The sequence below is a fragment of the Clytia hemisphaerica genome, unplaced genomic scaffold, assembly GCF_902728285.1.
Source record: "Clytia hemisphaerica strain Z4C2 unplaced genomic scaffold, Clytia hemisphaerica genome assembly, whole genome shotgun sequence".
Classification (NCBI taxonomy): Eukaryota; Metazoa; Cnidaria; class Hydrozoa; order Leptothecata; family Clytiidae; genus Clytia; species Clytia hemisphaerica.
Window position 1 is genome coordinate 699,272 of NW_027103674.1, and position 60,948 is coordinate 760,219.

The 60,948-nt window shown below is 36.5% G+C and overlaps 4 protein-coding genes and 1 long non-coding RNA gene across 7 annotated transcripts; 4 read left to right on the forward strand and 1 right to left on the reverse strand.

Annotated features, from left to right (window-relative positions):
- Positions 1–7,932: 7,932 nt before the first annotated feature.
- Positions 7,933–12,091, forward strand: LOC136803548 (vesicular inhibitory amino acid transporter-like). Its single transcript, XM_067060288.1, has 4 exons — positions 7,933–8,377; positions 9,828–10,085; positions 10,565–10,983; positions 11,281–12,091. Exons 3-4 carry the CDS (start codon positions 10,824–10,826, stop codon positions 11,979–11,981), a joined length of 861 nt encoding a protein of 286 aa, XP_066916389.1. The 5' UTR covers positions 7,933–8,377; positions 9,828–10,085; positions 10,565–10,823; the 3' UTR covers positions 11,982–12,091.
- Positions 12,092–22,439: 10,348 nt separating this feature from the next.
- On the forward strand, positions 22,440–24,641 carry LOC136803549 (uncharacterized). The gene has a single exon (XM_067060289.1). The coding sequence runs from the start codon at positions 22,440–22,442 to the stop codon at positions 24,639–24,641; it is 2,202 nt and encodes a 733-aa protein (XP_066916390.1).
- Positions 24,642–26,471: 1,830 nt separating this feature from the next.
- Positions 26,472–48,836, forward strand: LOC136803418 (myb-like protein X). 3 transcript variants are annotated; one of them, XM_067060138.1, is made up of 18 exons: positions 26,597–26,677; positions 31,960–32,069; positions 32,392–32,513; positions 32,824–32,880; positions 33,531–33,638; positions 33,836–33,936; positions 34,797–35,610; positions 35,809–36,027; positions 36,296–36,532; positions 41,158–41,238; positions 41,517–41,753; positions 42,141–42,498; positions 44,760–45,807; positions 46,294–46,518; positions 46,759–46,834; positions 47,381–47,544; positions 47,816–47,970; positions 48,315–48,836. In XM_067060138.1, exons 1-18 carry the CDS (start codon positions 26,658–26,660, stop codon positions 48,509–48,511), a joined length of 4,329 nt encoding a protein of 1,442 aa, XP_066916239.1. In that variant the 5' UTR covers positions 26,597–26,657; the 3' UTR covers positions 48,512–48,836. The 3 variants fall into 3 exon arrangements, with proteins under 3 accessions (XP_066916238.1, XP_066916240.1, XP_066916239.1); XM_067060137.1 differs by lacking the exon at positions 31,960–32,069 and having other exon boundaries at positions 26,472–26,677; XM_067060139.1 differs by lacking the exon at positions 31,960–32,069 and having other exon boundaries at positions 26,472–26,677; positions 41,517–41,639.
- Positions 48,837–49,898: 1,062 nt separating this feature from the next.
- LOC136803582 (uncharacterized) lies at positions 49,899–52,332 on the forward strand. Its single transcript, XR_010846159.1, has 3 exons — positions 49,899–50,083; positions 51,163–51,311; positions 51,914–52,332. It is a non-coding gene; the product is annotated as an uncharacterized lncRNA (long non-coding RNA).
- Positions 52,333–53,972: 1,640 nt separating this feature from the next.
- On the reverse strand, positions 53,973–55,689 carry LOC136803419 (uncharacterized). The gene has a single exon (XM_067060140.1). It carries the CDS (start codon positions 55,334–55,336, stop codon positions 53,984–53,986), a length of 1,353 nt encoding a protein of 450 aa, XP_066916241.1. The 5' UTR covers positions 55,337–55,689; the 3' UTR covers positions 53,973–53,983.
- Between the last annotated feature and the right edge of the window lie 5,259 nt (positions 55,690–60,948).

The window sequence follows — 60,948 nt, forward strand, 5'->3', positions numbered from 1 at the left end:
AACTTGTTCTTAATTTTTTACCAATCGAAGCCTTATGTTTTAATGTAGTTTGTTCTTATAAAAAACAACGTTTATCGCACATGAATCAGAACAGCCAACACCTAGTTAACTACTTTAACCAAAAAATTGGCTGATTTCTATGACGTTCTAAATTCAAAAGCCCCACAAACGCGCGCCTAACTTGTTTTTAAGATGATTTTCGATCGAATCAATCGATTTTAAGCTTATGGGACTGGGAAATGATTGAAAATGTTATTTTACAAGGCTTGAAGATTAAGATCGATTGGATTCTATGAGGAAGTTAAGAAGTTAAGAACGCCATGCTAATTTCTCATCCTGATTCATCTTGAGAGAAACCGAAAGCCTTTGGGGAGGACTCTTTTTGAATTTTGTTCCTGGGTATAATTAGGTATAATTCCTGGAAATTTTTTGTTAAATTTTTACGTAAACTTTTTCCCTATCTTACGTGTTATATAATAGAATATATACTAGGAAAATGCCATTTCATCATCGATGATTTCATTGAAACATTTTTCTACATAATTGATATATGCCTTACTGATAATGACATCACATAAACTGCAACTCCTCGTCAAGCAAAAGGCAGATCGCGCATACAACACCACTGTCTCACAGCCCCGGCCGAAATTTTTACCTCAATGGAGATAAACATTCCTATTGAAATCCCAACGGGGATAAAAATTATATTGTTCCAAGGTTAAAAAATTCAGCGGATATGGTTTTGGAGTGCAATTTTTAAACATTGAATTTCGAGTGGAGATGAAATCGTAGTCAATTTCCCAGTGGGCTGAAATTCCAGGGTAAATAAAAACAACATGGGACGAAATTTTTGCTGCATTTTCCAGTGGGGCTCGGGCGTCCCAGCGGGTTTTTGACACAGCGGTGTCATACAATACACACTCATAGGAATAAAACTGTTGAAAACCTTTAAAATGAATGTGCCCGAAAGCATTTGATTAGTATTTCTCCAAAAGGATTCTACGTTATTCCTGTCCATGATATAAACTTCCTGGGATTTTGAATCTGTTTGCCACCCTTTATAACGACAAAATTATATTATTTCCTCGCATTTCCTGGAAACATTTTACCCGATAATTGAAATTTAGAAATTATTTGCTCTATTTGATGAAAACGTAACATTGTAAAAGATGGAATATAACAGATAGTTATTTTGAACTCATGTCTTCTTAGAGCCTTAGAAATTCGGTTCCTTTATGCTTTTTTTCCCATTTCCGAAAAACATGAGGTTGTGTGCTCTCAAGCTTCGATTCTTTGAAAAGTAATGCGGGTAAAAGTTATAGTAAAAGTAAAATTTAAACTGTGATGCTCATGATGCCTATAAAACCTGCTGGATTTAATGGTCAAGGTACACGAATAAGACAAAAAATACATTACAAGAGTCGTACTTAACACATCTCCCTCTCATAGATGCGGTGGAATCCTCACTCAATAGAAAAATTTGCCAAAATATTGTCCCCAACAGTGGAAGATTATACTCCAGTTTTTGTCCCCGCTGAAAAAATTCAATCAAACAAAGTCTCACTGCAAAATATTGTGCTATCTCACTTAATTCTCTTATTGGAAATTGGAATTCAAATCCCCAGCCATAAAGAAAACATAGAAAAATCAATCCCCATCGAGTTTCAATCCGTTATTTTCACCCCCAGCGGCTGAAAAGTTCCACTGCCAGTCTGTGGGAAAGGGGTGTCTTTTTTTTTTTTTTTTTTTTTTTTTTTTTTTTCTTTATTGAAACACGTACCCTGTTATTACGAACATATAATACAAAATACTACTAAACATTAATATAGTCCTTCCCTCCGCTAGAAACTTAAGTTATATCGCCAGAGGTAAGGCGGAAAAAGTAAAACAAGGTGTGACGTGGAGAGAGCTATGGTTGTAGTAGACTAAAATAACGCACCACTGAACCTTCCAGATTCATGGATATATTCAACGACAGAAAGAATTATAGTTTGATTTAAAATTAAAGTCAAGCTTTCATCACCGTATAATAAAAACCGACAAAAATAAGAAGGGTTTAGTGGGAGGAAAATAATACCTAAGTCTTGTAGTTTGTCGAATAGAGATTGTCTCGCATGGGAATATATAGAGCAGTGCAGAAAAAAGTGCTGAGTATTTTCAACTGAGTTAGTTCGACAACCACAAAAAGGGTCTAAAGTATCACGAAAACCATGCCTTAATTTGTGCTCGTTCAGATGACTGAACCCTACCCGAAGTCGATTTAGAAAGACTACACCTTGATTGTCAGAAACATCAAAAACACGAGATTGTTTGGGTCTCAAAAATTTTAAAATTGCATTCTTAAAGGTCTTAACAGAAGGTAGATCTCTTATATTCGCACCCAGGACATTCCACTGTGATATGCAGTAAGGAAAAAAAGTATTACGAAAACGCTCAGTTCGTATATTAAGAGGATAAATAGGATTTCTTGTTCTTATGTTAACTGGCTCTGTAAGCCTTGCTGGCAGATAGTTACGTAAGTAAGACGGAGCTTGGTTATTTATGATTTTATAGAAAAATATCATTCTTCTGGCAAAGCGTCTGTCAGCAAGGCTTTCAAGGCCAAGTTCAGAGTATATTCTCTCCTGAGACGTTCCACGAAAGCAACCTGTGATAGCTAAGCAGGCATTATATTGAATGGATTCAAGCTTCTGCACAAAAGAGGCAATTCCTGGGCGGTCATATATGATATCACCGTAGTCAAGGTGAGGTCTAATGTAAGATTTATAGATGGTAAGAAGAGATCTTCTAGGCACATGTTTGCGAAGTCTGTTAATAAGGCCAATACCTTTATTGGCCTTTTTTATCTTCTCCTCAAGATGGTAATCGAAAGAAAGTTTTGAATCTAAAATAAGACCTAGATGTTTCTGGTGCTCACTGACAGCGATGTTAATGTTATTGAAGGAGATTACTGGAGCATTAGCAGGAGTGATTCTGCAGGTAAAATAGACTTCCACAGCTTGTTTAGAAGGGTCTGGGTTGAAAGACATCTTCCATTGACGAGCCCACTCACTTATCCTGGCAAGATCTCTGTTTAGTACCCCAAGGCTCAAGAGCTGGTCCATCACAAGGGAGAATAAAGAGGTGTCGTCAGCAAAGATTTTGGGTTTTGACTCAAGGTTTAATGGGAGATCATTAATGTAAATTAAGAAGAATGAAGGACCAAGAATCGAGCCCTGAGGTACCCCAGCATTGATCCTCTTCCACTCAGACGTTTTCCCATTCAACACAACTCTCTGATGCCTATCATCAAGAAAGTTACGTATTAAGGAAAGCAGAGGTCCGGTTACCCCATATGATTTGAGTTTGAAAATCAAGCCATCATGCCAAACCCGGTCGAATGCCTTTGAAATATCTAAAAACACACCCCTGGTATCTAAAGAAGGGTTCACGTCAAACCCTGTAAAAATACCATGCGTTATGGACAACAACTGAGAAATGCAAGAGTCACCCTCCCGAAATCCAGACTGACATGGAGAAAATAGATTATTTGTTTCAAAATATCTGTAAAGTGCATCATAGATACACTTTTCAAATATTTTTCCAAACACTGGAAGAAGAGAAACTGGTCTGTAATTTTTAGCTATGCTCCTGTCTCCCTTTTTATAGACAGGAACCACATTCCCTTTCTTCCACTGTGATGGGAAAATGCCAGAATTGATGGAAAGATCGAATATACTAAACAAAGGTTTTACTAGAGAATCACCACAGATCCTGATCATACGAGTAGAAACATTATCCCACCCATGGGCCTTGTTTACGTTTAAAGAATTAATAATTGACGTGATTTTTCTTCCTCAAATTCAAGGTTATTTAGCCTGGAGTCAGTGAAAAATTGTTCAGGTGGCAGCACGCTGCCAGTTTCGATCAAAGAACATTGGTTTGCAAAAAAAGAGTTAAAAATATCGGCCTTCTCAGAAACATCGCTCACAAGGACGTTTCTTTCGTCGCGAATGGGTGGAATTTTAGGGGTTTTTCGTATGCTCAGGAACTGCTTAAGGATAGACCAGTATTTCTTACTTCCGATGTTTGGATCATTTAAAGAATTGCCAAGACGAGAAAAATAGTTGTCCTTGGCAGTATTAATGGCTAATCTGCACTTGACAACCATATCATCGAGTGCCTGGCGATCTAAGGGATTTTGCCACTTTCTCCATCGACGATATATTTTAGCCTTGTCCAGAAGCATCTGCTTTATCTCAGGAGTCATCCATAACGCATCTTTATCCCTGATTGTTATAATTTTGTTTGGGACAAAGTTAGAAAAGATGTTAAGGATATATTCAGAGAGAAGGGCGACGCGATCTTCAACATTGAGCCCCAGGAAGGTTGTGTCCCAATCAATGGCATTCAGAGCAAGCATGATTCCCCTTTGGTCAGCGCGAGAGAAGTCCCATTTCTTGCGTTCATAAGCTGGAGGGAATTTAATTTGATAGTTTATTCTAACAAAAGGTATTTGTAGTTTAGGTATAAACTTATTTCTTTTTTTATGATTTTTGTTGGCGAAAAATCATAAAAAAAGAAATAAGTTTATACCTAAACTAAGGTATTTGGTGGTGACAACGGGAATTGAGGGAAGGTAAAACCCCAGATTCTAAAATAGGTGTTCGCAAAGATGAAAAAATAAGATCTATACAGGATGGAGAGCACCCAGGCTTCAAGTGAGTTGGCTCGTCAATCAGTTGATGTAACCCATACTGCGTGGCTAAGTCGTTAATGTCCTCTCCTTGAGAATTTGTGACATCACCAGTCCACCAAACTGAATTTCTTGCGTTGAAATCACCAAGAAAAATAGATAGAGTGGGAGAAACGTCATAAATGTTTTTGATTGTTTCCTCCCATTTTTGTTTGAATGCAGAAAATTCGTCTGCATTTTGACTAGGAGTACGGTAGAGAAGACAAAGAAAAAGTTTTTTCGAACCAGAATTAACTTCACAAACAAGGCACTCGTCAAGAGAAGACAACTCAGGCCTTCTCTCAACAGAAAGACCTCTTCTATAATAAAGACAAACACCACCTATTTTAGAGTTAGATGGGTGGTCACATCTGAGCAGTCAGGACCTCACTTCACTTTATCGATATTACGCAAACGGCAGTGTGCGCTAAATTATCTTGGTTTCGATTTCGATTTCAAGCAAAGGTCTTAGCAACAGGGCGCGCGTACATAACAACGGGACTGGGTAGAAAAATCTAAACATAGAATTCGAAAAAAATACCGATCATCGTATAGAGCACTAAAAAATACCCCCTTTCTATGTTTAGTTTGTTCTACCTTGGATTATAACTGAAAATATCTTCAAAAAACCTTTGTCCGCTATTAGTCCGCGCGGTAATCTTTGCCCGCTTCAATTCTTAGATAATGAATAAGAGAGGTGCGCTTAGCTAAGCCGTGCTCGCGGGCGATAAATTTATGTTTACTTATCTTGTATATTTCAGTGGTATTTATCCAATGAAAAGGATGTTGACAAAATATGCACGGCGCTGTCTAAATATGCACGGCGTTGATTATGACATCATTAAATATGTCAATGTCGATTCAACGCCCGTTAAAGAAAATAATTCGTAGATAGTTCTTTTTAACTTGAAATTTAGAAATACGAACAAAAAAAGAATCAAATTTAATATTTGTTTCCTATCTAGATTATATTAGCGTTAGAATACGGTAAATTTTCATGAAAAATATTTCGCGATGGCGGTACGCCCAATCGCGCCCACGGTAAAGTTCCAATTTTTAATTATCGGGAAATCGGGGAAACCGGTTCACCACGTGGATAAAAAACGTACGGAATGAAACCTGACAGAAGGTTTTCAACCAGATTTATTCAGATAAAGCTATAATAGGTTCATTACTTGTGGATTTTAAAACCTACATAACCAAAAACGAAAGTTGTTGGGAAGGAAAGAGTAAACGCAAGACAGAAAGTTTGGTTGTGTTGATCAGGTATGTTTTTATTCTATCCGAACTAATGTTAAAAAAGACCAAAGAGGTCCTGACTGCATCTGAGTAGCTCATAATTTTCTATCTTCAACCTCGAATCATCACTCTCGCTAGAGGAATCGAGAAACGACTCACCGACGCAGAAGATATCAAACTTGTGAGCACTCAGAAAGGCAGTGATTTGAGCAATCTTTGAAAATTTATTAACCCAAACGCTGTTTAGATTCCAATGTGAAATTGATAAGGTGTTATCTTTCTCTCTCGGCCCCGGGTTAGACTCGATATCTCCCGCCAAAAGAAGTAGGCTAAGCTTAAAAAATACAAATAAGTACTGCACCCAGAATATATAGAAACTATAGAAATATATATAAGAATTTTTGAAAACCCATGGAAAGTAAGACTAATGCGCAGACTGAGGCTAAATTTTGTGAGAAAAAAATTATAAGAATTAAAGTTTCCAATGCACGCTCTATACTGCTGAAAGCTTATTCCCATAGCAAGCCATACCGTTCGACAAGTACAAGACCAAAAATTGATTTACAAGAATAGCCCTCACAAACACACAAAATTGTAAAAAAAGTATGACAAAACATTACTAAAAATGAAAAAAAAAAACAGAAAAAAGCTGAAAAGAAATTACTGTAATTAGGTAGTAACAGTGCCAAACACAAGTGTAATCACGACCGTAATCAAAAGTAATTATTTGATAATAAAAGGGTGCCGTTAGTTTATGAATGAAATCAACAGAACTAGCAATACTTTATAAAATATTGTCAAAAAGAGAACACAAAAGTTATACCAAGACATTAGAGAAAGAAAGCTATTTTGTGTTCAAAATTCTGTTTTTAAAAGAATCAATGTTATCAAAAAACTTATACTCTTTTGACTTCATGCGAGCCACAACATTGCAATTGATGTCAGCAAAAACAAAATCCACAGGACAATTTCCACCAACAATGAATTCTCTTGCTTTGTCGAGAAGATTGAGACGGTTTTTAGTGAGGTCGAGATAGACTTTAAAATCATTTGTAGTTTTCCTTGACTTATAAACATCTGTTCGTTTAGCAAAGGAAAAGAACTTCACTATGATTGTTTTTTTCTCTTTCCCAACCCGGTGGGCACGATCAATATCAGAATGCGAGATTTCAAGATTAAGTTTATTTTTGCAAACATTTACAACGGTATTCAAGCAATCTTTAGCACAGTGTGTCTCGATCCCATTTATCCTCAGACAGTATCTTCTGCTGTACTGTTCTTGAGAATCGGACTGCTTAGTAAGAAAATCGACTGAACTAGACAAAACAGCATTCTTATCTAGCAATTTGTTAACTGAGTCCTCCAATACAAAAACTTTGTTTTCCAGCTTAAGGATTCTTTCTTCATGATCCTGACCCTCAATCTCAAGAGAAGCAATCTTCCTGTCTTGGTCATCGATACGTTTAGCCATCTCAATAAACATTTCTTTGATCTCACTCACGTCTTCTTTGGAAGCTAAAGATTTCGACAATTTAAGAAGCTTTGCATCAAGTTTTGTATCTAATAAATCTCCATATTTTTCAACATCAGAAGAACTTCTTGTGATTTTGTTTGCTTGACTCATAGTTCCAATAAATCGAAAACAAAACCAGTAAAACAGCAGAATAAATGTATCAAAAAGATTTCATCCAATGTACAGCAAAAAACTAGCAAAAAACTATCAACACGCCTTCAAAGTTTTGACACGTCAGCAGAGCATGTCCTTCCTCTACCGATTCCGAATCAAAAAAAAAGGGGTGTCTTATCCAAATTTTTGAATAAATATTCTAAAATATTGAAAACGCTAATTTTCCTAAACAAAGAACAAATCTTGTTTGATTTGAAACAATATATTCTTGTTATGCCGAAAGTGTGTAAGCAGGCTCCAAGCTCCAGCAGATTAAGTAACTTAGCGATGCTAAGAAAATGAAGCGGCAAAATAACATCAAGTTAAGAGACACTAGCTAAAATAGTATCTGGAACAAAATGAGAATCAAAGATATTTGACTGGAAATTGGTACTCTGTAGTTGACTCGGTAATTCATTTCTGAAGTTGATAATATCTGCTTAAAAGACTTCGACCAGAAAGTTAGACTTTGAGATTTTAAAATTCAAATTTTGTCTGAATCGTTATGAAGAAAGGGTATGATGGAGCTGAATTATGGCCCTTTGAGTCATCGGCTAGTAGTACTGGAAGCAGTGTCCGGTCATCTGGTCGAAGGAGGAGAAGTGGACAAGTCAATAATACGGACAATAAACAACAAGAGACAAATCTAGATCATCCTGCTAAAGAGAAAGAAAAGACTGAAATGATAAGCGGAGATAATATGAAAAAACAACCAATCACTTACTCAGCTTTTGGCGTCACCATATCAACTTTTAAAGGTATCAAATCTTAAGATTTGAAAAAGTAACGGTTTTAAATTATAATGAGTTAATGTTATATATTTCAAGCGCGCGCTGAGTCTTAGCTCCGAGTCTAAGGGTTTAGATACAACGAAAGAAATACTTTACTTGTATTTTTTTTGATATTACAACTTTTGAAACGAACTTGGTTCAAACATGAGTGATTCTGAGCTTTATTGTCTTGACACCCGAGTCACTATCTCGACATTTAAAGGTACTATTTATATTTCAATATACATAATTTGCTACGGTTAGTTTTCTTTTTATTATCGCCATCCTAGAATCTAGGTCTTAAGGGACCTAAGTCGAGAACTCACAAAAACCCTCCCACCACGGCTCTCGATCAGCCATTACCGAGTTTATGTATGTGTGTTTTTCAGCGACGGAGACGGTAAGGTTCTAATTTGAGTAGATCCTGACCAGTTGAGGACGACGGTAAATCAGCACTTTTACCGTCCTCGATTTTGCGGGGCGGAATTGCAGGTTTTTCCAAATCGCTTCAGTCACTCTACCGTCCTCAAAAGTGCAAATACATAAACTCGGTATTGAGAAGTACCAAGTTCCTCAATCTCTAGCCCTGTTTCCTGTTTCAAAACATCAATAAAGGTGCTATACTTACTTACTCTGACGCTTTGGGTCAGCAGGACACCAAAGTAAGATTTCTCTTCTGTGCAACCAAAGGTGCAACAAGTTCTTACCACTACTCGGCCCTGACGCAGATCGGGACCACTCTTTTTATCGTTTTATTCCATAAATTGGGGACCAATGAACATAATCGAAAGATTAAGCTTAGAAATTACCGTCAATCTCTTTCTTCTTGTCTTCTTCTTACCTAACTCCTGGGGGCAATCGATTTAAAAACGACCGTGTGTGTGGCCAAAATCTAGGACTATAAACTAGACACTTACGGTGCATTTTTTGAAAGTTTTTGTTCATTTCAAGGCAAAATAGTCAGATTTTCCAAAAACTTTGCACAAGAAACTTCGTTTTTACACCATTAAAGTGTACTTCTGTTTTTTCGACCTTTACAATTCACCATTGGAAGCCTGAAGACGGGAGTGCCTGGCTATAGAATTTAAATCAAAGCAGTCTGTTAAGTTTCTTCTCATGGTATGTAAGGGTTCAGTCCCGGAAAAGGTTTTACCGAGAGTTAAAATCAATTAAGATATTAAGCCCTCCAATATCTCGAAACGGTCCTACAAATAGGGGAAGAGGAATCACTGAGCAGACTACCATTGCAACTTTTGAGATATGACCGTCGACTAATTTAGAAAGATTGATTATAAGTGGAGAAATCTAGTTACAAAGATCTCCAAGCCTTTTTCTCTAAGAGTTTTCAAGATTCTTTTTCATACTTTTACTACCTAAATTTGCAGTCTTCAGAATAAAGTATTTCAACCGTCACAAACCTTATATTTCAATTTTTCAGACCCTTTCGATTCATCGTCTTCACCGAAAAATTCAACAGTATCTCCATCGAACCTCTCAACATCCAAAGGGAAACCATCAACAAAAAACAAACACCACAAACAAAGAAAGTCAAAGAAAGATACAAAACATGAAAATCTCTACAAAGGGGTTGATGCAGATACCATTCCATTATTGGCTGGTAGAAGAGCGCGCTCTAATACAAGTGCTGGAAGCTCTTATGGATCTTCAAGATTGTCTTTCTTAGCTAGGGAATCAGGTATGAATAACTTAAACAACAGAAAAAAGTTTATGATTTAGACTGATAAATGGTGTATTTACCCTTTTGAAACTTAGAACATTTTAGATGATTTCATTATTTGAGTCTGAACCCTTTTCTCTGAGCCGTTAGCCCTTCCTTTAGCCCACCATCAAGTTACCACACATTTAAACAGTACTAAAACAAATTTGTAAGTCTGCGACCACACTCGGAGGTTACCTGAAAGATCCTATTTCAATAGCTGTCTATCCGAAGGTGGGGAAGGGTGCCACTCTTTCTCTCTGGATTGCTCCATTTTCTTTTGATTATTCTTTGTCTTTGGTAAGACCCGCTCTCCCCTTTTCAATTAACACTGACTAAATAGACTTTCTTTGATCTCGTTTTAACAGCTTTATCTGGTATTCCGATATGAAACATTTTGAGCAAATCATACTATAATATTTTCCCTAAAGCGACCTAATTTTTCTTCTTTATTTAAGGGAGCATCAATAATTTACGTGGAGATGGCACCAAGTTCCACGAAGAATCATTGAATAAATCCAACTTCTGCGCCTCATTATTCCTTCCATCACTTAGTTTCCAGTCCTCGCTACCACGTGGTCGACAAATTTTTGATGACACACGTGGATCTTCGAATTCAGTCATGGAATCGTTCGTCGAGAAATTGTATCCGGACCGTCGAGGAACCATCATGTTAGCCACGTGGAATTTGTTACCACCGGAAGTGCTGTTTTCACCATGCCATTTGCAGTCGTAATTGGAGGATATTTCTCGCTTGTCTTCATGCTGGTTATGAGTTTGATGGCTGATGTAAATGGGGTCTTATTAATCGATTGTTTATATGAAATCTCGCCCAATAGTGGAACAAGAAAACGCGTTCGAAAAGATTTTGCTGACATTTGAAGATCTGTGTGGGGGAGAACAGGTGCTTTTATTGTGCACTCCTTCTTGGTAGTTTATCTCTTCTTGGGGTGATGTCCTTAATATGTTGTTGTTGTCTAAAAGTGTATATTCACTGCTTCACACATGTACCAAGTTATCATTCGTTGCTTTATCGTGTTTATTTTCGATCCTGGCTTACCCAACCTTATTCATCAAACGACTGACCATTCTCGCTTACATCAGCTTACTCTCAATCATTATTATTTTATTCAGTATCGTTGCCTTAATCTTCGTTTTCATCCATGAACGTGATTCTTATGGTCACATAACTATAAAGATATTCCGTTCCTGAATATAGAGCGTTTCCCTCTTGCAGCAGGTATCATAATGTTTTCATGTATCTCGCACTGTGTTCTACCGCAAGTTGAAGGGAACCTTATGGACGCTTCAAATTCATCAAAAGTTATTCATATATCATATATAACATCAGTTTCAATCAACATTCTTATTGGTACATTTGGTGCACTCACCTTTGGTTTGAAGACTGAGAGTTTGGTAACTCTAAATGCAAGCCGTATGAATGAGATTATCAAAACGATTATTGGATTATCCTCCATCGGTTATTCTGTACTCAACTATCCTCTAAATATGTTCATAATTTGCGAAACTGTTGATAAAATCATCCACGATACAAAAATCGAGCAAAACAAGAAATACTATTATGCTTGGGTGGCTTTGACAAGACTTGTATTATTTGCATCGACTGTCGGTTTAGCACTTCTTATCCCATATTTTGGAATTCTTCTTTCGCTACGAGGCTGTCTCATTGGCACGTGCCTAGTTTTCGTATTCCCGTGTTACTTTCACTTGAAACTAAAATGGCAGCTGCTGTCATGGTTTCAAAAAACAGTGGAAATATTTTTATTGGTTATTGGAGTGGTGCTTGGATCGTGTTCTTTATATGGGACAATAACGAGTCTTGTCTACGCTTTTGAGACTGGCGTTGAATTGTAATCATAACATTTCTTTATTTTGTATACAAAAAAAAACACTCTAACATAAAGCCTGCGCAGGTCCCAATTTACAGACTTTAGAAAATTTACCAATACTTAGAATCTATTCTAAGAGACTGTCTACTAAAAAAGAATTTTAAAGAAATTTAAAGATTCAAAAAAAATTTCGACTGATGCATTATTATTACTACCCTGTCTCTTTACCCCGATGATACCCATGGGGGATTAGGCAAAGTTGGGTAAGAGGACATACCGCTGGTCAGGGTCCTTCTTTTAGGCAATGAAAATATGTGACTGTGTCCCGGGGGGGGGGGTACTTAGGCAAAATGGGTGCCGGGTATGTGCGAGCCATAAGGGTACCTTTTCTCATTCCTCAAAAGTCTCTCAAAGGGGTACGAATTCAAAAGTTAGTCTCTGAAAGGGTCCCAAAATCACGAAAATCAAAAATTTCTCTCTCAAAGGGTCACGATTTCCAAAAGTTTTGACCAAAATTTGGTGACAATCAAACCAAAATTTGGAAAAAATGGCCCAAAATTTAGGAAAAAGTCTCTCAAAGGGTCCCAAAATCACCAAAATTGTGTCTCTCAAAGGGTCGATTTTCGATTTTCGGCTCGGACATACCCGTCACCTCGCAAACCTAGTACCCCCCCCCCCGGACTGTGTCACAAATTTACTTAATTGTCAAAATGGGTATCTGGTAGGTTATGTTGGATAATATACAGGGTGGAAATTAGAAGAATTCTCGATTTTCATCTACTTTTAGTAATCTTTGTCACTTTTCACTATTTCTGTTTCGTTCTAAAAGTGGAACGTCCCCGTCGGCCGTCAAGGTTAGTCCCCCTGGGACTCCGTGGGCTCAATACACATAAGATGGTTGTAAAGAGGTAACACGCGAATGTGAGATTGATGTTATTGATACCGGTTGAGTCGTAAGTTTGGTGGTCAAGTTATAGCATTGATATAATTTTGCAACCTGTGTATTGGACTGTTTCAATAAATATCTGTTGGTGAAGTTATTGATGGCTATATAGAATCAATTAAGCATTAACCCCAAAGGACTAACCCATGGCGTTCTAAATCTGCTGAGGCTCTCGGGATAGGTCACAGAAACAAAAAAAAATTCACTTTTTGTACTAAGATTCTTGCTCCGCTGGACATTTTGTACATGCATCAATGCAACGAGTTCGAAAAATCGAGCCCCTGCAAAATCGTAAAGTAAACCAAGTAAACCAAATCTTTCAATTACACCAGTGTATTTACCAGAGAACTATCAACTCCAGTAGTAGAGTCCCCTCAGAACCAAAATGAATCAATGACCCAGGACCCATGTTTTTGGTAGGCTGGCGAATGAAAAATTAATTGCTATTTCTAGATTATAGACCGTGGAATTCTTAGCAAGCGCGGTGTATTGATTAGCGTAAATATGTACTTTAGGTGGCGAACTGAACTTTTCGAACTGCGAATTGTAATTTTTTGGTGCCTGGGACCGGCGAAATTCGCCGTTCGCCGGGCCTAAAATAAGACCCCTGAATGACCAGAATCGCCAACTCTATCAAAAGCTTCATAAAATAGATTTTTGCTTTTGCTTTTTTTGCTTTTTGTCATCTTACTTATGAAAAAGGGGTTATACAGTGAACCCTTTAACTACCAATGACGAGTATACTAGACATGGGCTATGTAGGAAGGCGAAGCCCTCCTGTAATGCCCAGTTTGAGTTAGAAATCGTCATTTTTGGTCTAACTCGTATTTGATTGGGTTTCATGGTCAAGCAAGAAAAAAATCAAAAGTGAGTCTTTCCAGCGAGATTTTAAGCCAAAAAGTCAAAAAGATGCAAAAATTTGACGAAAATATTTTAAGATTTTGACCGTTTTTTTACCATTCTTGGTCAACGAGTGATCCAAGAACCTCCAAATTTGACCCTGCTTTACTTGGTTCTGTCTACCAGCGAATTAGTTTGAAGTTTTACAACTGGGCACCTTTCTATCATTCAGGCAGGTCCGCGCAGCGGATTCTCAGCCATCCAACGAGCTATGAACCAGCTTCTAACTCCTTCTAGATCCGGAGATATAAGCCTTTAAAGTTTGAACTTGCGGTTTTCACAAATTAATTTCGAATTAAGTAGGTATAAGGTTTATATGGCTTTTGTTAACTGAAGGGACCATAAACTTGTTCGAGTTAAGGAGACATTCGACTTATAGACGTTCGAGTTAAAGAAACTCCATTGTATCTTAAAGCAGTTTTTTGGGTCACATCTTAAAGTATGAAAATTTTAGGCCTTAAAGAAGGTTTGATAACATAGGACAGGTAAGTCACGTCTTTGGTAATCATGTCACATCTCGGGACAGGGACACAGGGTACATCTTGGAATGTCAGGTCACAATTCATCAGGGCACGGTCACATCTTTGGATCAATCAGGCTTTTAAGGTGCTAAAGCTGACCGTCAGAAAGACATAGTCAAGGTTAAATTCCAAATTCATTCTCATATCTCTAAGGGATAAGAAAGAAAAAGTGACGTCATTAATAACTTGAATCGCAGCCCTGGGTGAAATTGTTTCAAATTTTTCTTCTTTTGAATAAGAATGGTTGCTTCCATGGTTTCGTTAAAAATATTCCAGCAAGGAACATTAGAGTGCCCTAATAACAGAAAACATAGTGTCTACAAAAGTTGCTCAATTTCCTTATTGTTGTTTTTCATTCTACATATGATGATCGCAATGGGTGTCATGAATGCTAGGGCTTCCAACTATTTTCTTAACAAGCTTTAAAGACTTCTTGATGAATTGCGGGGATAAGAAGATCGAAATAACATAAGGATGAAGAAATACAGAATCTTTCACCTGCGCAGAAGATCCGCCTATATGTTCTGATAATTTTATGTGGTGGTTAAAACAAGGTTTTTTTAGCTACGCTATACAAGTGTCCTTGGTTAAAATTATGATTGCTATCAGAATCGTATAGATAAAGAACTAAAGCAAAAAGTGGCAGGGTATGGAATGAAATATCATATCATAGCTTATCTATCTTTTATGTATGTCAAAAAATAGTCTGTAGAGGCAAGGTAAGGTAATTTTCTGTACCATATAAAAAACGAAGATGAAGTTGAACTGAAGAGTGTGGTAATACCGTACACAATATCCAATATCCAAATCAGGTCATCCTTTGTATACTCTCGTAGGCTTCTGCTCATCCTCTAGCGAAAAAGTTTCTTATAGGAAGGATAGGTCTGCGAATCAGACTAATACTCTCGTGGACTTAAAGGACTTGACCAAAGCGTCAACGGATGGCCTTAGATCACCGGATGGCCAAAAGTCACCTTATTTATTTTCTCATCCGCGCATCGCTAAAAGTCACCTTGGAAGACGGGGGTTCGGTTATCATCAGTTAGGGTCAGGGTTGGAGCTCGAGAGTCACAATAAAGGACCGAAGGTCCTCATAGGGGCACTCGTACCCTGTGACTTAACTTAGGATCCCGAAGGGATCCTTGTAGGGGCACTGGTGGTAGGGTTGGGAGTTTCATCTATATAAATATAAAGAGATTTGTCCGTTCGATATAAGTTCTTTCAAATTGTGCAATCTGGACGCGCGTTAGACGAGCGTGATTCAGACATCAGAGTAAAATATTGTGCAGTTTCCTTGCTACAGTATAGAAAATGTATTATAAACAAAGTAGCCTGGAGATCCATGCTATGATTTCTTATTCTATACTGATGGCGAAATATATAGCATGGTATGGGCTGACAGTTTGAATTTCCCATATCCTAATAACGGTTGAAAACACAGCCAATCAAATCCTGTTATTGTTTCACTGGTCACACTTTCTTAAAGAAAGCACAACTTCCGAAATTTGGTTTTTATTTTAGTTAGTGAGGACAGCGCTAAATTCGAATTTCCCACTGTAATTTTTTTGAGGCCAAAATCGGACTCACAGCTCTGACCCGTCAAGTATTCATCTGATTTAAAAAAAATACGCAGGCGGGTTCCTGTCTATAAACAAAGATGGCGGTCGAAAAACACTGAGAAATCAGAAAATCACTGTTTTTTATAGCCTGGGAATCCAAGCTCATAATCTTAGAAAAAACAAAAAATACCTCACCTCACAAAGTTCTAAAATTATAGAGCTTGGTGCAGGTAGATTAGTCTGATACAGAATGTTATAAACAGTCTGTGTGTGAACCCTTGTTGACAGACTTTCTGAACTTTGGAAACCCAGGCAAACACACATAATCAACTTACCATAAAAACTCTTTCACAAGCTCTAAAGACTTTCAAAACTACTAAAAACCACATATCAAAACATCAACCACATGTATTTAGACTTCCAGCCAACAGCCATTTTGTTTCTAAATCCTAAATGAATTTATGTTTTCATTTTCATTTGTTTTCCTTTTTTCTGCAGAGTCAGCTTTTTCCATAAATTATGCGTGCGCATCGAAATAATCAAAATGCGCGCAAAAGTACTGCTAAGTAATACGCCGAAAGCTGGCCAATCAGGCCGAACCTGCATTGCAGGGAAAAATCTCCCTGCAGGCGAGTTACCTGCGCCAAGCGTTAAACAAGCAGCAAAAATATCATAAACTAGACTGTGAAAAAAGTTTAACGCTTGGATTCCCAGGCTATGTTTTTTATGGTATTTTTGTTTGGTAGAGATATCTTGAGTCTCTTCTGATTCAATACATCTACAGGTAAAGGGGTATATAAATATTTCCAAAAAGCCACTGGATTTTTCTTTCAAGAAGTGTGCGTGTTTTTTTTTTAAGTAAAAAATTCTTTTCTTTCCATCCCATATCGCCATCATGTTTTTGGGGTTTTTGTCAAGCCCTCAAATCGCCAAGCAAGTGGCCTGAAAAACTTTGGACTTTAGGCTGTACCCCATGGGTCGTGTTTTCATGCAACCACTACCTTGAAATTGTGTAACTTGCATCAGTGAAGGGAAACTCGCATACCACGGTGAAGGCTTCTTCGTAAAAGCGAAAGACATGTATCTATTTTTCGGATCCGGCATGCGGGAATAGTGTCAGGACCTGCAGGCGACCAGGTAGGGTTGGGTATGGGTGTGGTTTGGGTGTGGTTACGTATCAGATTGGCTAGAAATTTGGTTATTATCAGTTAGGGCTAGGGTTGGAGCTCGAAACAAGCACTCTTTTGTGATTTTCTCTAAATATAGTCTGGTCTGCAGTTTGTACAATATAAATAGCCGTCAGAAACACTATCTCGGCATGAATCCGTGGCGCAGTGGATAAAGCATTGGGTTCCAAATCATCGGAACTTTGCATTTAGTGGGTTTGAATCCCACCGGTGGCGATCTGTCGGTAAGTCATTCAGTAAGTTGGAAAACATAGAAAATAACTCACATAGAATCAGAAAGTCAGAAAAACTACGACAGCTACGAACAAGAGACTGGAAAGTACGAAATAAGTCCAGATCTGTCTTTCGTCTTTACGAAGAAGCCACGACCTCTGTAGTCTGAGAAATCCTTCTAATTGCCACGCTTAAAATTCCGAGATTTAAACGCGTAATTGCACGGCTATCAAATTGTAAGGTTTTTAAAACTGTTTTTACCTATCAATTTCATGTTCCAAATAATCTAAATCAGTATTATAATCATTGCTTACATTGAGATACATCATTTACAAGTTATTAGAAAAGAAATGAAAACACTTTTCGTTTGTGCGAGCTCAAAATAGACGATTTTCCTCGAGTTTTCTCGGAAAAAAATCTGGAATGCTTGGTCAATTTTATGCAAAAAAAGATTCCAATTCAAAAATCAGTTTTTGTCCGTTTGACCATGGTAGGATGCGCACTCGTCGGGATTTTTTGCGCGGAACGAGGAAGAATTTACAAAAATGAACTTCAAGGCATTAGTACTTACCTTTAAATCATCCAAATGTGTTCGTTCTTTTTTTTAAATCAATCAGAAATTATCAGGGAAACAAGTAAAAAAAAACTGCATCAAGGTATCTATTTTGGGGATTCTGCACTTGTTCGACAGTACACTTGTTCGACAATACATTTGGTCGACAAATCGTGAAAATTGTCGGCCAAATGTATTGTCGAACAAGTGGGAAGATCAGTTGTCAGACTTCCCAGTTGTTCGAAATCCCACTTGTTCGACAATACATAAATTGTCGAACAAGTGGGTCGTCGAACAACTATATGATCAGTTGTTCGACAATGTAATTGTTCAACCATACGTTTGTTCGACAATACAGTTGTTCGACTTTTATGCCGATATATTGTCGAACAACTGAGATGTCGAACAAGTAAGCGTCGACTAGTGTTAAAGGACTCTCAAATGACTTCAAAAGTCATTAGTATATCATTAATAAAATCAATTATTGCATACGCAACATTATATACATTTTAATACATTTTTCATTACGTCATCGTCCCTTGAGACTCTTTTCGCCCATAGTCACATTTTCTGTTTTGTCACTCTCACTTTTTTGATGGGGAAGTCCTTGACATCAGTTGTCATCCAGGAATCACCGTTGATCCATCTCGAACTGTTGTTGATGTCGAAAAGCTTGCAACCACGACGTGTTGGAAGGTCGGCCAACATTTGCTTTGCATCAGTGATGTACATTTGAGTAGTGGTGAACATTATAAAGCTGAAATCTGATTGGATGATATCAATATATACGATATAGATTAAAGACACCTTAAAAATGCGTGCTTGTCGTACTTAGCGTTCTCTATACATCAAACAATTACTATCATACTCTCCTTGAAACAGACGTAGAAACGTGGTTGTCTGACATGCCCACTAAACAATGTTTAGTCATATACCCTCGAAGTCCGTGTTTGCCGTGCTCAGCGTGTCCGTCAAAATATGTTTACTCGTATACCCTCGCAGTCCGTGCTTGCCGTGCTCAGCGTGTCCGACAAAATATGTCTAGTCATATACCCTTGAAGTCCGTGCTTGCCGTGCTCAGCGTGTCTGAATTGTCAAAGAAAATCCTTACACCCTACCTTTACTTTACACCCTACTCATATACACCCTTCACACACACTTGGCACATACACCCCCCCCACACACACAGTGCCTTCATATCGCGTGTTTGCCGTGCTCAGCGTGCTCATCAAACGATGTTTAGTAATACACCCTCAAAGTCCGTGCTTGCCGTGCTCAGCGTGTCCGATAAAATATGTTTACTCATATACCCTTGAAGTCCGTGCTTGCCGTGCTCAGCGTGTCTGAATTGTCAAAGAAAATTCTTACACCCTACCTTTACTTTACACCCTACTCATATACACCCTTCACACACACTTGGCACATACACCCCCCCACACACAGTGCCTTCATATCGCGTGTTTGCCGTGCTCAGCGTGCTCATCAAACGATGTTTAGTAATACACCCTCAAAGTCCGTGCTTGCCGTGCTCAGCGTGTCTGACAAAATATGTTTAGTCATATACCCTTGAAGTCCGTGCTTGCCGTGCTCAGCGTGTCTGAATTGTCAAAGAAAATCCTTACACCCTACCTTTACTTTACACCCTACTCATATACACCCTTCACACACACTTGGCACATACACCCCCCCCCACACACACAGTGCCTTCATATCGCGTGTTTGCCGTGCTCAGCGTGCTCATCAAACGATGTTTAGTAATACACCCTCAAAGTCCGTGCTTGCCGTGCTCAGCGTGTCTGAATTGTCAAAGAAAATTCTTACACCCTACCTTTACTTTACACCCTACTCATATACACCCTTCACACACAATTGGCACATACACCCCCCCCCACACACAGTGCCTTCATATCGCGTGTTTGCCGTGCTCAGCGTGCTCATCAAACGATGTTTAGTAATACACCCTCAAAGTCTGTGCTTGCCGTGCTCAGCGTGTCCGTGAATTTCGAAACAAAAAAACGTGTCTGTGTATAGGGTATGTGTGTGGGGGCACTCGTAAAACTGAAAGGAAAGAAGTGTAAAATATTAACTAATTCAACGAGCACGCTTAGCACGGCGAGCACGAGATCTGAACACACTGTGTGTGGGGGTGTCTGTGTATAGGGTGTCTGTGTATAGGGTGTATATGTGTGTGTGTGTGGGGACACTCGTAAAACAGAAAGGAAAGGGGTGTAAAATTTTAACTATTTCAACGAGCACGCTTAGCACGGCGAGCACGAGATCTGAACACACTGTGTGTGGGGGTGTCTGTGTATAGGGTGTATATGGGTGTGTGTGTGGGGACACTCGTAAAACAGAAAGGAAAGGGGTGTAAAATATTAACTATTTCAACGAGCACGCTTAGCACGGCAAGCACGAGATCTGAACACACTGTGTGTGGGGGTGTCTGTGTATAGGGTGTATATGGGTGTGTGTGTGGGGACACTCGTAAAACAGAAAGGAAAGGGGTGTAAAATTTTAACTATTTCAACGAGCACGCTTAGCACGGAGAGCACGAGATCTGAACACACTGTGTGTGGGGGTGTCTGTGTATAGGGTGTCTGTGTATAGGGTGTATATGGGTGTGTGCGTGGGGACACTCGTAAAACAGAAAGGAAAGGGGTGTAAAATTTTAACTATTTCAACGAGCACGCTTAGCACGGCGAGCACGAGATCTGAACACACTGTGTGTGGGGGTGTCTGTGTATAGGGTATGTGGGTGTGTGTGTGTGGGGGCACTCGTAAAACTGAAAGGAAAGGGGTGTAAAATATTAACTATTTCAACGAGCACGCTTAGCACGGCAAGCACGAGATCTGAACACACTGTGTGTGGGGGTGTCTGTGTATAGGGTGTCTGTGTATAGGGTGTATGTGGGTGTATGTGTGTGTGGGGGCACTCGTAAAACTGAAAGGAAAGGGGTGTAAAATTTTAACTATTTCATCGAGCACGCTTAGCACGGCGAGCACGAGATCTGAACACACTGTGTGTGGGGTGTCTGTGTATAGGGTGTCTGTGTATAGGGTGTATATGGGTGTGTGTGCGGGGACACTCGTAAAACTGAAAGGGAAGGGGTGTAAAGCCTTGAGAGCTATCGAATCGTGCAGTTCGTGAGTTAGTAGTTATCCATCTAGTGGATGAAGTTGATCTGGTGGATGGTTTAAATGAAATGTTTAACTTGACTAAGTGACTTTTGCATCTGCCCGGGGGCAGTGTTAAAGGACTCTCAAATGACTTCAAAAGTCATTAGTATATCATTAATAAAATCAATTATTGCATACGCAACATTATATACATTTTAATACATATTTCATTACGTCATCGTCCCTTGAGACTCTTTTCGCCCATAGTCACATTTTCTGTTTGAATGTAGCAGGGCAGGACCGCTAGGGATGTTTGTAACACGTGATTATTGTGATATGGAGTGAAGTGTTCAAACTGAAATGAATACAAAGAAAATAATTTAGAAAAATTGACAATTTGACTAAATAAATGAAAACTAGGAATGATGATGCTAATTAGTGAAAATGACTAATTAGTGAAAAAATGACTAATTAATGAAAATGGCTAATTAGTGAAAAATGACTAATTAATGAAAAAATGTCTAATTAATGAAAAAATGACTAATAATCAAACAAAAAAGGCACGAAACGTGAACAAGGTAGAACCACAGCTGTGACCGCCAAGAAGCCTGAGCACGAACGTGCGAATGAGAATGCGGGCGAAACGAGTGCACAGCTGAAAAGACCATGAAACCAGTGCACGAACGTTTAATGCAATTGAAAAATGAAGGCCAGAAAATGAACTGAACTGAGCCAAAATGAAAACAAGGCAAGGCCAATGAAAAGGAAAAGGACTAAACGAGCCAGAAAGCCTGAGCACGAACGTGCGTGACTGCAATGAAAGTCCAATGAAATGAATAAAGTAAATGAAAATCTAAGTTTTAAATAAATATTTTTGTAAATTTTCTGAATTTGAAAATGTCAAATAACTAGAATAATGCTTACTAGATTGCCCAAGTGTAGTCACTGTGTGAAAACTGCCATGAAAATGTATTTCGAATGTGAATTGAAATTCAAAGTAAAATGATGTCAAAATGTCAAACTCAAAAACATGTCTCAACACCATACGTCTTATCTCTCTAAAAGCTCTTGTGTAACTGAAGTGAGAGTGACAAAACATTGATTCGTAATCGGATACAATGCCATTGAGTGCCAAAGGCAGGTCGTTCATGGAGTTTGCTACTTCCGATGATAGTGTCTCCCATTGCAGGATCGATAGTCTCCTTCCTTGGAATGATTTGTTGATTGATGATTTCACTTCTCGTATCTTACGTTCAACCTTTCCGTTATAATTATGTCCGCCGACAGGGCAAACTTCGAAATTCATCTTGACGTCGACGTGAAGGCGGTTTTTGAGATCTTTGAACGAAATCCTTGAATCGTCACAGCCTTTGACCATTTGGCTGCCTTGATCGATGAACATATTCATTGGATAACCGTTATCACAAGCGAAGCGAGTAAGGGAAAGTAGAAAAGATGGCGTGCTGTAGTCGTCCATTGTCTTGATCGAAATGGTGGAAGTTGTGGAGCAGCAAAAGATTGTCAACCAAATTTTGATCGTTTTGCGTTTGTTGAATGAACTGTATTCCTCGCAACTCATCTTCTCGAGATCCAAAGTCATCTCACCGACAACGCAACCACGTGCAGAGCTCATTGCTGCTGTGCTCAATGCCCATACTGGTGAGGTCGTCAGACGTGCACTCAAATCAAAACATGATGGATCAATCAAACTAACTGATAGCACAATCAATCTGCACTGGATCAGCAACGACGAGATCACTCTAAAGCCATTTGTACGTAATCGAATCATTGAAATCAAACGCTTCACGTCATCCGAAAATTGGTACTACATCAACACGAAGCAAATGTTGGCCGACCTTCAAACACGTCGTGGTTGCAAGCTGTTCGACATCAACAACAGTTCGAGATGGATCAACGGTGATTCCTGGATGTCAACTGATGTCAAGGACTTCCCCATCAAAAAAGTGAGTCAGATTATTCTTAACTCTTCTGACCTTACCCAAATGAAGAAAGAGGCTACTTTCGAGAGCAACCAACATCATTCATTCACGAAGACTTCTGGACATTCGTCACTTCCTGCCGAAGTGAGCGAACGCTACTCATTCTCGAAATACTTGATAGACCCCAACAGATTTCGTTTCACCAAAGTTATCAGAATTCTTGCTCTCGTATTTAAATATCTGCAAAAACTTAGATATTTAGCTCAACAAAGACGTGCATCCAATACCAACAATCATCAACTTATCATCAAATTGGACGATATGGAAGTTCACATCAAATCAGCGGAAGTTTACTTCTGGCACAAGGGAACTAATGAGGTCAAACGATTCGTCAGCCCTAACAAATACAAACGTATCTCAACTGAAGTGGACGGTATATTCATTTACACCGGTCGCATTCTTCCAAACGAAAGCATCAACATCGTTACACCAATGACTCGTGTCATGAAAGATCTCCATCAAACTGTCTTTTGTGTACCGATCCTGGAAAAGCATTCACCACTTTCCTACGCCATTTTACAAGAGGTTCACTGGTTCAACAAGACCGTCAAGCACTCGGGAATCGAATCGACATTACGTTATGCATCCAAAGTCTCCCACATCATTGAAGGTCGTGAGGTCACAAAGAAGATCAAACGAGCCTGCAAACTGTGTCATTATCTCGAAAAACAACGCATCAAGGTTTCGATGGGGAAGATTCCAAACTCCTGCATGACGATTGCACCAGCATTCTACAACACTCAATGTGATCTAGCCGGACCATTTCAAGCATACAGTTCATTCAACAAACGCAAAACGATCAAAATTTGGTTGACAATCTTTTGCTGCTCCACAACTTCCACCATTTCGATCAAGACAATGGACGACTACAGCACGCCATCTTTTCTACTTTCCCTTACTCGCTTCGCTTGTGATAACGGTTATCCAATGAATATGTTCATCGATCAAGGCAGCCAAATGGTCAAAGGCTGTGACGATTCAAGGATTTCGTTCAAAGATCTCAAAAACCGCCTTCACGTCGACGTCAAGATGAATTTCGAAGTTTGCCCTGTCGGCGGACATAATTATAACGGAAAGGTTGAACGTAAGATACGAGAAGTGAAATCATCAATCAACAAATCATTCCAAGGAAGGAGACTATCGATCCTGCAATGGGAGACACTATCATCGGAAGTAGCAAACTCCATGAACGACCTGCCTTTGGCACTCAATGGCATTGTATTCGATTACGAATCAATGGATCTCATCACACCGAACCGTCTCAAGCTTGGACGTAACAATGATCGTAGCCCTACCGAACCACTCATCGTTTCCAAGAATCCATCGAAAATCCTTCAAACCAACGCCGAAATCTTCGACACTTGGTTTGACAACTGGCTGATCAACCATGTTCCAAAAATCACTTATCAGCCCAAATGGTTCATTAACGACAGAGACATCATGGTGGGCGACATCGTGTTGTTCCTCAAGAATGACTCCCTCATCAATTCCACATATCAGTACGGTATCGTTCGAGAGTTATTCCCAGGACGAGATTCAAAAGTTCGGAAAGTCAAAGTCGCGTACAAGAACCATAACGAAAGTGTGTTCCGCGAGACGAATCGTGCAGTTCGTGAGTTAGTAGTTATCCATCAAGTGGATGAAGTTGATCTGGTGGATGGTTTAAATGAAATGTTTAACTTGACTAAGTGACTTTTGCATCTGCCCGGGGCAGTGTTAAAGGACTCTCAAATGACTTCAAAAGTCATTAGTATATCATTAATAAAATCAATTATTGCATACGCAACATTATATACATTTTAATACATATTTCATTACGTCATCGTCCCTTGAGACTCTTTTCGCCCATAGTCACATTTTCTGTTTTGTCACTCTCACTTCAGTTACACGAGAGCTTTTAGAGAGATAAGACGTATGGTGTGAGACATGTATTAAAATGTATATAATGTTGCGTATGCAATAATTGATTTTATTAATGATATACTAATGACTTTTGAAGTCATTTGAGAGTCCTTTAACAACTAGGCTTCTACTCATCCTCTAGCGAAAAAAGTTTCTTATAGCACCACGGATTTTTTCATTTAAGCACCATAGCACCATACACCATCTGAAAGCTGAGGATTTCAGCTTTCTAGTGGTGAAATTTGTTTTTAGCTATCATTTCCAGCTCATTAGCGATAAGCTAAAGTTTAACAGTCATCGGGCCGATTTTCAGACCGCACCGGCAAAACTCCCCACACCCCGCCACACGGAAGACTAGATTTCATCCGCCATTTTTGGCGCGAATTTGGTGCTTCCGAAAATTATTTCTTTTGAATTAAAAAAGGCAAAAAAGAGTGGAATTTCCGATGCATTTTGCAAAAGTACATGGATTTTCATCGGAATTTCCGACCACCACTGGAAAAGAAAAATTATTTCCGAGGCTATAAAAAATTAAAAAATGCACGTCGTCCGACGGGGGGTAACAAAAATTTTCTGGGATGGCCCATTGATGCAAGTTACCCGACTTCACAATATTTTTCAACAAATTCATTCAAGGATTTCAAGGGTCATTTTTGACTAATTTTCCAGGGTTTCAAGGGTTTTTACCACAAACTTTCAAGAGTTTCTAGGGTTTTTAGTTGATCTTTGCTAGGTTTCAAGGATTTCAAGGAAATCTGTCTCCCTTAAAAAGCATAAAATACCCTTAAGACGTTTTCATTAACAAAATCATAAAAACCTTGAAATCTTTCGAACAAATTAGTCTTTTCAATCCCCTTGATTTTGAACAGAACCTCAATAACATTGTTCAACAGATAATTTCTTTATAGTTGTGGTAAAGGAGGGCCCAACTATAGTTTGGCTCGATGGAGAAAATCTTTAATGTTCAGTGCTTTACACTGGCTGATATATGATAATTTTACAACCACCCATTCTATCACCCAGACCTGCGGATCTCATATAATTCCAGTGGCACTTAATTAACGGGTGAACTTAGCCCCTTAAGAATGAGCGTGGAATATCCCCTTGAATCTCAGGGGTTCCAAAAGTATGTTTTCTCATTTACAGTAATTCACTGATGTTTGTATTCCACTCAGTGGGAAAAATTTTGTATTTCTGAAAATAAAAATGGCTAAAAATGGCCACAAAATTTGGAATTGGGCATAAATCTTGCACCTCAAGGGTCCTCAAAATAATATTGATTTTGGAAATTTTCAAGGGCATGAAAAAAATCAAGGGTGTTTCAAGGGTTTCAAGGAATTCTCAAGGGTTGCTGGCCACCATGACTTTATACAAAAACAACAGCCCCCGCCCCTACTAGTGAAAATATAGGTACCCCCAAACATATCACTTTAAATAGAAAGAAATTTGTGATATTTTGAGATTAGAGGATGGTGAGTTGATGATTGATACAGTGATTGTTCAAAAAATTTTATCAATTTATAATTTCTAAGTAAATCAGCATTTTTTCAAAACTTCCGTGTGTCATCGAAAACAAGAATAAACACCACTTCACAAAAGATTAAAATGCACCTTGACAATAGTGACGTCATCATCAAATCAAACAAAGTTTAGCAAAGCGAGCGCCAAGAAATTTAGCGCGCAAATAGGATTCAAGATGGCGTCAAACGAGGACCAAATAAGTATTTTAGATTCATGGATTTTAGAAAAAATCGCACATAAAACTTGTCAATTTTACACTGAATCGTGTTACTCCTGTTTAGCCAGATGTGTGACAATATGGAAAAGTAAGTAAATTCTTATTAAACGGCAATTCTTCAAAAAAATATTGAGTTCAAAAGTATAAATATTGGGGGCCATTCCAGAAAATTTTTGTATACCCCTGTCTGTCGGACGGGACACGGGTTGGCAAACGATATCATCCACCAGGATGCATCCTCTCTTATTTTCCCCCTATTTTCTACTTTCCTATCTTCTATCCTGATTTCCTGACTTTCTCTAGTGTTTCTAACTGTTTTCTGTTTTAAGTATTTTTATGAAATTTGACCGTACCGGTGAAATTGGTCTCCGACCCCGGCTCGAACCACCAAATGCAAGCTACCTTGGTTTACAAACCCAATGCCTAACCGCTTGCGTCAACGAGCCACGGCAGAATGTTGTCATTCACAAATACTTATAACGTGTAATTTACAGACCTCTATTAAGAAAGCTCCCAGCCCTACCGGTGCCCCTAAAAGGACAATTCGTTTAAAACTCAGCCTCCTAAATATTTGGGGTAGGTATAATATGTACAAAGAAATTCATACTTTTCCAACCCGGCCACTCTTTAAAAAAGAAGCGAACAATAAAATGTAATTATATACCCTTTCCAAATAAACCTCTTCGGTGGCGAGCGTAGTCTACTCTGACGTAATTGTAGAATTTATGTAATGGGAGTTTGACATAGTAATGTAATGTTGTTTGGGGAATTATGAAGTTCTCTGGAATTCCGATTGCATTTATTCAGGTTGATTTTTTATGACTTCTAATGGTACTTTTTCTAACGAGTTTGATTACTCTGTTCTCACACTTATGTCTTTTTTTTTCGCATCCTTTTTCGTGATTACTTTTATTTATATTTTAAAAGACAGGTAAGAAGGCATATTGATGTAACTGACTGATAATAACAGAACCCCCGTCTAGGTCCGCAGATTGAAAAATTTCACTTGCATCCTGGTGGATGATATCGTCTGCCAACCCGTCGGACGACGTGCATTTTTAAATTTTTTCTAGCCTCGGAAATAATTTTTCTTTTCCAGTGGTGGTCGAAAATTCCGATGAAAATCTATGTACTTTTGCAAAATGCATCGGAAATTCCACTCTATTTTGTCTTTTTTAGTTCAATTGCCTTGGAAATTCATACATTTTCTTCTCTCACCTTGGAAATTTCGAATTTTGGTGAAAATCTTTGCCCTCGGAAATCCTGTGTCGTCCGCCCCCCTGTTACAGACAAATTCTAGAATGGCCCATTGAGCTTTATTCCAAAAAAAATTTACAGGGGTATGGTATTGACGAACTTTTTTCACTAACACTACAGACTTAAATCTTCATATATACAAAAATCATGGGAAATGCATATTTGGAATTTGCACTTAAGCACTTAAGCACTTTTTGATAAATACCGTGAGTTGTCCTAAATCCGACAGCCCTGCCTAAATCCAATGGGGCGTTTCAAAGATACTAACTAGATAAAAACAAATCTTTCACTGTGACGCAATGAAGATACCAAAGTGTCAACTAAACTGAAAGATTTGATACACTGAACCAATTGAACCAAATAACAATAATTGCTTCTTATATAAAACATAAATTTTTACTACAAAATTGTTAACGTTTTAAACACGAGCAACAGATTCGGAATAATAGAGGTAATTATTTTTTTACAACTCACACTTTTTTGATCACATTAATTGACATCTTGACATTATAGTCATCTTGTTAGCTGTTTTGTTTCCAGATTACTTGCAATAGTTTATTGTTCAACTTGGAGAGGGAATATTTGTAAACATATAATTTTTTTTTTCTTAGTGGTTGATTGGGGGGTCGGATTTAGGCAGGGCTGTTGGATTTAGGACCACTCATGGTAACGAGATTGCTCCCGGGAATTTTTTGACCAGCATCCCTCCGCGCAATCATGTTTAATCGCCCGCGTGTGTACGCTCTGTGAATTCTGTCTGCTGTATATGGGTACTGTATGCAAGAAAAAGCTCCTCCCCTCAGTCTTTTGAGACTTTAAAGAGATTGGAGAGTGTCCTACAGTGAAGTTGGAACTTCGATTTTTGAGGATTACAATTTTTACCAGCTTTTTAGCAATTTTTGCCTCGCTAACCCAAATCTCGCAACCTCTTTACCTTAAAGGAAGATCGAAATTAGAGTTTTTCAGCGTTCCGAAAAAAACGCAAAGCAAAATTTTTTTCATCTTCACAGGATTGATTCTCAACAACAAAATACATCTTTTGGTCTTTGAGTTTATTTCTGACATTTTCATTCAAAGAATATCGATCACTTTCCTTTTCCCCTCGAGCGCGCAAGAAAAAAATGATTAGCTCGCATTCTCGCGCGGGCAAATAAAGATGAGGCGGCAATCTTGCACTGAGGGTGTTTCCGCCCTATTTTGCGCCCACAATAGAATGGTCCAAATACAGGGGTATTCCAAATGATAAACAATGTCGTTCTGTAAGTGTGTATTTTCTAAGAGATACAAATAGTATATTGAATATTAATAACTTATTTATTTAAGTATTTCTGAGCCCAAATTTAAATATCTGGTTAAATAAAAAACAAATAATATCAGTTCTGTTTTTCCTCAAACCCCGGGAAAAGTTTTTTGGCTGACTTAGCTATTTTACAAATTTCGGAAAAGAACTCCCATAGGAATTCCGATACATAACCTGATTGGTTCATTTCGGAACGGCTTCAAGAAAGTCATAATGGCAGATGATTTTAAAAGTTTCTGAGGAAATGTGTGTAATAAACCTGTTTCTAATCCTGGAATATCGAGGTTCCAGCTACACTGTCCTAACCCATCGCATGGAAATTCTAGTTTTACAGGCACTAGCAGGGTTTACAGCCCGTTTACTGCAGTCCTACTAAAGAGTCCTGCAAATGCCCTGAAAATCTCGATGAGTGATCGGCTCCCGCATGTTGGAAATGATCTAAAATCGTTTGTTTAAGAAGATAATACCTTGACAGGAGAAATAAAATTATACAGGTCATGGCAAATAAAAGTATGATATGCTTAATCATTGTTAACCTTATTTCTAAATCTTGAGTGGCTGAGTGGATAAGGGGGGAACTGGCAAAAATAAGCAAGTCGAACCGTGAGATCGGGTAACTTTTATCAGTGGAGGCTAACATGCATAGCCCTCAAATGAATGACCAATCAAAGCAGCAAACTTTCAAAACAAATGAACTACACAGCTCCGCTTGCAGCTCTACTCTACTATTTTTATTTTTATTTAACTTTGTATTTTAATGACCAGCCAGGTCATTCATTTGAGGGCTATGCATGTTAAACTCCACCGATGCAAGTTACCCGATCTCACGGTATTTGAGAGCTCAAAACCTATATGGTGCATTGAAGTCTGTGTTATTTTGTCAGCATTGACCAAACTTTTTCTGGTTTTATGAGCTCTTATTAATATTTTTGAAAAATTCCCGTTATAATTTTAAGAAACAAAAATTTTCTAAGTAGTGTCACCTAAGTACAGTTTGACTCAAGTACAGTACAGTATTTCAAAATGGATCAGGTTGGTTAGCGCATGTTAGCAGGTAGAGAGTCAAATTTTTGGGGCCTGGGTGCGAGTTTTTCGCCAAAACGAGGCTATAACTTTGGGGCAGCCTGGAGACTTCAAAAATTGTGTAATTTGGCTGAAATTTTGCACACTTGTTCCTTGGGTGAATATCTGGGGGTATTTTTTTATTTTTCAAAAATTTTGATTTTTGGGGCCTTGGGACAAGTTTTTCGCCAAAACTAGGCTAAAACTTTGGGGCAGCCTGGAGAATCAGGCCATTTTTCATGCTTTTTTAGCGTCTGGTTATCGGACGCTGCCCCTCCTGAAATTACTAAAATATTGGTAAAAACAGCCTTTTTTGTGGAAAAACACTGAAAAAAATGTCCTTTTTGACCACCAACGGACGCTGCCTTGCCTTTCTGAAATATGGCCTGAGAATTAAAAAATTGTACGATTTGGCTGAAATTTTGCACACTTGTTCCTTGGGTGAATATCTGGGGGTCTACAATTGGGCCTATGAATAGTTTGAAGCCATTGATAATGAAGTTGAGCCTAGTGCGTCCGTTGTGCACGTTCAACTACCTTTGATGGTAGTTTGTTCCATAAGTCAATGGTGAAGGGAAAGTATGATTTTATAAACTTTCAACTGGGCAAGTTGTCATTTCTATCTAATATTTACACAGCATTGACGTGCTGGCTTTAATTGATCGTCCACAAATTTTGAGTTATTCTTGATGTCAAATAGTAACTTCAGACATGCCAATTTAGATTTTTCGTTATGGTTACGCCAAGGTACTTTACTTGGTCAACATTGTCAAGTTGGACACCATTTTAACACCGGAAATCTCAACACCAGACTTGAATCCAGTGCGTCCGGTGTGCATTATCCTTGTTCAGAAGCTCAAAAAATTAACACTGCACAGAGTAAAAAACCACGTTTGTTTACATAGGGTAAAAACGGGAAATGCTAAATTTATTTTTTGGAAAAATGATCCTACAGTGGACATTTGTAGACATTTATTTTTATTGTCAAAGAAATTCTCACCAGAAAAATCAATTTTAGATAAGTTCATTCCATGCCGAATGTTACTTTGCCATGTTTCTTTTTGATCAACTCAGCTGTTTTGAAAACCAAAACAAAGGCCCAAAGTTTATACCTCGGGTTCTCTTTGTTTGACAGCCCGCACGGTCTAGAAATTATTGTAGACGTCAGTTTTTTCTGCCACTTTATATTATGGAGATAATAACTTCCGGGAATTTGGGTGAAAAAGTTTAGAAATTAAAACTATGCGAGTTGTAGCAAAAATAAAGATGGCTGATGAAACAGTGATGGAATATTTACAGCAAGCAATGAAGGTTTGAATATCTTGAGATTAAGTTTGATTGCCAAGTTGACATTGTTTGAAGGGGGTGGGGTTCGTAAACGTGGAACCCAAAATATAGCGATCAAACAGGTCTTTTTGCTTTGGAAGGTTGTAAATTCTGGTTGATTTTGAGGTTTTCACTTATCTTCTCTCATTTAATTTAATTATTAGAAGCTTCTTCAATCTTTGGGTAAGGTGCCTCTATAAAAGTTATTCATTTTTCGTTGGAAAAAAGTGTTTAAAAAAGCATTTTTTGTGCTCAAGGTTTCTTTTTCTTCATAAAGTTTTGTCTCAATCTTAAATAGATGAACGAGTATTTCACTAATGGTTATGATTTTTTTTCAGAAGATAGTAAAACTATTTAGGAGTTTGATCTTTTTTACAGAATTTCAGAAAGTCTGTTAGTTATGGAGCTATTATTGAAAATTTTAGACATCATCGGTTAGTTCGCATTTCTAAACCAAACAGGAGTGACACCGGACTAACACCGGACAAAAGGTTTCCAGTGTGGCTGAGGGATATTTTTGGCACCAGACTGTCAGGTGAGACGGCAGGGTTGTTCAAGGTGGGGAAGCCTCCGCAAATTGCCTTTAAAATACTACAAACAAGGCTAAACCCAACGGTATGGCCTGAACATACCCCAGACATTTTCGGGTCAAAATAGCGTAACATTCTTTTGGCCCAAACAACAAGACGCACACAACCTGAATTTTTAGCTTTTAGTTTTTAGCATTTAGCTCAATGACCTGTTAAATTTAAAATAATTATAAAGACTCAATAGATACTTTACCCTTTAGAAAAGAAAAGGCTTATTGCACTGCCTTATGAATTAGCAAAATTCTTAAAAACTCTATTCTGTTTCAGATTTATTAGGCTTGAACATTCAAACGATTCCACGTCTGAAAGAATATGCAGTTATTATTGATCTGATAAATCAAAGTTTTGAACCTGATGATTCCTCTTCACTTCAGAAGCTGCTTGGAATGGTATGTTGTTAAAGATTTGAAAATCTTTTACTTTTACTGGATATTACAATCATTACTCTCGGGTACATAATAGCCGTCCTCCCCCGCTAATTAATTTTTGGGACAATGTTTTTTAAAGTTCCCTCTTTTGTCCTAATTCTGCTTTATTAGCCTCCTTTTCAAAAATTTTCCACCCAGGACATTTTTATTCCAACTGCTTATTATTAAGTTTTGAGATTTTTTTATATCCCCCCGCTTATTCCAATCCCTATTAGGTACCCGAGAGTAGGTAATTTAACTCAAATAAATCAATTACTTTCTTCTTTTACAGATGAATGATGAATTCAAGAACAGCAAACATTCAGAAAAAATTAAAGAATACATAAAGGTAAGAGTAAGGTTAGTGTTATTAGGTCATTTCCATCTTATTTCTCTACATCATTGTAATTTTGCAAGTAATTTTATGTGCACTGGACTATAAAGGTCGTTGTCCACTTCTTAACTTTTATTGCATAAATTAGATAAATGGATCCTATAAGGCTTGACGCTGTGAACGCTTTTTTGAAAGTTGAAAAGCTTTGTGTGCAAAGCTGTACATCTCATCTATTGTAAACATACTGATTTTGTGTTTGTTTTCATCATGTACAAAATGTTTTCGAAAGAAATCTAAGTAAATCTAATTTTCAATGGAAGGAGAAAAGCACTCAGGGATCAAATCGCTTGAGCCGTGCGCGTTTTTCTGCGACCAAAAGAGCTAAGTAGACAACAACTTCAAAAGAAAGACTGTAAATTCCATCTGCTACGAAAGCTACCATCTCGTATCAGTAACATATACGCAATCTCCTCTAGGCAAAACTGCCATGTTTACCATTTTAAAAAGAGCCGGGCTTGTTTTTTTTATATGGATGGTGGCGGTTATTCACTTATTTGTTTGTTACTTTTTTAATTTTTTTTAGAGAGAGAGAGAAAGAGAGAGGAACTTTATTGAATTTTATTCTGATCGAGTTAAATAACATTGCCAAAATTACTTTCTTTTAGATTGCATCATCAGCAGAAAAACAAGACAACAGCAATATTCAGTCATATTTGAAAAAGCTTGTAAAACAATTTTTGAAAGAACAGCAAAAACCTAAGTTGGACACCTTTGTAAGTCAGATTCGTATGCTGAAGTTGTTCTTTCTAGATATGGTATTGTCATCTTGTTATTGACAAAGCCTATAAGACTATGGGTGACTTTCAGACTTTAAACAAAAGAAAGCAACTTTTTCACATTTGAAAAATTCTTTTGATAATTCTACCGTCTCCCTTTCATATTTAAATAATAAAAACATTTTACTTTTCAGATGTCAGTTCTCTTGGATGAAAGAGAGAAACAAAGATCTACCCAGCATGGAGATGTTGAAGAGGATAGCGAAGAAGCCATCCCGAAATCTACTATGAAAAGGTTAGTATGATTCATTGTTTTCTCTACATAACAGTGGCTACCGTTAAATACTGATTTTTTACTGACCAAAATGACTATATGGCTGAAAGAATGTTTTATTAAATTGGTCTACTTGTCTGAAAAAGAAGCAAAATATACCAAGAAATAGTTTCACTGCTTGTCAGTAAAATACACATCCCTTTCAGGAATACAGGAGTACCATTGATAGGTCTTAAAAATCTGAGATTATTTGCAAAAACTGGCCAAATGCAATTGGTCGCCTGTGCTGTTTATATTTTGCAGATCATAAAAGTGAAACTTGTACCATTTTGCTGAAATGGTGAATATCTAGCACTGGTCTAAATTTCAAGTCAATAGCATTTATCAATCCTTAATAAGCCGGCGTGTAAAATATTTATGTATGTGACAGATGGAAAATATTGAGACAGTGCCTAAAGTTTGTGCAAATAGAGCTACTACACAAAGTTTATGCAAAAAATATTAAAGTGGAAAAAAAGTTGAAAAAAGAAGGGGTTCTATCTATTTGTGTTGTAGCTACGCATTTCCTTATTTACACATTTTTATAAGGTTGCTTACAGCCCATTAACAATTTATTAAGCGTCAATGATTTTTTTTTCACTCATTTATTTGTACGCATCAATCGCAACTCTTTTTTGACATTTTGTTTTTGCTCAAGTCTATCTAGCTACTCAATATTACAATATATTATTTTACTGAAATTGATGAGAGAATCCATCACATTACAAAATTGAAGTTTTCTATCTTTCTTATTTTTTTTGCTTTTATTTTGGTGTAATTTTCTAAATAAACTGCACGAGTCTGCAAAACCTTAAAATCTTCTTTCTTGTTTTTACTTCCAGGAAACGAACTCGATTGATCTCACAACCATCTTCTGAAGAAGGTGGAAGCGAAAGAAACTCTGGCAATATTTCATCTCAAACATCCAATACAAAAGCTGTAAATGATGAGGATGATGATGATGATGAATCTCAATCTTTGTCACGTGATGAAGGACACAGGACGAGTTACACTAGAATATTGCGCTCAAGGCCTCAAAAGATCCAAGGTTATCAAAACAAAATCAGAAAACGCAACAGTCGAAGCTCGCCAAAACCCACAAATACTTTAGAATCTTCTAACTCATCAGACGCAAAAGAAACATCCAAAGAGAAAGAGACTGGGACTCAAAAAAGAACACTTGCAAATAACACTGATCAACAATTGTTAGAGGAAAAGACTGCACCCAAAAATGGTGCTCATAAAAGATCTCTGCAAAGAAATGCGCTGCAAGAAAGAGCAGGAACAGATGTAATTGACGACAGATCACCTAAAAGGTCTCTCAGGTCTGTACGACTCATAAACAAAATGGATCAGGAAGAGTCAAATCAGAAGGCTACCCAAAGATCACCCAAAATTCGTTCCTCGGAGGTTAATCATGATGAAGGAGACGAGTCTGATGACGAGGACCGAATCTCCCTACAACAACTCCAACAAAAAATCGCTTCAAGTCTGAAGAATGGACAAGTCAACCCGGTAAATCAAAAAGAGGATCATCAAAAGTCCTTAGAGGACAAGGTTGATGAGAATTCGTGTGATGGATCTCTGAGAGGTGATCGACAACCAGTCACTGAAGATGTGGACATATTGTCAAACTCTCTGAAGATGACATTCAAGGTAAATTTTAGTTGACACCCTTTTTTAATGATTTCCAGCCCCAACAGTATAATAATTGCTCTCTTTGTCAAATTATCACAAAGAGTATGCCATTAGGCTGTAAAAGAAATAATGACACTGGTGAATGTGTTTTTGAAATTTTTGAATCATTTTTTTGTCAAGCTTTTTTTTTTATTTGTATTTACACTTTATCTTTAGTGTGAAAAATCCAAGTGGTTAATCCAAATCAAAAAGGGTTACATCCAATGCCCGTTCAAAGGATGCAATTGGAAGTTTTTTACTGCATACGAGCTTGGCTATCACTTGGATGGTAATTGCCCCCATGGAACTTACCAAGATCAAATACCATGCCCACATTGTGATAAGTCTTTACCTTGGCGCCAGTTGAAACAACATACAACAAATTCTCACAGAGATGTAAACACTTTAACTTTGTTTCTTTGGTTTGGCCAAGGATTTGGGTTACTTTTGGTTTATCCCATGATTCTTTTTTACCAACCCATTAAATTTGCTTTTTAACCACAGAATATTGTTTAAAAGATTTAACTTAGATCTTGCTTTTATAATTTGACTTCTAACTAATCGTACATATTGATACTATTATCTTGTAATAAGAAAGTGAGAAATGACAAGGGTACAACTTGTTTTGATGAATATTGAATTTCTTTTTTCTTCATATTTTTAGATCAAAAGGGCATTGACTGGATTATTTTATGGCAAAACTTTGAAATGTTTAAATTACAAATGTAGTAGAACCTTCAGTCCTGGATTTGACAATTGCGTTGAGTATTTGAAGCATTCCATTACTTGTAAACCATTGTTCCAATGCAAGAAATGCAAGCGAGGATTTCGCAGTGAAAAACATTTAAATTTCAACCATACCAAAGAACAGTGTCAATCAAATCCGAAATCAGCAGGCGGGGTAAGTGAAATTCGATAATTATGTAAGTAAGTTGAAATAAAAAATTCGACCTGTTAATAAATAAAATTTTACATATATGTGAAGAAATAAGAATTTCTGTCCAACTATATTCACTCAGGAGATTTGGGTGGCAGAGCAGCATATGCATTTCGTCCTTATTAGGACTCGTCAGCACTGTATACTGCTCACTGGCTGGCTTGATCGATTAAGCCAGCATCTCTAAACCACAAAATCACTTGTGGTTCAAACTGAGAGAAATAGTGGACATTTTATTTATTTATTTTTTTATTTAACATTTATTCGACGTCAATTTTTACAAAATTGTTCTTCGGTCTAAACTAAGAATTATAAAAATGAAAATGCAAAAGATATAAATTATTAAATTAATCAAAAATATATTTCAAAACCAAAAAATTTAAAAATCCATAACTCGGAGTTTCATGCTCTAAGCAATCATCAGATGTAACTAAAAAATTAAAAAGCTGTGTGAAAACATGTTACAAAATTGGTGAAATGCTGGTTAAAAAGTCGTAAAAAAGTGATAAAATCGTAAAACTATGAATTGTCACGAGGGACATCAAATGTGTCCGACGTCCCTTTAAAGTTTTTTAAAAAGAATTTGCTCATATGACGGCACGTGGAGATTAGTTCGGCTCTTTTGTTTATAAGTTTGTCTTTGGATACTTAGTTTCCATACGTGCTTTGAAAGTTCAGTGGAATTCTCTTTTTCCTCATACCTCGTTTTGAAGGTATTTTCGGTAAGGCCGATGTAGTTGACACCCTCGTCGTCTGGGGAGGATTTTACCGTGCATTGGTATATTAAATGCTTATCCAGACAGTTTACGTTTAGAGGACATTCATTTATTGCACGACAGTTGCAGGTTTCATGGGTGGTATCATTGGCTGTTTCGCGGTTGAGAATTTTTCTATTATGGGATGAAATAATGCTCGAGACGTTTGGGGGGCAGCTGTAGCTGTACCTTGAGGTTATTTCTATTGAACAGCTTGTGTAACCTGTGCGTTTTTGGAAACCTCCTCCCCAGACGACGAGGGTGTCAACTACATCGGCCTTACCGAAAATACCTTCAAAACGAGATGGAAGTATGAGGAAAAAGAGAATTCCACTGAACTTTCAAAGCACGTATGGAAACTACAGCGCAAAAACATTTCGCCCCTGTTATCCTGGAAAGTCATCGATCACGCAAAACCCTATTCAAATGGGGGCAAATCGTGCAACCTTTGCATGACCGAAAAGTACCACATAATTACTTCCAAAGACAAACTTATAAACAAAAGAACCGAACTAATCTCCACGTGCCGTCATATGAGCAAATTCTTTTTAAAAAACTTTAAAGACGTCCCTCCGGACACATTTGATGTCCCTCGTGACAATTCATAGTTTTACGATTTTATCACTTTTCATCACTTTTTTACGACTTTTTAACCAGCGTTTCACCAATTTTGTAACATATGAATCACACAGCTTTTTAATTTTTTAGTTACATCTGATGATTGCTTAGAGCATGAAACTCCGAGTTGTGGATTTTTAAATTTTTTGGTTTTGAAATATATTTTTGACTAAAGAAGCTCTACTCCTGGTTGGTTTTATCGAGCACTCTTTGAATATGATTTCACCTTATTTGATTGATAAATTATTAAATTATAAAATATATTAAAAAATTTTATATTGATTTAAATTTAATTAAAAGAATGCTAAAGACACAGGACTGGCAAGAGATTGAATTAAGGATGAGATATGAGGTATAGAGCTAGGCCTGCTAGGAAGTCAAGAAAACATGGACGGTAAAAATAAAAGGCTGTAAGATTAATAAGTCAATAAAGTAATTATATCAATAAAATATTTATACCGTAAAATACATAAATAATTGAAAGTAAAAAAATATTCATAATGCTAATTTGGATTTGAAATTGATAATTAATAATTAAGATCGTTGGGTGACCTGGGGGTGAGAAAAAATTAGAATGTTCATCGAGCTAGATAGTATGGATTGGGGAAAAAGATAGATAACTAAATGGCAGCGCTGAGCTAAAATTCAGAGAGTAGGAAAAAATCACAGGGATAAAACCCTGGCTAATGCTTTATCAAAATAATATTTTTTAGCTTCTTTATTAAATTCTTCTAGAGTCTTTAAAGATTTTATGTTTTCTGGCAGATCATCATACCAACGAGCTTGACATTGAAATGTACCATCATTAACAACTTTGACCATTGGTTCTTTGAGTGTACAGCGAAGCTTCTTACTAGGGTCAGAGAATTCGACATTTAGATAACTGGGATGATTTTTATCTCGACGTGACTTGCAGTTAGTCACACTAGCGTCCCGCCAAAATGCATATCAAAGATTAAGCAAAAAAATGCACCGCAAAACTTTTAAAGAGATTCATGAAAAAATAACCCGGCGCTTTTTAATGAAATTAACATTTTCAAAAACTTTGAGAAATTGCCTAAAATTCAAGCCATAGATGAAAAAATTTGAGCCAAGCCAACCTTGAAAAGTAATTTGAAGATCAACTTCACAAGAAAAAGATCTACGGGGGAGGCGGAACCCACCTAGATCCGCGCACCGCCGGATAGGCTATTTCCTGGAAATTTTGCCGGACCTCAAACAATGACCCATTTACATGTTCGGAATTATTTTCACTTTAGCGTATAAACAAGGCCTTAAAAATCGAAGCGCTGTCTCGGGAATTGAATGACAAAATTTGGTTGGTTGATATTTGGCTGCTGCACGTTTTATTTTGTTTCAAACTTTCAAGTTTTAATTAATTGTCTTGCGAACTTGATTCAGGTAACTCTCATCCTTGTTGTTCAAATACATCCTGTAGATGACTGATGTTGTTTTTCTGAAAGCTAGATTTCCTAGTGTGACTAACTGACTTGTGAACAATTTTAGCGTTGTTAAGTTCGATGTACTCTTTGACTGGTAGCCATTTTAGTTGAATTACGTCATTTAAAGTAGCGAATCGAGAAAGCACGTACCCAGCTGCAATGTTTTGGATCTTTTGAAGACGTTCTACTTGGTACTTTGGAAATTTGCGCATAAACAACATTGCTGTAGTTAAGCTTGGATAATATCATCGTTTCATCCGGAGTCTTGCGAACATGAAATGGAGTAAAGCGACTGAATTTTCGTAGTGCTCGTAATGTTCCTTGTGAGGATTTGATGATTTCGTTGATATGTGTTGACCATGTTAAGTTATGATCAAGATAGACACCAAGCAATTTAACGTAGGTTTTGTGCTCGATAGATCGGCCAGAGCAGCGGAATAATTGGCTTTGATTTTTTGGGAAATTCCTCAAGCGTTGAGAATGAAAAATGATGAGTTGTAGTTTGTCACTATTAAATAGTAGGTTACTGTCTTTTGGCCACGACTGAAGGTTCTCAACATCCTTCTCCATATCCTTGATGGTTTACAGAGTTTACAGTGACGGTAAAGGGTGGTATCGTCAGCGTATTGAATACTGGATGATGTTACTTGATCTGAAAGCTCGACGACATAAAGGTTGAATAACACAGGGCCTAATATACTACCCTGTGGAACTCCAAAATACATAGGTTTTAATGAAGAGGTTTTATCCTTAACCTGTACATACTGTCTCCTCTCCAATAAATAGCTCGATAGGATTTGTAGAGAATCACAAGAAAAATTTATATCTCGAAGTTTCAACAAGAGATTAAGATGGTCTATTGTGTCAAAGGCTTTGGAGTAATCAATTAGAATGGAAAGAGATACTTCACTTTTGCTCATTGCTTTCTTGATGTCATCTCGAAGCTTGATCAGTAAGGTAGTTGTAGAATGTCCTTTACGAAACCCGGACTGCGTTTGACGATAGAGAGCTTAATCTTCAATAAATTTACAGAGCTGATTCAAGATAACTCGTTCAAAGACTTTCGAGAGCACATGGAGTACATATTGGGCGATAGTCTTTGATTTTGATAGGTAGGTCGATTTTCGGAATAGGGCATACGCGAGGAGCAATTTTCCATTGTCGAGGGAAGATTTTCTTGTCAATGCAGTTATTGATGATATTGACAAGTGGCGATGTGAAGAATTCCGATATCGGTTTTACAAAACGAATATAGATATTATCAGAGCCGCAAGAACAGTCATTTACAGGTTCTTTAAGATCTGACATACTTCATCATAAGTGACATGATGAATTTTAAACGCGTTTTCGTCATCTATCGTTTCGATACCTTATCGGGGAAAACTTCGTCGGGGAAAATTTTCGTCGGGGAAAAATATTCGTCACTTGGCCGAAATTTCGTCACTTTTCCCCGACGAAGTTTTCCCCGATAAGGTATTATCTGGTAATGTTGATTCTTCGTTAGGTTTGCCGGTGAGTTCAGATGCTAATTTGCAATAGTAATCATTTATCTCGGATGGATGGTGCTTAATTCGAGATTTTTGATTATCCAAAACTCGATGTATTGTACTCCAAACGGCTTTTGGATCCCTCGAGGATTTTCTGAAAAAGTTATTTTTGATTTCTTTCAGTCTCTTTTTGATTTCTTTCAGTCTCTTTTTGAGACATAAATTGTATAATATATTTAAACAAAATTTTCTCTGCTAGTGAAAGTTTTTGAATTATATTATTTTAGGGGAGGATAAGTGAAGAAATTATTCCAACCAATATTAATCATGCTGCTACAAAACCATCTGCAATAAAAGGAAAAGAAAAGGTCAGTCCCAAGATTCTTTTCATGCTCTTTTTGTTGATGGAAGTTTATACATGTGGCTAAAAATAATGATGATGATTATGTTATGAAAAATGGAATGAAAAATTCCAATTTTGATGATGCATGACACATTTATGGAATTTATCAGAAAATGGTGTGACTTGTATATGACTACGTTATTCCACATATTTTTCTACTTTCTTTTGTATTTCAACACATGTTGGCTTCATAAGATAAGATAAAAAAACAAATAACGAAATTCCAATTTTAATATTTTTCAGGCACTCATTCAAACTTGGAAAACTGCTATCAAAGCTGGGAAATTGAAGTGTCCCATACCAAATTGTAAAGCAAAATATTTTTCTACAAGAGCATGGAAGGAGCATCTGTTAGCTGAGGCTCAGGTGGAGATAGATTTTTTTGCAAAAGTGAATCAAACTGAAATTGGATGTCCTTATTGTTCTTTAGAAATGCCATGGAAATCATTGGCTGTTCATTTTAATAATAACCATAGTGATGTAAGAGTATTTTATGTATTATTGCGAGCCTTTCTTTAACTGGTAAACCTTGATATTCCTTGATATCCTCTTTAAAAGTGTTGTAAGTTTGAAAATTTTGCCAAGGAGCTAGGAATTCATTTTGGAAGCTGAAAACAACACAAATAGCCATATTTTCAAATTTCCAAATATATTGAAAAGTTCTCTGCATTTCTCGTTTTGTGCTACTGACATGTATTGACTATAGCTAAAGGCCCAGTGTAAACTTTCCCTCGCAAGCTTTTTGGGTCCTTTTTATTTAAACTGTAATATGATAGAGTATAATTTAAAAGTATTTTAAAATGGCCTTTTCCTTATGTTTAGGTATATGATGGACAAGATAAATGATTGTTTGCCATATTTTTTTAGATTAATGGTGTATTATCTGAGCTGAGAAGTGGTAATGATGTGAAATGTCCAAACTATTACTGTCCTACTAAAGCTGAATTCATCCCTGAAACTGGATGCGATTACTTGGTGCACGCTATCAAGTGCAAACCCACTTACTATTGTCCTACTTGTTGTCGTAGATTCATGAATAGTAAATATTTCAAGACCCACAAATGTATGTCTGGCAATATCAGAGGAAAACGACCATCAAGTGAAGATCACAATGGTAACTACAAGAAGAAAAAAGGATTTGGTATTGTCAAAAAAACTCATGCCATCAACAAAAAGCCTTCTGTCATGAAGCATGAAAAACGTTTTGGAAGCTCTTCTACTCCGGGTAAACAAAAATCTATCACCCTTTCTCCGTCAAAAAGAATTGTTTAAGATTTTTTCTCATCTTCAATTTACTGAAGAAAGTGGGAATTTGATGCGAGAGTTAGGTTGTTAACAAAGTGCTGTAAAAAATCATTGAATAAAAGAAGAACTTTAAATCTATAATATTTTCATTTTGAAGAATTGGTGCAAAAAAGTGAAACATGGAAAAGTTTCATATTTTATTGATTTAATTAAAATTAATTAATTGAAATCTGGGATTTGGAAAACTTTCTATGTTTATTTTTTTGCACAATGCCCTGTAACTATGGGCAAGCACCCTGTTGCTAAGATGTTGGCTTGAAATCGAAAGTGAAACCACTGAAAACGAAAGTAAAATCGGCCCATACTCAAAATCCCGTAATCTTGATAAACGAGTTTGAGTCTATACTGTCAGTGGGCGTTTTTCTAGCGCTTCGTTTATCGCACAATTTTTGCGTCCCACAAATTTTCTCGGCCATTCGTAACAATTATGCATTGCCTAATTTGGTTCGCCATTGTTCTTACTGTCAAGTCAGGATCAATGGTGACGCCACCCAAGAATAAAAAAGAAAGGAATTTGTCAGTTTTATGTATATATTAATTTACAAGACATTCTATTTGCTGCGCGCAAGCACATTTTCATAGACTAGTCGGAATACCTCTTTTTAACTCGCGGGATCAATGGTAACTTTTCATCTTCGTTATCTTTAAAATGGAGCACAACCGAAAAAAAATTAAACTTCCGAAAGTTGCGTATTTCTAGTGAGTAAACAATTCTGACATTTGACAAAATTGATGATGATAAATTTTTTTCGATTACCTTATTGGAACAAATTTTCTTGGGAACTAATTTTCTAGTTTTAGTTCTAGTCTTGAGCCTTAAGCCTACGCGAGATTGCAGAGTTTAGGTAATCAAGACAAAACTCGAAAAAAGCTGATGTTTTGAAGCGCTTCCATGCGATTGCAATATCGCACTTTGTGATGCACTGATAAACTCCTTTCCAGTTTCCAGTTCTCTCGACTTTCATAACTAAGTAAGTAATCTTTGAAGGGAACTATTTAGTTAGGGTTTTGGGTTGAGCCCTTTCCCGATGGGGGTTCAAGGACAACCCTGCCAGTTTAGAGTTAAACTCGTATATCAATAATACGGGGTTTTGAGTACGGGCTGGATTTTACTTTCATTTTCAGTGGCTTCATTTTCGATTTCAAGCCAACATCTTAGCAACGGGGTGCTCGCCCATAGTTACAGGGGTTTATGCAAAAAAACAAAACATGTTGCAAATCCCCAATTTTGATTTTTGCAATGAAAAATGAAACTTTTCTATGTTTCACTTTTTTGCATAGCCTGGATATCCAGACTCAAAATTTCAGAAAAAAAAGTCTTATATACCTCAACATACAAAGTTTCTATAATTTGAGAGTCTGGTGCAACTAAAACATTACGGTACAGTTTGAATGACACAGTCTGCGAGTGAACGCTGGTTGACAGAATCTCAAAACTTTGGAAACCCAGGCAGACACACATAATTACTTACCATAAAACCTTTTACAAACTCAAAAGCCTTTCAAAACTTTAAACAATCTCCAAACATCAGCCACATTCATAAAGGCTCCTTTCCATCAGCCATTTTGTTTAGAAATGAACCGGTGTTTTCATTTTCATTTGTTTATCTTTTTTTTGCAATGTCAGCTTTTTCCATAAATTATGCGCACGCATCGAAAAATATCAAAAACCCCGCGAAAATTCTGCTCAGTGACTGGGCGCATACTGACCAATTAGATACACTCGCATATGCAGGGACAGATATATCTGCAGAGGAGTTGGTTGGACCAGACCGTAAACCAGAAACACGATCTTAAAAAAACTAGATGGTGAAATAGTTTACGGTCTGGATATCCAGGCTATATTTGCACCAATCATTCAAAATGAAATTATTTCAGATTGTAAGTTTTTCTTTTATTCAATGATTTTTTACAGCACTTTGTTGACAATCTAACTCTCACGTCAAATTACTGCTTTCTTCAGTAAATTGTAGATGAGAAAAAAACCTAAGCCTTAGGATCACAGATTGAAAAAGAAATATATGAAGGGTGGGATTTTACAGCCGCCTGTTGCATAGGGTAAAAACGGGAAATGTGAAATTGATTTTAGCAGAAATTTTTTGAAAAATGATCCTACAGTGGACGTAGCTTGTGGACATTTACTTGTGGCAAAGAAATTCTCACCAGAAAAATCAATTTTAGATAAGATCATTCAGAATTCTACCGAAAAATCACCCAAAATTCGTTCGTCGGAGGTTAATCATGATGAAGAAGATAAGTCTGACGATGAGAACCGAATCTCCCTACAACAACTACAACAACAACTCCAACAAAAAATTGCTTCAAGTCTGAAGAATGGACAATACAATCCAGTAAATCAAAAAGAGAATCATCAAAAAGTACTTCGAAGCAATTATGATCAAAAGTCCTTAAAGGACAAGTCTGATAAGAATTCGTGTGATGGATCTCTGAGAGGTGATCGACAACCAGTCACTGAAGATGTGGACATATTGCCAAATACTACCCAGAAATCATCTGATGAGATGTTACCCATCAGCGTCAGCCAGCAACACGCCACAGAAGAATTGAATCCAAGTACGACACAAAGATCACTTGTCGACGTCTCAAGTACTAGAACTCTCAGAAGTGGTCGGCTTCAAGACGCAAAACAATTTAATCCTAAGCCTTCGCAGAATCCACCCGAAAAACTTTCCTCGGTAACAAACGACGAAATTGACGATGATGAACAAGAAATATTACGAGAAATCGAAGACGAATTGAACTCGATTACTACATCCACGTTTTCGAAAATGGGTGAACATTTCAATGAGGATCCACGGGATATCGAGGCCAGATTTAATGATGTAACCAAAAGAATGTTGCCTTATATTAATGCATCAGAAGAAAATGATATTAATGCATCAGAAGAAAATGATATTAATGCATCAGAAGAAAATGATATTAATGCATCAGAAGAAAATGATGTTAATGCATCAGAAGAAAATGATATTAATGCATCAGAAGAAAATGATGTTAATGCATCAGAAGAAAATGATGTTAATGCGTCAGAAGAAAATGCTGTTAATGCATCAGAAGAAAATGATGTTAATGCATCAGAAGAAAATGATGTTAATGCATCAGAAGAAAATGATGTTAATGCATCAGAAGAAAATGATGTTAATGCATCAGAAGAAAATGATGATAAGAGACAAAAGAAAAATTCACCAAATGGAAAATCAAAAGCAAAAAGGTATATGTAATAAAATAAAGAAAGGAACGCCATGTTTGATTCCATCTACATTCAATCATTCATCAAATGCCCCTTGTTTTTTTGTTGTTTTTTACAATACCTAGATTGAAAGATATTTTCAAAACTTCTTTTTATTGGTCCAGCTGCAATGACTTCAACATGCGATTTTTTCTTTTTTGCAATTCTTGCGAAAAACCAGCCCATGTAAAAGTGACGTAATGCCAGAAGACATTTACCACTGATCTTTATTTTTTGACTACAATGGGCTATTTTTTACTTGAAAAGACACTTTACCCCTTATCTGGTAATAACACTTTACCCCCTGGATATCCACTTTTGAACAAAAATTGTTAACCCCCTAGATATCCGATATCCTCAACAGGAGAAGATGCACGGACTATTTCTGGAAAAGCCCAATGGGTATCAAATTGAATGTATAATGCAACAACTAATCAACTATTTCTTTTGTTTTTTTTCCAATATCAGTGATCAAACTAAACAGCGTCAAACAATGGCAGTGCAACAAATCACTTACACCAGCAAACGGAAGTCTTTGTATGGTTCACCGAAAAAACTACTGCTTACAACTTCCAACAAACCTTCGTCACCCAAAAAGAAAAGACTTCAAAACACATCAATGCTGGAGCTTCGTGATTCTCAAAAAGAAAGCGCTTCTCCAAGAACTTCAACAAAATGTTCCGAGAGAGAAAGGTTTTTTTTATTTCTTTGATAAATTTTTCTTTGAACCCTGATTTTTAGATAATACCATCAATCTAGCAACTCGTTAAAACGAGCACGAATGACGCTAAATCGTCAATGCAACGACTTCGACTTTTTGGCGTCAGATCGGAACCAGTCCTCGCTCTTTTATGTAACTTGTTATTGCAATCATTTACAGAATTCTCCTCATTGATTCTTTTTTTATATATATTCTTTGCTTGCTCTCAATAGAAACTCGCCAATCATAAAACGGAAAACGAATCGTTACCATGGTGATCTGGATGATGCTCTCACACAAGATGAACAGGTATGACTTTAGCGAGATTATGTATCTGGAATTCTCTACGGCTACGGCTAAAGCAGCGAGGGAAATGGCGAGTAAGGCAAGTAATGGCGGGTGAAAGCAAGTTCGATATTTGACGTACGGCATTATGTCGACTTTGCTTATACGGTCTTTTGGTGTTTTTCCCGTACAGAGCAAAGTAGACAACGACATGTCGCCTTTGTTGACGACCCGTACAGGCAGCCCCGCAACCGTAGCCGTAGAATATCTCCGATACATAATCTCGCTTTTATCTGGTGTATGTTGTGGAAAATGAGGAACTGATTATCAGTGGATAGCAGGGTTAATCGTTTCTTTTTATTTCATATATAAATAAGTCTCCTAGATCTTCTTGCCAACACGAGTTCTCGTCAAAAGTGATTCTCATATGACAATCTATAGATTCATCAGTAGTTATATCAACAAAAGTTTTTTAACAAAAGTTTTCCCCATCTTTTTAAACTGTAAAACAGTTCAAAAGCTAAATGTAAACCCATGGAAATTTAAAGCTAGATATTTTGCAATTCACAGGACACAGACGCTGGAAGAAATGCTACATCACGTAATCAAAATAATTCGCCAGTCTCCCTAGCACGAACATCACGCGAACATGATAGGCACGTATCACATACCCGATCACCCAACAAACGTAAATCACAGCCGGAATCATCGCCAATATCAAGCAGGGGCGGAAGGTAAGTGAGAGATATTTCAATAACAACAGAGCAGATTCCCGCCCCGCTATTTTGCTTTTTCTTTGCTTTTGCTGTCTGGTGGGTTTCAAATTCTTTTATCAAAAACGATATTTCAATTTAAGACGATAGCTGATACAATTATATGTTTTTCCGTTTCCATAACTCTTTTCTCTGTCTGGTGTGACAAGAGTAATCTCTCTTTTTAAAAGTGGTAATTCTTTTCAATAATTTGGATCCATTACCATCAAATTTTTTGAAATCTTTTCTCTAGAACTGGTTCCCAACCCTCCAGCTCAAGGGAAGATGTAAACAACACCAGGACGGAGAGACGTGAAGAAATGCAAGAAGAGGGAGAATCAGTGCAATGGGACTCCATCGACGATGTTGATGATGATAATAATCGAAATAGAAGAGTCGGGAATAGAGGTTGGTGATTTTGTCTGTCTCTTTATTGTATGGGACCTGTTTTTAGAAATGAGTAAATTCAATAATATCAATTGTCTCGGGTTTGGTCATCCTTTTTTATACTGTTTTTCTATGTTTGTTAGAATAAATTTTTGTTTGAAGAGGAAAGAAGAAAGTTTGTATAAGGTATAGAATGTAACCAACGTCTTAAAATTCCTCCGGGAATGTAGCCTGGAGTATTAAAATTTTGAGAGAAGACTTTAGAATAAATCTGGATTACCATATTTTAGCATTTTAATCTGTTGGAAATAACGTAAACACGTAGCACTTTTAAAACATTTATTTCTCTTGTTTTACCAATTTAGATGTTTCATTCAAAAAGAAGAGTGCGCGTGTGAAATTTCAAGCATACGAAGAAAAGAGTCTAATCGCAGGTATCGAACGGTTTGGAGTCGGCGATTGGAATAACATTTTGAAACACTTCAAATTTCACGAATCAAGAACGAACGTTGCGCTCAAAGATAAATACAGGACTATGAAGAGACAAGGGTTGATACAATAAATGGTTTTGTATTATGTAATACACTTTGGCTGTAGAATATTTTCATCTTCATATGCTCATTGGAAGACAGAACCAGCCATTTAAAATCTCGTAAAGTTTAATCTTATGTCGCTTTTGTTTAGCTTCGATCATTCTTGAGTTTCTGACTGACCTCTATCGAGTTCTTCTCATATTGGGATTTTTCTTAAATTTCTTGAATTTTCTTTTGTTACAAATTTATATCATTTTTTCCCATCATCAAAATTAAGAAGGTATATACCTTGAATGTATATTGAATGTAAATGTAATGAAACTTGATAACAAACTAAACTCTATGTAATTTGAACCCTGATTATTTGAATGTTTCTGTAATTCGATGAAAATAGAAAGCCTCACTCCTTCTCTAAGTCGAATAAAATTATTCCTAGGAAGAATACACTTCAACTGTAATTTGTTCTCAAACTTCTTCTTTGCTTCGCGTCTAGTCGTTGCATTTGTAGAATCTTTCTGATCTTCTTAGGGGGGTGAAAATTCTTTTGAATTAATCACGGTAAAAGTTTGGTTCAAGCATTTGTTTGTATTAAATGGTTTGTCAGATGCTTGTATAACACCAAGTTTCATAACATCCTTTCATATTTCATAATAGAAAATTGTAAAAAATCAAAAATATAAGAAATGGAATTGCACTGTCCTGGCAATAATGGTAGAAGTTGTTGTCAAGAAAAGTGGTGGATTTCAATGGGCAGCACTGAAGAACCAATCAATCTGGAAATATCCCAGTCGTTCTAAATGTCGTGGACATAAGGATGGATTGTTTGGACTTTATTTGGATGTTGTTTGGATGTTGTTTGGACGTGAGATTGATGATTTTTTACTTTCAACAATGATGCAGAGTAAGAATGATATTTTATGAAAACTCCATATTTAGAACTACGTCATGAAAAGAACTTTCGTTTACAAAACCATTCCATTGTAGTTTTTGAAATCATTTAACGAATTTATTTTCTACAATTTGCTTACACACTATATTTTAACAAAAGCTATCTACCGCCCCTGCCCCCGCTCCCGCGAGCACAAAGAACAAATACTTTTGTTAATTCTGCCCCACAGGACCAATGGTGAGTGGAAATGTGAATTTTAGTGTACTTTTCTTGCTGGGAAATATTTTTTGGTTTGTGTGAAGCAGAGCCCGAACGGAAGCTCGAATGTACTAACTGCGGCAGTTTTATGGAAGTCTTTGATTCAGACAACATTTGTTTCTAGCTACATGTCAGTTTAGTTTGTAACACGAGCCTTGTAAAAAAAGAATTCTCTGTTTCCTGAACAAACAGGATTCATTTTTATGTTCAGTGAATCAATGTCTATTCTGCAAGTTTAATAAAAGTAGAATTTGCAGTCGTGTAAAAAATTCTCTGGCAGCTCTTATTAAGTTAGCTATTGGTGTTTACTGACCTTCGAGTGTTGTGGAACATACGATACTGTTTTCACGAAAATATGTATGACGTCATTGTTATTGGGGCAGGAATAAATGGCAGCGCAACAGCTTATGAGCTCAGAAATAAACAACAAAAAAATGTTCTTCTCTTAGAACAGGTTTGTATAGTTCCATTCTAAAATATCTTTGTAACGACTCATTATGAGCTTAGAATTTAAAAACACAAAAATGTCCTACTAAAATTTTGCAAATAATTTCGAGCTCAGAAATAGCCAACACGAAAAAAAAATGTGTCTCTTGTAGAACAGGCTTTTAGAAATTCACTCTAAATATCTTTACAATGAATTATGAGCTCAGTACAGATAATTAACACAAAAAAGTTTTTTTTTAACAGGCTTTTAAAAATCCACTTTAAAATATCTTTACAATGAATTATGAGCTCAGTACAGATAATCAACACAAAAAAGTGTTTTTAACAGACTTTTAAAAATCCATTATTAAATATCTTTACAATGAATTATAAGCTCAGAAAAAAAAACAGCATAAAAATGTGTCTATTGTAGAACAGGCTTTTTTTAAATCCACTTTAAAATATCTTCACAATGAATTATGAGCTCAGTACAGACAATCAACACAAAAAAGATTTTTTTAACAGACTTTTTTAAATCCACTTTAAAATATCTTTACAATGAATTGTGTGCTCAGAAAAAAACAGCACAAAAATGTTCTTCTTTTCGAAATGGTAGACATAAATCCACTTTTTCATTTTAGAGAGTATCACTCTTGTGTAACTATTCACGATAAATGTTTGAATTATTGAGCACATGGCACACTTACTAAAAACCCTAGTAATGTCATTGGGTAGGTTGCTGGCATCCACCAACGGATTCGTGCTCCTTATACCCTATGGGCTCCTATACTACTTGGGGTTTTGTAGAGGTCTGCGATTCAGACTAGTCATTGGGTAGATAGAGCAGTAAAGTAATTTCGTGAAATCATCAGATGAGATGGAAATTTTTTAAGATATTTTAATAATTGGTCATTTGAAGTAATAAAAATGACGCGTTCTTTAGAAAAAGTAACAAAATTGTTTTATTACTGGTTAACGACCAACCAAATCAAATAAGAGCTTGTAAAAACTCCATTTCGTCCCGAAATTGCATTGCTTGGTGCTTATCATGGATGAAGGTTTTAAAAAATCTTCTACAACTTTAAATCTTGTTATTTTCATGTTTAGTTTCCACTACCTCACACCCGAGGAAGCTCACATGGTCATACAAGAATCACAAGATGTCTGTACGCCAAAAAGATTTATTCGCAAATGACTTTCGATTCATTTCCAATATGGAGAGATCTTGAACAACAAACTGGAGAGCGTTTATACATGTAAGTTCTTTCAAGTCCCAAAGAACAATTTTCACGACAACCGTAAACCATTGCCTTTGAAAAGGGAGTAGCCTCAATTTAACCCTTAAAGACGTCAAATTAATACAAATCTGGACGTACTCACAAATAATAAAAATTTTCATTAATAAGTTAGAGCCCAGTTCCATTTGTAACATTACATATCGTTTATAAGTGTATTCTGGTGGCTGGAGAAATTTGGAATTCTGGAGTTTGGATCGGATTTAATCCCCCGATCTCCATTATTCTGATTTTTCGAAAATAACATTGACGCTTGTAAATTGACGAAGATTATTCTTCATTGTCGATTATCTTTTTCAAAACTGGGGTTGCTGAAACCTCCGGGGCTTTAGGAGTCATATATTACACTTACATAGAGTAGACTCTCGCTTATTCGAACTTCTATTTGTCAAATCTTTCCATAATTCGAACTTATATCCAGTCCCCCAATGTGAAAAAACCCTCTTGATATACTTTTTATAATTCAAATCTCTCTGTGATTCGAACAAATAAGATTTCCTGTTCGATTTCAAATTATCGAGAGTCCACTCTACTTAAGAATTCTTTCCTATTCAAAATTTCAGTAACAACGGTTGTATACAAGTATTTGACGAACATCTTGAACAAGAAGAATTACAAAATGCTCAGCGAATATGCGAAGAGTTGAAAGTACCACACGAGATTCTAACTGCAGATGAAGTGAACGAGAGATATAAACCGTTCCATATTCAACAACACAGTAAAACGTTACTCGATACATTTGGTGGAACGTTAATTGCAAGTAAATGCTTAACCGTTTTACAGGTACGTTGTAAAACACGTACGCTTTCTAGGGAGATGGCAACTCTAGGATCAGGAATTTTCCTCTCTTTGGAAAGAGGGAGTCAGCCCATTCCTATTTTTTCAGTTAAATATATTTTGTTCTATTTCCATAGTTTCAAAGGAGAAATTCACATCCCCATTTTGAGGGTCATTTTAATGAGGTATGAGAGCAGCCCAGGGGGGGGGTCTAGGGTTGGTAGATGAGGGGTATGGGTGCGGATGGGATCTCCAAAAACCGACTCTTAAAAAGACAGATTTTTGCTGAAAAGGTGACCCTTAGAGAGACTTTTTTGAAAGATTTTCTTCGATTTGTGAAAAATTTCCTACCCTTAGAGAGACTTTCTTACAATTTTTTCACTATAAATCAAAATTCTTTTTAAAAATCGTGAATTTTCCGGCACAGACGGGTTTCTGTAACGAGGTTTGTCCGTCTCAAATACACAAATCCGGAAAACCCTACTTTGAACTCAGGCTAATGCAGTAAAGAAAGAATAAAAAAAGAATTTGAAACTGTTCTCGTGACATTTTTGCCTATACTCAAGGAATGCAGATTCTAGAAAAAACTATTTTGGAACCGCAAACTTGCATAACTTAAACCTTTTTGATAATTATGTTCCCATACATTAGACCACCACAATTAACGTGTGCAATTAGAACAGATTAATTAAATTGCTATTGTTAATTGAAATACAACATGTTCCAATTACTTTCAAAACAAGATAGTCATCGCTTTACAAAAATTGAAAATACGAAAACTTTTCCTTAGAAACCCCTTAGAAATGAAGAAAGTTTGAGATGAAGTAACCCAAAATAGACGATATCGGATTTAGATAAATGCAATGCATTCTGGTTTCTAGGGACTCTCAAAGGAATTATAATCTATTATAATTGATCTATTATAATTCCTTTGAGAGTCCCTAGAAACCAGAATGCATTGCATTTATCTAAATCCGATATCGTCTATTACATCAAGATACGAAGCCCGTAGGCTATTGTTTTAATATCTCCTATATTCGTAATAGATGGTTTTTGAGATGTAAAGAAAGGTGTGTCACTATGCAGAAAAAGATTTTTAAAATGGTTTGCTTTATTTTATGCCTTCGTTGTACGATGTTCTACACTTTTTTTGTATAAGAACAAATTATATAAGAACTATATTAGGCTTTAATTGTCAAAATGTTAAGAGCAAGTTAAGAATATTTTAAGGCTTTGCAGACTTGAAAACACCCGATTTCTTAGGTAAATGGGTAAAAATGGTCACAAAATGTTGAAATTAAGAATATTTTAAGGCTTAAAACCCAAAAAGTTAAGGACATCCGAAGGTTTCAAAAATTTTTGAATGTTCCTATAAAAGAAAGTGTATATCTACACAACACAACTTTTTCATTTGAAGCAGGAAATGCGATGATTATTTTTCTTGGTGATGATTGTGGGACGACATATTGGATAAAAGAATTATAGTTCAGAAATGAACGGAGAAACTTCTGTTTTTTTCCTACTTAAAGTTTCGAAGTTTCCTGCTCTTTCAAGCGTTCGTCAGTCAGTTTTAACGACATATAAGAATTCTTTACAGACAACGAACCCTTTCTTATGATCATCCTTCAAAGTAATCAAAACCAACCCACAAAATACAAAATCAGAATAATTCTAAAAAGGACATTAAGCTGAAATTCAGCTCAAACCTTTGAACATCATCCTCAGACTTCATCAAAGAAAAATGCTTAAGTTTTAAACCTATTTTGAAGCAAATAAGCATATTAATAAATTAGAAAAACTAGTGCGGGCTAGGCTTGGTAAAAGATTGAAAGAAAAGAAAATGGATTTCCAGGAGGTTAGAATTGTTTTCTTTTACACAACAAAATGATAATGACTGAAAATATACATACTGAAAGAATAATAGCGTGTTCAGAAATATACGATTGTACCAGCGGTGCGAATAATCCCCCAACAACATACGAGATATTGACCATAGTCTTGCGGACACCAGCTGCAAAACTTTGAGTATTTAATGGTATAATTTTACCGAGTAAAGCCGCTAAGAAAACTTGATCAACAGACCATCCGGCTCCTGTTGATATTGAGAATAAAACCAACATTGATATTCCAAAAATCTTAAATTGATAACTCACCACTGATAAAGAAATAGCTTGTAGGGCGATTAAAATTGAACATAGTCCAAGAATGATAAAATAAATTTCACTACCACCATGATCGAATCGGTTACTTATGAGCATTGTAATACCAAAGACGCAGGCGTTTAGGGTGTAAAGAAGTCCAACGAATCTGACTTGAATGTGATATATACTATTCGATATGATTGGTATATAGATGGCATTGAAAACCATTGAAAAATATCCACACAGGTAACTGACAAGTAGGCTATAATTGAATTCGGTTATTTTCAGTAGATCGACCAGGAATAAAGGGTTTTCATTGTTTCTCAGTTCTGTATTATCTAATACTTTTCCTGTATCACTAAGGCTGTTATTCTCCAAAGTCTTTTTGTTTTTCCATAAAAGTTGGTGAACTTCAGACTCCTTGGACAAGTCGGTAACGAAGAAGAAAGTTGTCAAAAATATCAAAACCCATATCCCACTCACTAGCAAGAATGGAAAATTATAAACTGTAACATCCATCCCAAAAACATGAAAATCTACACCACTGCATATTGTTATAACCAAGGGGCTTCCAATGTATGCCGTATAATAGAACACCATGAACGTTGATAGCTTTTGTAATTGCTCTTCTCGAGAATAATTCCTTATAATCTCACCGAATAAAACCGAAATCAATGAATCTGCGAATCCTTGTAAAGCACGTCCTAACATGACAATTAATTGATGTTTGGGTGTGGCATATATTATGTTCCCGCATGATGCAAATAGACTAGTTGCCAATAAGATGAGTCGAATGTTTTTAGTGTGGTCTGCATATTTGGTGATGGTTAAACAGCCGATCATAGAAGCCAAAGGATAAGTTGATGCTATGATCCCAAACCACATTTGAGGATTTGGTGCTTTCACTTTGTCTTTGATATAGTTGAGGAGAGTTGGGATAGATAGACCGTATTCTAACCCCAAAACAAGAGAAAATAAACAGAATGCTCTAAAAGTTGTTCGGCGTTTCTTTTCCCATAATTTAATCATCTGAAGTTGTTCTTGGTGGTTAAGCTCAACGCCCTGCATTTCACTTGATGATATCTTACTTTATTCCTATCAAAACAAACAAAATAATGTAGGATGGCCAAACTTTCTCATTTACAGGAAACACACATCTTTACGCACCAAACGATCTCAATAAAATAAAAAACACTTTTATAAAACAAATTCTACCACTTTGGGTGTTTCACACTGTTGAAGTAAAACAGTTCTTTTCTCAGTGAGAAGACAGCCATGAAGTGTGTAGATCAACGTGAATTCGTTGTATTTCGAAAAGTTAGGTAATTCAAGTTTATTGTTTAAACGTTTCAAGTTGCTTCAAACCTACGCCAAAGAAACAAAGGCAATGATTACTATCGCTTGAACGTTTCACGTACATCAGCAAGAAGTAGTAAAAGTTCTATTCTTTTCTAGACTTTCATCATTTTATCAACAAAACATTTTTATGATTTAGACACGTTAAGGTCATTAATTAGCTTGAAACTTTCAGTGGTAATTATCAAAATGATTTTTTGGTGATTAAAGTAATTATTATTTATTAATTTATGAAATTAATAATGTAATTGTTGGTACATTTTATACACATCAAGCTATATAAGAACATAAGGCTTCGATGGCAAAAATGTTAAGAACAAGTTAAGAACATTTTCAGGCTTTGCGGACTCTAAAACACCCAATTTCTTAAGAAAATGGACAAAAAATACTCAAAAAATGGCGAAAACAAGATCATGTTAGTAAAAAAAGTGTGTGATTTGATTTGAGATTGAAGTCAAGCTTTCATCACCGTATAATAAAAGCCGACAAAAATAAGAAGGGTTTAGCTGGAGGAAAACAATACCTCAGTCTTGTATAGTTTGTCGAACAGAGAATGTCTCGCATGGGAATGTGTAGAGCAGTGCAGAAATAAGTGCAGAGTATTTTCAAGCGAGTTAGTTCGACAACCACAAAAAGGGTCTAAAGTATAACCCTGGTCAAAAAACTTGTCAAGATCTTATAAGAGTTTACAAGATCCCGTAAGTTCTTATTTGAAGTTTCTTGTAAGAACTTGGTAAGATCTTGTGTCAGTACGTGCAAGATCTTGCTAGAACCTGCAAGATCTTGCACGTTTACAACTCGCAAGAACTCACAAGTTCGAATAAGAACGCACAAGATCTTAACATAATCTTATACAGCCATTTTAGCTTCAATTGTTGAAAATTACGGTAAGAAAGCTAGCAAGATTGGCCGAGTTTAACATGATTCAAGAAAGAAAAATTTGATAAGATTTTGATAAGATTTTACAAGTTCGAATAAGAACTCGCAAGACCTTATAAGTTCGAATAAGAACCTGCAAGACCTTACAAGTTCGAATAAGAACTCGCAAGATCTTTTCGATTCCAGTTGTGGAAAGAAAGCTAGCAAGAAAGAATAAGTTGATAAGATTTTGATATGATCTTACAAGTTCGAATAAGAACTCGCAAGATCTTACAAGTTCGAATAAGAACTCGCAAGACCTTACAACTTCGAATAAGAACTCGCAAGGCCTTACAAGTTCGAATAAGAGCTCGCAAAATTTTACAAGTCCGAATAAGAACTCGTAAGATCTTTTTGATTCCAGTTGTGGAAAGAAAGGTAGCAAGATTGACAGAGTTTAACATCAATTTTAACTTTTTTCCTTTGAAAAATTTTTACAAATTCGTAAAAGACGTATAATAATATAATATGATTGAATAAAAAAAAGTCTATTTATGCTTCCATGTAGACTAGCAAACTAGTCTGTAAATTAATCATGTCAGAGGGCGGGAACATAAAGGCGGCAGGCGTTTGCTAGAATAGGAGCTGCGTAGGAGAGCGAGCAAAAGTTGGTGAGAGGCTGCTGATATACAGACTAGAACATTCTGCCACGGCTTCATATTGGAGGTTTTGAGAACGGAGGAGTGCTTTCCTAAATTTTGGAGGGAGAAAAGCCGACAGACCACTTTGTTTTGAATTTTGGGTGGTAAAAGGATGAGCCACTTTTCAAGTTTTGAAACTTTTACATCTTTAGTTGTTTTTGTTATTCTTACATTCTTAGAAAGGTAAGTATTTGCAATTTAGCTTCAGTTTTCTACAATCATCAAAAGTGTACAAGGATTATTCAGTTTTCCCTATGCAGGTTGGTGGCTTTTTGCTAAGCCTCTTTCATTCAAGGTAAGAAATATTTTTTCTATTTGCTATTTTGGTTCCACCTAAATACTTTTTGCTTTTTTATTTTAGTACTTACAGACTACTTGTTAAGGAACTTAATTACTCTAGCAGTCTAGTCTCATTGTGGCTAAGTGAACCTCTCCAACACCCTTTTTCTCAATGTCATTACTCCCAGGCTGCTGTCTGACAGCCCAACCCTCTTCAACAGACTCACTGCTACAAAAAACAATCTGTCCTGACTGTCAGCATGTAACGTACTACCAGCCAAGCACAGGAAAATTACACGTACGCATAGAAAATTAAATAGATATACCTTTTGCTAGTTTAAGATGTCATGTTGAAATAATTAAGTATTTCAGTCTGTCATGAAAAATGTAACATCTACATGCACAAATTTAATTTGTGAAAAATTGAAATTTGCAGAATTTAGTGCTGTGATATAAGATAGCTCTGATGGAAAATCCAGAATTTATATGTTGACAGAAAAGTTTTTGGGTACATCTATTCATAATTTTAGAAAAATGCAGTATTTTTATCGTGAGAAGAGAATTATGTAAATTCTGACATTTTTCTATAGATTGTGGCTATGTGCTGAAGAATTTTCTCGTCACACCAAACCAAAAATGCTGAAAAGTTAACCTTACACTTTAAGATTTATGGTTAATTTTTTTAAAGAGTTTTCTTGCCACACTAATCTTACAATTTAATATTATAATTATGTAAATTAAAGTTACCTATTCGAGAAATTTTTGTTGTCAAACTGAGAATTTTCACCGTAATATAAATTTTGACAAATTTTCATCTACGTACAACTATAATTTTGGGGAAATCCCACTTGTTCGACAGTTATTAGTTCGACACCCATTTGCTCGACAACCACTTGTTCGACACTCTTTTCTCAAACAACTGGTCTGTCGAACAACTATATAGGTTGTCGAACAACTATATAGTTTGTGTTTGTCGAACAAGTGGATTGTCAATCAACTGGGTTGTCGATCATTTTGGTACCCATGCATTTGTTCAACAACCCACTTGTTTGACATCCAATTTGACAAGAATTCGTTGAACAAGTCAGCTGTGGAAATAAAATTAACTTCACACTTGAAGATTTATGGCTAAGTTTTTTTAGAGTTTTCTTGCCACACTAATCTGGCAATTTAAAAATATGTAAATGTTTTAAGTGATAGTACAGTACATTTGAAAATTTTTGTTGCCAAACTGAGAATTCTTAATTTTCTCCATAAATTCTGCTAAATTTCCCTCTACGTAAGTTATAAGTTTTGGAAAAATTACTAGAATTGAGTAAAACATAAGCATGGTGAAAAAATTTAATCGTTTTCAAATCTTGTAAGAAGACTTTTAATATTTCATTATTTGAAAGAAAATGTTTTTTGGAGAAATCTGTTGTTTGTCAGTGCTGCTTTACCATAACTTTATTTCTACTTCAAAACTGTAATTTTATCATAGGGATAACAAAGGGATAACCAGGTAGATATTCACAAAAGTTTGTTGCACGTTTTGTTGCACTTCCAATATACGTACGACATTGTGTCAGTGTCGTTTAGTAGTCTCTGGTAGTCCAACAACCATATATTTTTGATAAAGAACCTTTGACTTGTGAGTCCTGGAAAATTAAAAAGTCTTATGTTTGAATGTCAGTAAATAATTGTTAGGGTACTGTACCTGGGTTATCCCTTTGATTACCACATGTAAACCTTGCAATCTGAATACTCCATTCCTAAAATTGAATGAGTTATGAATAGGAAACGATAACAAATCAACAAGTTCTGATAACTGATGTTACAAGATTTTCCATCTTCTCTTGCCTCTCAAATCAAAACAAAAAACAACCAAAAATGAGCCAACGAATTTTGCATATGCAGAGAACCATGAAGAAAAGCCACATATTATATATACACAAAGAAGAGACTCATCAAATAAGAAACAAGAAACAAAACATCCATTCAAATAAAAATTTCCACTAGAAGTCAGCCATTTTTCTTCCAATTACTCACTCCTCAAAAATCAAAACAACACGATCTGCGACTTTGACGGAAGTTTTCATTTCTCATTTCACGAATTTCTCAAAGTTCATTCATTTCTACAACGCCGAAATCTGGCGTTGTAAGATTGGGGCTTCAGCTTAGCCGTTTTTTCCTTCCTGGGGTTTCGCTCCAGTCGGGCTTTCAGCCCTTGCCGCCGACAAAATTTCTTCCTACGCTTACCTAACTCCTACGCTCACTTTTCCCGCGTGATACCGTTCCAGCCCGACTGGCGTGCCAGTCTAGCTTCCATGCCTCAATCAATTCGCATACGTGTTTTACTTTACATAAAATCCAGTCATTTATTAATCATCCGATATATAAAGTTTTTACTGCGGTTACAGTACAGTAAATGTAAGCCACTTTGATTTGGAAAACTAACAAAATGAATGACGGCGATTGTCCCTTCTCCATGGTCCCTGCATTACTATCTGGTCCCTTCATAGATTCATAAGTCCGTAATGTTGTTCGTCAGGTCTGCCGTATTTGACTGTATCTTTGTTTGTGTATTTACTGATCGCGCATTTTAAACCACCAAAGGACTTTAGGCACTATACCATCTTTGATCCTCCTCTTTGTGCTGCAGTTCAAAGAACATTTCAATTTCTATTTATCTAAAAGAAAAAGTAAAGTTGACCTTTTTTACACAAAACTGAAAGTCAAAAACTCAAAAACTTTCTTGGCCTCACTTTATCCAATCCAGTGTCATCACTCATCACTCACAAAAAACAAAATAAAAAAGAGCTCCATTTTGCTCAATTTGTTGAAAGAGAAAATAATCAAAATATGATTGGACGAAAGACTTTTTGGCGCACAAAACATTCATTTTTTGCTGTGTTATTCACTCTTTAACATATATATTTCGATCGAATTTTATATGGAAAAATTTCATTTTTGATTTTAAAAATGATAAAATTACTTTCAAATTATGAAAACTTACCCTTAAAAATCTTTTCAGAAAAAGATGCATCACACAGCGATTTCTTTCTTGAAGAAGTTCAACCATTTATCACCTTTCTTTTGTTATCGAACTTTAGTAATTGGGTGATTTCGCACCTTTACACAAAAAAATAATTGATGAAACACATGGCTCAATTTAAACAAAAAATTTGTCACGAAGAATGACATGCAATAAGAAGAAGCTTAATAAGGCAGTTTTTGCTGTCAAGGCCTAGACAAATTTCTGAAATTTTCTGAAATTTTGGTATAATTTGCAAGATTTTAACATTTCTCGTTTCTTGTGAACCTTGAAATCTTACAAGATCTTGTAAGATTTGATAACCTATAACCGCATAAGAAATTGCAAGGTTGGATCTTGTAAGTTCTTACAAGTTCTTGAATTAAAAAAACGTGTAAGTTCTTGTAAGAACTTGAAAGTTAAAGCTTTGGTGTATACTTAATTGAAATTTTGGTATAACTTGAAATATAAAG

What these genes read in the sequence shown, in the direction of transcription:
- LOC136803548 (XM_067060288.1), top strand. Translation starts at nt 10,824, where the DNA reads ATGCCATTTGCAGTCGTAATTGGAGGATATTTCTCGCTTGTCTTCATG. An exon ending in TCGAAAAGATTTTGCTGACA is followed by an intron (nt 10,984 to 11,280) that starts TTTGAAGATCTG and finishes CATGAACGTGAT; the next exon opens with TCTTATGGTCACATAACTAT.
- LOC136803549 (XM_067060289.1), top strand. Translation starts at nt 22,440, where the DNA reads ATGGTGGAAGTTGTGGAGCAGCAAAAGATTGTCAACCAAATTTTGATC.
- LOC136803418 (XM_067060137.1), top strand. Translation starts at nt 26,548, where the DNA reads ATGGCGTCAAACGAGGACCAAATAAGTATTTTAGATTCATGGATTTTA. An exon ending in ATGTGTGACAATATGGAAAA is followed by an intron (nt 26,678 to 32,391) that starts GTAAGTAAATTC and finishes ATTCTGTTTCAG; the next exon opens with ATTTATTAGGCTTGAACATT. An exon ending in TTAATAATAACCATAGTGAT is followed by an intron (nt 41,754 to 42,140) that starts GTAAGAGTATTT and finishes ATATTTTTTTAG; the next exon opens with ATTAATGGTGTATTATCTGA.
- LOC136803419 (XM_067060140.1), bottom strand. Translation starts at nt 55,336, where the DNA reads ATGCAGGGCGTTGAGCTTAACCACCAAGAACAACTTCAGATGATTAAA.